The 72,089-nt window shown below is 35.1% G+C and overlaps 3 protein-coding genes and 1 long non-coding RNA gene across 4 annotated transcripts; 3 read left to right on the top strand and 1 right to left on the bottom strand.

The window, feature by feature from the left end:
• Nucleotides 1-18,066: 18,066 nt before the first annotated feature.
• Nucleotides 18,067-24,749, top strand: LOC100808710 (uncharacterized). Its single transcript, XR_005887704.1, has 3 exons — nucleotides 18,067-18,194; nucleotides 18,301-18,384; nucleotides 24,628-24,749. It is a non-coding gene; the product is annotated as an uncharacterized lncRNA (long non-coding RNA).
• Nucleotides 24,750-45,409: 20,660 nt separating this feature from the next.
• LOC121174251 (secreted RxLR effector protein 78-like) lies at nucleotides 45,410-45,892 on the top strand. The gene has a single exon (XM_041013091.1). It carries the CDS (start codon nucleotides 45,410-45,412, stop codon nucleotides 45,890-45,892), a length of 483 nt encoding a protein of 160 aa, XP_040869025.1.
• Nucleotides 45,893-47,966: 2,074 nt separating this feature from the next.
• On the top strand, nucleotides 47,967-49,043 carry LOC106797549 (uncharacterized). The gene is made up of 2 exons (XM_014772324.1): nucleotides 47,967-48,624; nucleotides 48,949-49,043. Exons 1-2 carry the CDS (start codon nucleotides 47,967-47,969, stop codon nucleotides 49,041-49,043), a joined length of 753 nt encoding a protein of 250 aa, XP_014627810.1.
• A 14,778-nt stretch (nucleotides 49,044-63,821) lies between these two features.
• Nucleotides 63,822-67,530, bottom strand: LOC102666059 (F-box/kelch-repeat protein At3g23880). Its single transcript, XM_006575201.4, has 2 exons — nucleotides 66,327-67,530; nucleotides 63,822-65,726 (listed from the first exon to the last, which is right to left on the bottom strand). The coding sequence occupies exons 1-2, from the start codon at nucleotides 67,381-67,383 to the stop codon at nucleotides 65,722-65,724; spliced, it is 1,062 nt and encodes a 353-aa protein (XP_006575264.1). The 5' UTR covers nucleotides 67,384-67,530; the 3' UTR covers nucleotides 63,822-65,721.
• Between the last annotated feature and the right edge of the window lie 4,559 nt (nucleotides 67,531-72,089).

Here is a 72,089-nt window from a genome sequence, read left to right as displayed (position 1 = left end):
CATTACACAATTTTCAAGATTCAAAACCTTTTACATTTTACTGCATTTCAAGATGAAGGTTTCATGCATTTGCATCCAAAAAATCATGTTAGGTTATAAGTGCATAGATTTCTCTTTATATACCCAATCCCCAAATCTAATGTCCTATCTTTTGAGTTTAGGATGAGAGGCCCTCTCAAAGAGTCAACCTCTTGCTTTCTCATAAGGTTAAGCCATTTGGTACTAGTACCTATTGGGTTGTTTCATAGGACTCAATGTCCTTTGCTTTATGATTTCATGGGACTCAACGTCCTCTACTTTTATCTTTCACAGGACCCAAATTCCTCACTTTTATCTTTCACAGGACTCAAAGTCCTCGCCTTTATCCTTCATAGGACTCAAAGTCCTTGTCTTTTTCTTTCATAGGACTCAAAGTCCTCGCTTTTATCTTTCACAAGACTCAAAGTCCTCGCCTTTATACTTCATAGGACTCAAAGTCCTCATCCTTTTCTTTCACAGGACTCAAAGTCCTCGCCTTTATCCTTCATAGGACTCAAAGTCCTCGTCTTTTTCTTTCACAGGACTCAAAGTCCTCGATTTTATCTTTCATAGGACTCAAAGTCCTTGCCTTTATCATTCATAGGACTCAAAGTTCTCGCCTTTATCTTTCCCAGGACTCAAATTCCTCGCTTTTATCTTTCATAGGACTCAAATTCCTCGCCTTTATCCTTCATAGGACTCAAAGTCCTCACCTTTATCTTTCATAGGAGTCAAAGTCCTTATGTTTATCTTTCACAGGATTCAAAGTCCTCACCTTTATCCTTCATAGGACTTAAAGTCCTCGCCTTTATCTTCCTTGGTTTTCGCTAGTTGCCTAGTCGAATAGCAAGATCGCTCAAACAAAATTAGTGTTCTTATCTTTACTTCCCTTTTATTTCCAATAAAAGGTAAGTAAAAAGAGGGGCGACTGTCATACCCTAATTTCGTCCGGGAACTATCGTTTGTTGATCTTTTGATCCTTGGTAGTCGACTTACGATGTTGAACATGAGTTACAGTGCAAAGCATGGAACCATTTAGTGTTTCGATCAGGAATGCAAAAGATACCAAAAAGGAAGGGCAAAAGGGTCTTTTTATTGAGTTTCCTGTACCTTAGCTTGTGGCGTCCCCAAAATAACGACTGGTTTATTAGTAATGATTTAAATAACAAAAACCATGGAAAAAATTTTTTTTCTTTTTCTTTTTCATTTCTTTCTCTTTTTCACAATAATTAAGTTCAGAAGGAAAATTATCACTATAGAGTCCTGAATGGCCAGTTCACAACTCTATTCGGAGTCATTTCTTTCTGCTCACTCATAACCTCTAAAATATGTTGCTCTTTCAAAAAGGAAAAGTATACCAGCCATCATTTTACGTCGTCACGTGTAAAATAATAAAATAAAATATGATCAATGAACTCTCTTTCAAATAGAATCTGTTAACACGTTCTTTCCAAATAACAAGATTAGACATAAGTACATTCATCATTTAAAGCTGTCCAAAATATGGGAGTTTTTGCAAAATACATAGTGTCATCCAGAGCAAAGGTATCCACTGTGGTGGCTTCATCCACATGTATACAATCATCAAATTCCTATACAATAGCAATTATGTCCTCAAATGGCAGTGGTACTAAAAAATAGCAATGGTACTAAAAATAGCAATTATGTCCTCAAATGGCATCATAGGTATAACATAGTGAAATGACTTGCATCTGCACTTCTCTATCTGCATGAGGAATGGGATGAACAAGTCATTCACAGGAACATAACCTCTTCAGCAGTGACTCTTGAACCTGACATGACCCCAAGAGTAGGTAGTTTTGCTCTGGCTGAGTTTTTGTCAAGGAATGAGCATGGCCATCATGTAATCAGCAATAGGAGCAACCTGAGGCTGTGGATTTTAAGTAAGCTTAGAAGTTGTGGATTTAAGGCTGTGGTGCCCAAGACTAGGTAGTTTTGGTGTAGTGGTGCTTGAGATTGTAAGTGGACTTAAGGCTGTGGATTTTAGGCAACCTGAGGTGCTATTGGTAAAGAAGGTTCATGAATTTGAGGTGAGAAAAAGGCCACATGAGGCATTAGCAGATATGGGACTAAATGGAGAGTACAATGTCAACGAGTTAATGAGATTGGTAAGCTTAGGAGCTGCATGATCCCGTTCTGACCCAAAATTAAGACCAAGCACTAGACAGATAGTAAGCATTCTTGATGGCAATGACAAATTAATCATGGGAGAGAACATGGAGAATAGGGAAGATTGGAGAGAAAGAAATGCTTGCTTCAGTTATTGACATGTAATGAAGCTGAAAAAGGTGTCAGGTCAAAGTCTGAATGAGATAAATCAGTTGCAGCATGTGAGATAAGAGTTGATGACTCATCAGCTTACTACAATGGTGTCACCGAGTCTACGATTGCAATCAACCGAGTGTATGGAAGCATCATCAAAAACACAAGCAGTTCAAGAATGAAATTGAGTTGTTATGCCAGCTTCATCATCCGAATTTGGTCACTCTATTAGGATTTTGTGACCACAAAGACTAGAACCTTATTGTATATGAGTGCATGTCCAATGGATCTCTCTTATGATGACCTATACTCTAGTGATAAGAAAAAGGAACCACTATCATGGAAATGCAGGCTAAAGATCTGCGCAGAAGCAGCACATGACCACACTACTTTCACACAGGTCCCAAGTGAACCATCTTATATCATGATGTAACACCTTATAAAATTGTTTTCGATAGCAACATGGTGGCCAAACTCTCAGACTTCCAGCTTTCCTTATAAGGACTGCATTATGCATCAAAGCAAAAACCATAGACAATATCAACAGAAGGGTTTGTAGGTATTTAATTTATTTTTGTTTTGTTCTTAGTTTATTGAAAAGAAGTATGCTAAAAGGTTAAACTAATACTTTCACTTATAGGTACATATGGCTATGCTGCTGCAAAGATTTATTTTTGGTTTGTAGGTATTTAGTAGAAGTCATACTTTAACTGAGTTGTTAACTGTAAGGAACATTCATGTGTACAAGCTGATTTTCAACCTATCTTTTATAAAAGTTTGTCTAACTTTCCTTACAATAATATGCAGCAACCATTGGATTACAATTCAGTTTTTGTATCTTTGGGTTATCCAATCTTGAATGAAAGAAAATGTGGGAGTGAAAGTCAATTTTCGATTGCAAGTACAAGTGGAAGCCAAGTTCTGAGTATAGGTGAAGCTCACAATGGAAGTCAAGTTGAAAACTATATACACTGTAGCTGCACAACTTCAATTAGTCTTGTTGATCCCAGCTATTCTCTACAATCTTCATTAGTTTAATGATATTTTTTCTTGAAAAAATAATTTAGTAGTACAATGTTTGTTACACTCATGAAAAATGCTAAATGAAGCACAAAGTCCCAAGGTAGGAGAATTTTATTTAACCTGAATATTAACTTTAAATTTAGTGTTGGCCAACGATTCTCAAAAACTTGTTTGGCCCATGAATCCACTAAGAATCATTGCTGTCAGAAAATTGAGCTGCCACACTTATTTGATGGACACTGCAACTTGTCTTGCACATGATCCCTTATTGGTTAGGTAACTAAGTTATCAATAATTCTAGATCGCCTACCATAACATTAACCTAATCTCAAAGGCAAGATTGCCCCAGAGTGTTAGGAAGCATTTATGGATATCACAGAAAGATGTTTCAAGTTTGATCCAAATGAGTGACCAGCAATGGGTGAACTGGAGTCGTGTTCAAATAGTTTAGCAAATGGAAAGTAAACATTACCTATAAAAGGGTTGATGACGACCTCGTACTACTTTGGAATTGGGAAAACCACAAATGGAATGTATCAAAGCTGAGAATACAAATGAAAATGGAGTAGGGTTAGCAAATGGAATTGGGCTATCAGTTTGAGAACATAATGAACAAAATTCTAATTGCATTTGTACCTTAATTTTTTTATTAGTAGTTAATATAATTAGAAAAGCTAAGAATTACAGCCAGTTATACAAACAAACCAACATCAATATAGCTAATAATCTCGACAATAAAAAATAATTAAGATACAATCTGAATTTTTCTTAAGTTAACTACTTCAGCTTGTGTGTGTGTATATTATCCTACATCCTAGTCTTTCCTTCAAAGCAGCAACAATTTCATCAACTAGAATCTAGGCAACAAAATTCTATGAATCCAACTTCCTCCATTTCAAAACAGACAATGGCCAGCCATTCTGCATCTCTTATTAATGGCATTCCCATCAATGAGGCATCTAACCTTGGGTGGCAGCAGCCTCAAGTTATGGCAAAGCCCATCAATTGATTCAAAAAATTAAAAATGAATAAAATAAAAAATTACAAATCAAGTTATGGAATCTAACCTTTTGATTACTTACACATATGTTATTTCTAGTATTCTTAATATATATTCTATTCTTCTTTTATCTTTGCTTTGTGACTCTCCTTTTAATACATCTTTATACCATACATGCTTAACCTAGAAAAAAAGGTTTTCTATTATAACTTTGGTGAACTTCCGTTCAGATAATAAGTTGTATGAAACAATTGGTTATGTAATGTGACTAATGAATCAGCTTAGAAACAATTAGTATCTAGACATTAGTTAAATGACTTTGACATTTAGGTTTTATGTGAATAAAGGTATGTAAAATGTTTTATGTAGTAATTTTCTATTCACGGCAGATCCATATAAACATGATGACTCCAAACTTGAATCTGGTACCAGAAGATGTTTTTAAAGTCCTCAGCCAAGTAGGTTCTGATAAGTCGATACGAGAGACATCACATGATTAAACCAGTTTTAGCTTAGCTGCCTTTAAATGTAATGTCATCCACTACACTAATAGTCTATGGTAGCTAGCTGAAAATAATTGAAAGCAGTGCTAGCTTGTGCATGTGGCTACTATAGGGTCAAACATTTTAAAGAATATTGTTCCCATCTTTCCCCATTTCAAATTCTGAAACTAAAATCCTAAATAATTACTATTTGGAACCCCAATTGCATACACAATCTTCTAACAGTGTTATGACTTATTATAGTAGAGTAGAGACTGATTTCTTAGACTTTTTTTCACCAAAATTGTATAAGTGGTTTTAATTTTAGGGGAATGGTGCAAGTTTTGAACTTTTTTTCAATCAAATTGGAGTAAGTCGTGATTCCAAGGAGTGCGTTGCTATGCTGCTCTTCATATGTAGTATGCACTAGCTACTGTGATTTTGCGTAGTTTTGAAACAACACCACCTGTCACATGTGTTTGTGTGTTCTCTCTATCTAGATTTTTCAATTTGTCATGTTCTCTTTGTAAACCTTCCATGTTTTGCCACTTATTCAGCTAGATTGAGGCAAGTTAACTGCAAACCTGTTGCCATGGGTGAGACTACTTTTGCTCATCACCACCACCACCAAGGGTGAGAACTCAACTAGTCCATTTGCCAATTCAATTGGAGCAAAAAATTGGGAGTTGGCCTATGGAAGTGCAGCAGAGGAAGCCAGCAGTTGCTGCTGCTACTATTCAATTGGAACATAAAGCTTTTAATTGTGTTTTTTAATTGTTGGAGTTATCTGTTATTTTGCAGTTGTTGCTGCTACTATTTGTGTTCTCCTCTTAGGAAGCCAGCAGAGGAAACAAACTAAAGCAGGATCACAATATTCGATTCCAGATCTATACTGATGACAGAGAGGGACTATACCTCATAATATAGTTTTGTAAGGTACTAGTTGGATAATGATGGTTATGAATAAGAAAATAGAAAGCTAAGTCATTATCTAATGTAAAAGGAGAGTATGAGGAATGAAATGCCATAAGTTGAGTGGATATATCTTAAAGCTTTAGTAGTCTTAGACTTGATCATGGTGGACAACTCTAAGTATAAGAGGGAAGAAAGGTAATAATGTCTCAGCAACAATGGTTTAGCCAACTATATATGGATTGTGGTAAGAATGTATCCTAATATAATAATGAGAATTAATCCTATAATAATGGTGAGAATGAGATAGGAGTCTACGTGAAGTATTAATGATTGAGAGGTGAAGATCCGACCAAATGCATAAAGGATTCGCTAGAAACATGGTGAGAGTATAGCCATGAGATAAATAAAATACTTGCTTGGGTAGAAGAATTCAATTCATCAGTAGTGTCCTTATAGCACTCACCAATATCTTATGTCTTACTCCTCTAATTTTTTTTCCATCTTTCAAGAGAGAGTTTTAAGTGCTTGTTGATTGAGCTTGAGGTCACAAGCTACAATCACATAGCTTACTTTTATATGTTCATCCCTTCATGGGACTCCGGTGACATTTGATGTATGTAGCGCTCTACAACACCATTATATGTTTTGTAATATCGTATTAAGAATTTAAAATATGTTAGATTAATTAAGAACCTTTAACCATGTTTATAATTTTCACTTCATGAATTCTAATTAGTTTTTGTTTTAAAATTACCACATTCCTAAACATGTACATGTAGTTATGATAATGCCCTATAGAGTGTATTTCATGGAGTCTCACAATGTAAACATGTGAGACATTTTCCTAGAAAATTAGATATTGACTGCAATATCAAGGTTAGCTAGTCTCTCTCAATATTTTTTTATTTGGTTTGTTGCTTATAAAATTGTTAAAACCAATGTTCTAGACACTGTCTACGACCAAAATATTGACTGCAATATCAAGGTTTTTGAAGCTTAATATGCAATTTCTCAATCAGAATTAAAGTTTCACTTTAGTGTCTAAACATTTAATAAAAATGTATATTTCACAGTAGTGTGCAATTTCAAGGCTCAGTATGAACAGTGTTGTTACCTGAATGCTATGACTTCAATCAAATCTATATCGATCTGCAACAAAAACCAGCTAGCATCAGAAGAAAAACCTTACCCAATTGAATCTTCTAATACAACCTCATGAATACATTGAACAACAGAGGAATATATCCAACTCCACCAAACTTACCCCAGTTTCCTCCTTCACTACTCTTACAGCTGCTATCTCCTTTGCCTGAGATAATTCACACAAGTCATAAAGAAGTCAAGTTGCAACATAATTGCATAAATTAGACTACAATTCAACACCATCTCTAATTTGGTCTTCTATTTTGTTTCTAAAGCATTTAATAAAATTAAGTGAAGCTGCAAAATTAAATACCTGAAGAATGAATCTGGTTGGTATCTTCCAAATACCAAGAGTTGCTGGAGAACAATGTCTCTCTTGTACTACAAGCACCTTTACAAATTTTTAACAGAAAATTATACAAATGTCCCTTGCAAAATTCAAATTACATAAAAAAAACTGGAAACTCAGAACTTGTGACATAAACAGCTACAACAACAAACATCAACCACATGGTCTAACATACCAAACCTCTAAAATGGACTGAACTTGGGAAGTCAGAACCACATGGTCTAAAAGACCAAAGGAGCTAAGGAAAAAAAAAACAAGGAAACCCAAATGGAATTTGACTAACTCTTCAAGTAAATTACCAGTTTGGTTGACAGACTTGAAATCCAATTTCATTTTCAACTCACTCATTTAACTAACTGTTCAAATGGACTGCAATTTACCTCACCTTACACCACTTAAAACACCTCATAAACACGACTCAACTCACTCTCATTTTAAAATCACATGTCTGAATTCATAGAAAATATGCAATTACAAAGGCTAAACCAATTCATCCAGTTTATTCATGATTAAGCTTTGATTTATTTGACACAACTAAGCTTTGATTTATTTGACATCTCAACTATTGGGTACTGGATGTCAACAGAATCGCTTGAAATAGCATTGAGGTCAAAAATCTTGATTTTCTTTGAAACTCCTCATGCTGCAATGTGATCCTCATCACAGTCAAAACTTAAAACACACATTACATTGGCAGAACTAAGCAAATCTCTATTTCTTAATCTGCTACACTCTTCAAACTTGCTGTAATGAGCAAACTTGCATAAACCTTCAAAGAAATGTGAGGAATTTAGTCTTGTATCAGAGTATGGAAACAAAGCCAGAGAGTCACTAGTCTTTTTGTGTAGAATTTTATACTTCCACATCCATTGATTTGAAGATAAGAATTCCTACTGGAACAGTTTGCCCCTAATAGGCCTATATGTGCAAATTGTACGGTTCTTATTATTATGCGCAACTAACTTTCATTAGGCTAAAATTAACTTTGCACGGGACATTTTGCTTTGTTAGCACTTAGTAGTTAAACCAAATGCTCCAAAATACAAAGGTAGAAGCATGATAATGGTGGTTTTCTTTACGAAACCTCACTTTTCATACAACGGACAGGTATATTATTGGTCCCACATAATCACAAAACTTATTTTATTTCTCATACAAAACTCCCTTTTCTTACATGAAAATTTAATTATTCTTTTTGAGTATCCCAAACCATTTCTGGTGATGACTTCCTCCCTAACACATGCACCATTATTGCTTGTATGAAGCAACACATGCACCTTTTAGCTACACGTTCTACATATGATCTAGGAGAAGGGGAAAAAAAAAGAATTAACATTATCTTTCAAGCATCTAGACCCTATATACAAAGAATTAACATGATGGAAGGAAATCCATAATCCTTTTCCCTCCCAGCTCAAGACAATAAAGAAAAGAGGCATTTCAGAAGCAAGCAAATATACAGGTGTTTATCCTAAATTCTCATAACCCTTACCCCGAAGCAAATGGCAAAAGAATTCGCTATCAGAAGAGAAAAAAATATTCATCGAATACACCAATCAATACTGGATAAGTGATTGCATTCAAATTTAAACTTCATATACTTCAAGTAGAACATTATTAATCATATTCATGTACACCCACCAATACGTGTCATTCATCTATTATTTAGCTTTTTTAATTTAATTTATCCATCATGTATTTAATATGATACAAAAATTATTAGGTAGCTCTGAATTCCTTAATTTTGATCAATCTCAAAGAGACTATTTAAGTTTGTTAATTTTAAAAAACAACTAATAAACATGTCAAGTAAAGATTAACTAGAACAATTGGTCCATTGCACAATATGAGAAGAATCTAATACCAAAGATGGAATTGATCAAGAAATTATTATCCTTAAAATAAACTGCATCTTCAGGTGTTGGCGTATTGCTCAAAAGCATAACTAGCATATATATATATATATTCATTTCAGTTTGCTAATATTAGGAAAGAATATTTCCAAAACAAAATATTAAAGGAAAGAAGGAAAATTCCAAAAGTTCCTTTCATGACTCAACTCATAAGTTTTGCTACAAATGAACTGCCAAAAGAATTTGCTATAGGGAGGGATATTTTGAAATAGAAATTAAAGAAGAAAAAATGAAAAATGATGAGAATAAGTAACAAAGACTCCTCCTGAGTACTGCTACAATTCCTAGACCTAAAATGGCTAACACCCTATACGTGTAAACACTAGCATTTTCCTTTCTCTAATAATCTATGTTTCTTTCAACAGTAACACACAAAAAATAGGCATAAATAATGAACAAAACATGCATCCAGATCCAAAATGAACACAAACCTTTCGAGAGTGGCCACCTAGAGCGAGGTTGGCCGTGAGTGGGAGCGAGACTGGCCACGAGCACTCAAGTGAAAAGGGCTTGTGAAACACAAACAATACTCACTACCACTGATAACTGCCTCCTTATCATGGTGCCACCCGCGAATGGCGGAGTTGAGACAGAGCAGTCAGGTGAAAAGGGTTTGCAAAACCTCACAAAAATCAGAAAAGAAGTAAAACACATACCTTGCATTGATGTCAGACTCCAACGGAGGATGCTCCACTTCGCGGCAGTCACAAACCCCAATGGCAATCACGAATGGCAAAGATGGTAACTAGGAGATGGCGGTCATAGGTCACAAACAACAGTCACAGGGTCTTACGAGTGAAAGGGAGAAGAGGAAGACTGTTTGCGATACTAGGAGCGCGAGTGGAAAAAAGCTCTTAAGTAAATAATTTGAGTTAACATCGGTTTTTTTAAAGAAAACCGATGTTAACCTCAATTCGTTAACATCGGTTTTCTTTAAAAAACTAATGATAACTCAAATTATTTACGAAAATTGACACCTTGCTTTGTCAACATCAGTTTTTTTAATAACCTATGTTAACTGTGCGATGTTAAATGTATAAATTCTAGTAGTGTATCGCGATAGTACTGCTATTTGAATCTTGTTGCATTCAAGGACCACTTCATTTTGCTACTTCATGCTGTTATACCATGATATTGATTACTCTGATATTAATTGAGTGTGACTTTATAGAAATTAATACCCATGAGTAATAAATGACATTTTATTGTGTGATACATGAATCTACTATTTCCTAGGTACATTAAATATTATTTCCAAAAAAATTTAATATTCTTTAGGATCCTACACAGTAGCTATACTCAAAATTTTCAGCCTAGTTCATTGTGCTGGATTTTGTAATTTCTTTAACTCACCTTTTTGTATTGTTACTGGCTGGGTAAGCTTTATGACTGCAACAAGTTCAAGCTTGCATTGTTACTGGCAGGGTAAGCTTTATGATTGCAACAAGTTCAAGCTTTTTTTCTCGAGATTCCACACTCCTCAATGTGGGTGCGCCCGAAACTTTTAATCGTCGCAAGGGATCAAGGTTGATTGTTAGAGCAAATGCTGTAAGTTTAAAATGCACTCTTTAGCAGTGATGAGTTCCTTTTGCGTGTGTGTGTTTTAAATATATGATTTTACTTTGTGAAAGGATGCCTCATGGTCTCTTATTTCAACTGTATAAAGCCCAAGTGAATTATTTAATATATTGCACTAAATATCCTTTATTTGTCAACATGCAGGATTATTATTCTGTCCTTGGGATTATTATTCTATTTGTTCCCTTATCTGTTACACGATAATACCTCCATTATTAATTTATTATAAGTTGAAATGTTTGAATACAATGTATTGATTTGCTAATAACTTGTTTTTACGTAGCCATCTCTATGTAAGCAAAATAACTATCAGAGTAACTTTAGTATGTTGATTATTAATGATTACCCACTCTTTTGTAACTCTTTCTCCTTCCTTTGACATTATAAAATATAAATATTTTAATATATTTATTAATATTTATATTTTATAATGTCAAAGGTAAATTTTTTTTTAGTACTTTTAGCATTATAAAAAATAAATATTTTAAATTAATTAAATACTAAATAATAAATATTTACCTTTTCAAAATAATATATTAATTAACATATGAGTTTTATTTATTACCTTTTCGTAGATAATTATTCATAAGTTGATCGAGTTTAAATTCAATGTTTGCATTTATTTACTTGGGGTATAATATTTATATTACAATAAAATTAATATATTTTTTTAAATTAGTTTGGGTTGGTTCATTGTAAAAACAAAAAAAATATATTTAAAATTTTTATAAAAAACAATATCGGTTGGTCTAAAACTAATATAGAAAGGAACTTTTTACATTGATTTTTTAAAAAACCGATGTCGTAAGCACATTCAACATCAATTTTTTTAAAAGCTGATATTGTATATGACTTTCAACATCAGTCTTTTCAGAACCGATGTAGAAAGTGTTTCAGAATACACACTTTTCAACATCGATTTTCCTAAAAGCTGATGTTATTTTTTGTAGGAGAACATCGATTTTTAAAAAAGAATGATGTTGTAAGTGCCCCACAACATCGTTTTAAAAAAAAATCGATGCTAATTTTTGCATATTTTACTTTATTTTTTTTTTTGCTTATTTCTTATAATACGACATCAGTTTTCTTGAAAACCGATGTTGTATAGTGTATTTTAACATCAGTTTTCACAACCGATGTTTACATTGATATTTTTAACGTTGGTAGTTTCAACATTGGTTCAAAATCAATGTTTAATGTTCAAAATAACCGATGTTAAAAACACTTTTCTAGTAATGCTCCATGAGAACCCTTTTATTGTTAGCAAACTAAAAGTAGAATTCTAGATCTGAATTGCATGCACTAATTCCTTTTTTCTATCATGTGAAAAATGAAAATGCCATAAAAGATTGAAACAAAACATAACTACAACATTGCATTATATATGTCATGTGATTTTTATTTCACCCATGCCCGACAATGCAAGAGAAGTCATTGATAAGATAGCTAGTGAAAATTGTGAATATTTTTGGCATTGGGATAGCCTTTGCATTCTTTAGTAGCCGTAGTATTTTCAATGTTAGACTCGGGAGGGTTAGCTATACACATACATGGTCTTCATCCCTGAGAAGAAACAAATGGGATCAATTTTAGATGGTAATCTTGCACTTAAATTCGCATTGTCTATGTCACGTGATTTATTTTAGTATAAAATTTTAGTTTTCTACAAATCCTTGTGGATTTCTTAAGGCGAGAATTTGATTTAATTATTCTTACTAATGTTTATAAAATATATGTAAAGATAGGAGTCCCACCAACATACGAGAGTAAACAAAAGAGCACTTAATAAATGAAATATATGTTAACAATAGAGTCAGCTAAGTCGACGCTAAACAATTGTTTTCTTGTAGTGTGATTCCCAAACATCATGAGGATGCCGGAAATACGGACCCACGCCAATCTGTTCTCCCATGTAGAGTGTGGTTGCCATGGTGAAAACGTTATCTGTTCTTGGAGATAACGTCCTTCATATTTTCGTCCTCACAAGCAGATAAAAGAGCCAAATTATCACCTAAAGGTCTCACTCTTATAGAAGAGAAGCCATTCAGGAAAAATGCCTCCTTTATGTTAAGAGTTGTTGCCTCTTGTATCATCGTTCCAACAAAGCATTTTTTTTAACCAGTCTTCGTTGGTTTTTTTTATCCTGACAGTAATCTCGCCTTGTTTGTCACTATCTTGCCTTATATGGCCTTTCTCTCATCACATGATCTATTACTTTTTTTTTCTCTTTTTTCTTTTTACCTATACATCTAAAATATAGAGTGAAAATTCATCTATGTGGAACATCATAAAATTTCCCGTGGATACTAAATGGGTGTACATATAAATCGTTAGTTACGTTTCATTTTTTCTTAATCTTTTTTTTTTCATCCCCCTTGCCCCCGCAAAAGTTTGAGTTTATTTTTTTTCATTGTGAAAATTTGGTAGCTTTTATATTTGAGAACCTTAAGAAAAATCTAAATGACGAAAAAATACTATATTAAAAATTGATCGCTAACATATTATCCACGAATATGCTATCAAAATTACATCGAATATGCTAATACCTAGCAAAGTTACCTACCGTTATCTTAATTTAACTGAAATATGAAAAGGAAAATGGAAGAAATCAGGGTTTAATTTTTGTTATTTTTATTATTTATAGGTACAGTTTTATTATCGTTCTTTAGTTTGCATTTTGTCGTGTCCATCTTTGGTTTGTTTGCTTGAGGTGACATGCTACATCCGTATAATTGATAGAATCCAATCCCATTTGGTAACCCAATTTGACCGGTGGCCCCATATTTCATTATCTCGTGCCTACTCCATGTGTGTGAAGGACATTCTTTTGGTAATACATTCATCTATAACCTTTTTTCCTTGTTTCTATAAGTTTTCAGCCTAACTAATTAAAAAAAAAAAAAGCAAAAGGCTATCCTATTAACTTAATTCTGTAGCTTTATTTATTTTAAAAATAACACTAATTCAATATTACCTAATAATATTTTATTTTTATTTTTATATTATAATTTCAATGTATTTCTAATTTAAAATTAAAATAAAAGATATCATGTTATTATATTTATGCCCTTATTTCATTTATTTGACATGCCCTTGTTTTAATTTTAAAATTTTATAATATTACATATGGAAAATAAAACTTTAGAGTATTAGAAAATAAAAATATTATAAAATTAATTGTAAAAAAATACCACTTACACCACTACAAAAAGCCTTTTTACGACGCAAATATGACGTTGGTCACGTAGACCCGTATTAAATAATGAGGCGGTGACATTTATCTAATTTTTTGCTTTTAAAACCAAGACGGTGGTGAAAACCCGTCTTCAAATGAGTTGTTCAAGTGGCTGGTGTAACCATGTTAGAATGCAAGTGTATGAAAAAACAATTGATTTTTTAAAATTAATTGGAAATTACTTAAGACGGGGATATGCTTTAACCATTTTTGAATGCAGGGAGACAAAGACGGTGTTTGACCACCGTCTTTAACTTTATAGATACAAATTAAATAATTATAATTTCTGTCTTGTGCGCGCTCGATCACTAACCATCCATCTTTATCTTGTTTAATCCCTCACCCTAGGTTGCACATTGCCATCACTGGGACCTTCTCGTCGTGGGCTCAATCTAGCTACTGTTGTGGGCTCGGTGTTGCTTGTTTATTCAATGTAGGTGTCGCCTTGGACTCAGTCGTGGGTAAGTTACTGCGGGCTCATTGTTGCTCGTGATATTCATTCATTGTAGGGTAAGTTACTAAAAATCCCGTCGTGGGCTAGCATAGGTGCCGCCTTGTATCGTGACCTACCTTCATATAGGTCAGTGTCATCATTCGGTGAGGCTGCCTGTGTATTTACAGATTCATAGGAGTAAATTCCCTATGTATTTAGGGATTCATAGTGATCTAGGACTTACTGAAACTCCCTAGGTAGGTAAATATGTCTTTGTTTTTGCAACTATGGTTATGGTGGGGTGTGATGCTCCCTGCTTGTGTTGTGAATGCTTATGAGTCTACCTTCGTGTTGATTGATTATTTTTTTTTAGAGTGTACCTACAGTGGAGACTATGTGAAATTTGTTTCTTCACTTTGCCATCTCCTTTCTTTTTTATTTGTCTACTTTTATTTTTTATTTTAAATACCGCAACTAATCACATAAAATTTGTGTTTGTTCTTTTTATATTTATATTATTAATATTTTTATTTTTTGTACAATTTATTACTAGTATAGGAGTTGTCGATTGAAGATTCCCGATGTCATGCCTAAACCCAAGGATTCAAAGAAAAGCTAAAAGATCATGGAACAAGTAAATACCATTTTCAAATTATCTCATCAATTCTATTATCAAAAATTATAAAATATAAATTATAAAGAAACGAAACAGGGCAAGAAAGGGGAGTAGAGACCACTCAATAAATGAAATACTTACTAAAGGCTTTGTTCTCTTATTAGTTATTTGATAATTATCCAATTTGAGTTATGGAGTTATAAATATGAGGAGTTTTTTTTTTTTTTCAAAAAGAAAATAAGAAAGAAAAATATTAAGTCATAGTTCCGGTAAGCCTCTACAAAATTACATCAATTGCCATCGTTAAGAATGAGACTCAAAAGTCGGTATAGGGATATTAAAATAGGTTGTCTAAGTGAAAAACAGAAATGGAAAAATATAAAAATTCAAATTATCACTACTAAAAAAATGAGTTTTAACATTGCTCTATTAACATCGGTTATTTGAAAACAGATGTCGTTAAACACTTACAACATTGGTTTTCAAATAACCGATGTTAAAACAAACTTTTTTTTAATTATTTATATGTTTTAAAAAAATCATATATTGTGTTATTAATTATATTTTAATTAAAAAATATAATAATTAATAAACAATAATAAATTTAAAAAGTAAGCATTTAAAAATTAGACTAAATTTTTAAAATGAATTTCGTAATTTTAATTTTATTATTTCATGATTATCATTTAAATATAGCACACATTTATATAAATTATTTGATATTAGTTAATTTGAAGAAAAAAATTGTTTTTAATAATAGAGTTTAACTTTTATAGAATTTTTATAGAATATTGGTAAAAATAATTATATCGTAAAAAAATTAAAATTTATTATTAATATATTTTTATTTAATTATTATAAAAATAAAAAATTATATTTCTTCTGATTGTTTTACATATATTATATTTTTCTTATTGTTTTAATCAAAGATGGTAATTAAGCATTCGCTTTCAAAATACTACTATATTAATTAACTGTTCTCACTAAACTTTCCCTCAAACCATAATAATAACTAGCGTTAAATTATATATTGTGGTTGGAAGGGAGATCAAATTCGAATAGGGATTACGATATTGGCGGAAGTGAAGTCATGAGCAAGGTGTTCAATGTTTTTGGTGCAATTTCGAGTGGCTTGCTCCCAGAGATACTGGTCATATTTTTATTCTTCTTTTTCTTACACAAATTAATTGCGTTGGCACTGGCCTCAATGCCTCTTACATAAATAGGGAAGAAAAATTATTATTTTTTTCTCTCAAGAAAACATAATAAATTAACTAGCCAAGTTTATCGAAAGTGGATAATTAATGCTACTTAACCCGTGAAACGTTACATAGATAGAAAATTGTTTTTAATTTTATTCATTCAAATATTTTATTTGTTTCCACTTTTAATCTTTATAAGTTTGTGTTTTAGAAATTAAAATTAAGAAAAATATAAACTTATAAAGATTAAAATGACAAAAATAACCTTACTATGATCAAACATAAAAAAAAACACAAATTTACTTGACTAAATTTAAGGCATAGAATAATTTTTTCTGTTGTCAGTGTTGACTTACATTTTTTTATTGGTAATATATATATATATATATATATATATATATATATATATATATATATAATTATTACACTATTTTTATAGTGCATAGAATAATTTTTTCTATTGTTAGTGTTGACTTCCATACATTTAACATTTCCAAATTTGGGCTGAGCTAATATTTTGGTTTGGAATATATATATTATCTTGAATATTTTAAAATAAATATTAAGTATTTTTTGTCTTTAACGTCATAAATACTTTTAATTTTGTTTTCTTAATCCCAATACATGTATAGAATTTTGTTATTATATATAATTTGATAATGAGTAAAGTAGTCGTTTGCAATGTGAATGTAGTCCACTTGCTCGCTCCTTCATCCAATAACAACAGAGTCACCCTAACCCCCTTTCGACGAACGAACCGCAATCACTTGCTCGCTCCTTTGATCCATTCTTGAAATTCTCGTTATCGCTCTTCGAACTCAAGCTCTCTCGCTAGCGATTCCTACTTCTGCACCAATTTCTACGTTTTCTCAAGGTAAGCCCTAAACCTAAACCTATCATAGTTCATTTTATTGTTTTTTAATTTTCTCGATTTTCAAAAGAAAATGTGTTATTGTATGGTTGAGAAGCTAAAGTAAAATATCATAGTTCATTTTATTGCTTTTTAATTTTCTCGCTTTTCAAAAGAAAATGTTATTATATGGTTGAGAAGCTAAAGTAAAATATCATAGTTCATTTTATTGTTTTTTAATTTTCTCGCTGTTGAATTGGGTTAGTATAAAAAAAAATATTACCTCGTGCTTGCTGGAGAGAAGAACAATGGAGCTTAGTAGAAAAAGTAAAAAATCTTCCTCCTTTGAAGCTTCGCAGCAAATCCTAGGTTGTAAGGGAACTATATGATTATATGAATTTGATGAACTACTTGAATGTTGTAGAGATTGTTGTTTAGTCCATAATGGTCACTACGGTGAGAGTGTTGTTGGAAGGTTTTTTAATATTCACCAAGTTAATAAAAGTGTTGTATGTAAATAAATTTATTTAATATGATTGGGAACCTTGTACTACATGGAGATTCTAGCTGTAAAACTGATTTTATATGTTAATATATGTTTAAATTTTAATACACACAAAACCTTTAACATGAATGTTTAGTTGTGAGGGTTTAGTAAAATCACCCAAGTTTTAAGCCACAAAACTCTCGATGTAAATTTGAGGAAAAACTCATGACTTGAGTGTAGGACCATCATGTAGAGTAGCCCCTGTCTGTTCTACGTGCTGTGTGCGCTGAAGTTTAACTAGCTAGGTGATTGTTTATGACCACGGATTTTATCGCTTCTCTAACTTGATAGTATTTGATTTGCAGTCACAGGTTTAAGAGCAAAGGTCGCATTTATCCCGTTATTCTCCCCGTCCAAAACAACAAAGTTAATGGCAGGGTCTGTCTCTCTTTCTACATATTCCTCCTAATTCTAATATATTGCATCCATCCTTGTATTTATCTTTTTTTCCCTTTCTAAAACAAATCTTGAACAGAAGAGTGTTATTAACCATTTTTTATTTATTTTTAATCAAGTGCTTCTTGGTATCTCCGGAGTAGAACTAGATATCTTAGATGAGTTCAAGGATGTTGAATATACTAGAACTGATGTTGAGGTTTCCTTGAAGGTCAGTCTCTCTTGTTTACTATTTCTCTTTCTATAACAAACGAGGCAAATGTTACGTTTCCCAAAAATACGTTACTAATCTCTGAATGCTAAATTTAATTGTACAGGACAAGTCTGAAAGGTTACAAGTTTGCGCTTATGTTTGGAGCAACCCAAATGATCCTAACTTATATGCAGAGTGGGATTTTGAGGTCAGCAACCATGTCATCTTTCTTATTTCCATTTGCTCCTCTCAAAATCAATACAATTCTCACTGTTTTAAAAAAAATAATGAACTGTTTTATATTTTTATGATGATTAATTTAATAATGAATTGTAGTGTGCTAAAGCAACAACTTGGTTAAAATCATAATCGTTTTGAGTCAACCCTCGTTGGGGATTATTAAACGGGATTTCATTTTATTTTGTAGATATATACATGACTGGGATGACTCTTTCACTGAGTTCCCTTCAAATTAGGATTAAAAATATTCGAGTGCTTGTGTTTATGGTGAATTATTTTAGCAAAAGTTTACTTTTTCTTTAACAATTATTCTTCTAAATCCAGTGTCTAGTCTATCTAGTGTTGTTTATGTAAAAAACTATTGATTCTTATCATTAACACATTCGTTAACATCGGTTTTTTGAAAAAACCGATGTTAACTTTTCACATTAATATACATTTTTTGGGTGTAATTCATATTAGCAACATCGGTTATTTATATAACCGATGTTGGTAATTTTATGTTAACATTGGTTTTTTAAAAACCGATGTTAACGATAATACTATCAACGTCGGTACTTTCAACATCGGTTCAAAAACCAATGTTGAAAGTCATAAATAACCGATGTAGAAAGCATATTTTCTAATAGTGTATTGCCACCACTTTAACAGAATGCAATTATTCTTTGGTTTAGAATTGTAAAGATATAATTACAAGCAACATACAACATAAAATATGAAAATCTCCATATAGTATCTTGACGTGAAAAGATAACTTTGATGAGATATGAGAAATTTTCCTAGTGCTAATTTAAAATATTTTTGAAGAACTAAGGAACTAGGAATCACTTCTATTGTAAAAGGGTAAGGGTGTATTAGACTGAGTGTAGAGTGGTGTATATGCAAGAGTAACATAAATTCATCATGGCAAGGTTTATCTAATATAAGCTTCTACATAATGATTAGAGTTAGAAGTAAGTCAGGTAATTATCTAGCACTAGTCGGTAAACTTCCAATGTTTGTCTTGCTGATTTCAACCATAACATTATGTATTCTCAAGCTTGAGATGTCATTTTTAGCTTAAAGATTAATAATTGTAGTGCAAGCCTTAGTTAAGCATACAGTTGAATAGCAGTAGTGTTAAAAATAGCAAAGCAAGTTGTTTTTAAAAGTACTTATTAGATATAAAACCAATAGCTTAAGCTTGTTAATTGGTATGTTCACAATTGTTTCAGCTTGCTTACAACTTTTTTCTTCCCTTTCCAAGATTTCCATTCTCTCTTGGATCTCCAAATGTAAATTTCTTATAGGTTCCCTGGTGATAAATTGTGTTACTCATTAGAAATATTGTAAGTAAAAGTGCTCATTGATAATGAACTGGAGTAGAAACATGGTTACTAGGAACAACATATTAAAATTTTTCATCAGCCAACCGTGGGTCCACCAGGCAAACACAGATTAGGATTGCCTCTCATGATGTTCAAGATACCATGTTGAAATGAGAAAGAAAAGAAAGAAGAGAAAAATCTATTAAATGACACACCAAAGGCGCTATAAACAATCATAGGATTGACTAATATATTTACTGTATCATCTTATAAAATAATTACGAGGATCCTTAATATCTTAATTCTTAATTACCATAATATCTTAATTCTTAATTACCATAATTACAGGATTGACTAATATATTTACATATATTCCAACAATCTACATTCATAGAAACACCAATATATTTCTCCATATTTGAGGCATAATTGTATATCACAAAGTAGGAATTTTGGACAAAGACAATTAAATCAAATAAATAATAAAAAAAGATAAAGGAAAGAAAACAATTCAATGTAATTATCATTAATAAGAACGAAAAAGTTTCATTTTAACATGGTATCTACAACTTTGGCACTATATAATGAAAGTAGCACTAAGAAAAAATTAGGGGAAAATGAAAGAACAACAAACTACATATAATAGATATTAATATAGGCTAAAGTTGTCAACATTCAATGTATCAAAGCAAGATTCAAACAAGATATAAGATGCCAAAATGTTGCCATACACAAGTTTTTGTTTGTGTGTTAGAACCAGTGTCTTGAAAGTAAAATGGGAGCACTGTCGTATAACCTGGTGTACGAATTTGCTCCCTACAGTTAACACGATTATGTATGTGCCTAGGATCGAGCATTAAGGATAGAAGCATAGTGAAGTCTTTAGCCTAGAAAACTAAGAGAGGAGGAAAACAATAAGGAAGGTAGAAAAAAGTAGAGAGAAGTGTTCCAAACATCTCAAGCAAACAAATTGCAGCATAGATCTCTGTGGCTGCTAGGTTTCCAATGTTGTTGTCCTTGTGCATGTGTTTCTTAACGGGAAAATGGAGCATAGATAAGGATGAAGGGGCTATATTTTTGTCTTCTAATGACAAAATCATTAGTAATAAGGTAATAAAATTATTTAGGACCCTTTAAATCCTTTGTTTCTTAAAGGTTCCAAGAGCCAAAAAAGAGTATGATAGTCTAGTAGACGAACATACTTGTATAGTTGTATTGACATTATTCCAAGTTTCTGACATAGTCATTTAAAGCACAAACCAATTAATGAAAATCTGAAACTAACTGTCAAATGGTTCTATTGATTGGCAACCTTCTCATATTTGTTACAGATAGTAAAATTTAAATTGTAATCTTACATGGATGAATTCCAAAGAATATATAGTGATATCTAAAAACAATCTCATAAATAATATTGGAATGAGTGATTAAAAATTTAATAGGCCAATACTATACAATGCTTTATATATGCCTCCTCTACTTGTTTTGGTCCTTACTGTAGTCCATGTTTTCCATGCGCTCTCTCTAGAGAGCAGTGAACTTGGCAGCTATGTCATCATAGTCTGGCAACTTAGGATGAACATGACTAGGATGTGGAGAGGGACAGGAATATGTCCTTAACATCTTATGTTTGTTGTTTTTGTGCCTCTCTTGGGGCATGGTCATGGCCCTTGAATGTAGCTTATGTGTTCTATTATTGGTGAGGAACAATCAGTCCTTGGATTGGAAACTTTGACAGAAGCATAAATTTCTTCTTCTATTTCATTGTTTCCATTACCAGTTTGATAATCTGAGTAATTGAATACGTGATACTCAGCTGCTGAAGCACTATAAACATTCCTATTTGATATGTGAGGGATGGTAACCAATTCAATTCCTTGGTTCAACTCATCATCCCAAAAGGGTTGACAATGACAACATTCATCACGCAAGCACCGTCCTAGAAAACAAGCTTTCGAAGATGGTCCTTACTTAAGCACTGTCAGAAAGCAACCTTTCAAAGACGGTGCTCACATGAATACTATCCTAGAAAGCAACCTTTAGAAGACGGTGCTAACGTGAGCACCGTCCTAGAAAACAATCTTTTGAAGACGGTGCTTATGTGAATACTGTCCTAGAAAGTAACCTTTAGAAGACGGTGCTTACGTTAACATTATCTTAGAAGGTAGGGTTTTTCTAAGATGGTATTTCCTGAACTATCGTCGAAAGTATTTAACTTTCAACGACGTTAGCTTCAAAGATGATCATGCACCATCTTTATATGTTATTTTTTACCATCAATGGTTTGTATTTTTTGTGGTAGAGTTATACTCGGTTAAAAAAAAGGCTTTTGTTGTACTTTTTATTGTTATAAAAATAATGCCAAATCTCTATCTTAAAATAAAATTATTGGTATCAAATTACCTATCTTTACATGAAATGATTAGTAAATTTTTTTTATGAACTCTCTTATTAGTGGTGTCAAATTAATTAATAGTTATATCAAAGCGAGTACATCTATCTTACTCCACAAAATCTAAGTTTTTTTATTCTAATTTAATTATTTGTATTTACTTTTAATATTAATATTCGTTTTCATTTTAATCTATTATTTTCAAAATTATTATCTGTCAATTTAAACAAGCTAAGAGATGTTCACTATTTTTTTATCTGTAAAAAATTAATGCACCGCATCGAACAATATAATATTCATTACTTTGTTTTTTTTTTTATAGTTTTTCTCCCTTTACAAAAAAGAATTAAGTTAGACTAAATACACATTCTAAAAAGTTAATAAAAATTAAGATAATTTGGTTTAAGAAAATAATTTTTATTTTTATTTTAAAATTATATAAAAATAATAAAATAGAATAGAAAATAATAAATAATAAAAATTATTTTAACTATTTTATATAATTATATAAAAATAGAGAATTAATTTATGATTTTGTAATAAAAAGTGAAAAAAAGAAAAATAGAAAATATTTTTCAACTCAGATAAATTATAATTAAAACATTTTAGCTAGTTTCTAACTTTTTTTACTAGTTCAAAAATTGTTTGATGGTTTGTTAAACTAGCTTCTAACTTTTTTTGAAAAACTAATTGAAGTAACATTTTTTAGCTTCTAGCTTTTTATATTTTTTTCCAGTTTTATCCTCAATACATTTATTCAATTTCTTTATGATCTTTTTTAAAATAAATCATGTGTTTGTTTTTTTCCTGTTATTTTATACTTGTTAGCTACTTTAGCAACTAGTTTTATCAAATACTTTTGCCACATTCAACAAAATGAGCTTAAAAGCTAGTTTATTAAATTATAAATGTTCGGTAAAAATGAAAAGTGTAAAATAAAAAAAAATCATGATTTATTTAAAAAAATATAACTAAAACACAACCTTATAATGCAATAAGTTAAATTAATGAAATAGTTTGTCAAACACAATCTTATAATTTAATAAATTAACTTTTCAGTTTTCGCTATCCACTAACTTTTCAACTTTCAATCAACTTTTTAACTAATTTTGTCAAACATAACCTAATTTTTATATACTAAAAAGAAAAATAAATATTTAAAAAAATCATGAACAAGCTTCTATTCTTTTTTTTTCCCTCTTCCTTATGTTTCTTTTCTCTCCTCACTTTCTAGTCACTCCATTTAGTCTCTTCTCTCTTTTCTATTCTTTTGAATTATTTCTAAAGGTTTGAAAAAACTGTTGCATTATATATATATATATATATATATATATATATATATATATATATATATATATATCACATACTCCCTCTGTTTCTTTTCCCTTTCAGGTGTCAGATTTTTTTAAAAATGATTTCTATTTACCTCTCATTTGCGCATTATTCAATATCACATTAATTAATTCTTTTTTTTTTTTGTCAATTATACCTTCACTTATTTTTTAGTATTTAATTATCTTACACATGCATTTATTGTGAAATGAAAAAAAGATAAAAAAAATTCTCATGACTATTTTATTAATATCAAGAAAAAAGTATATTTTTTTCTTGATTTCTATCTAACAACCTTAAACTACACATTAAAAAAGAATGAAGGAAGTATTGTTACATTATAGTAAAATTATTAACCTTTATAATAATTACATTAAAAAGATTTCTAATTAATTAACAGAGAAAAACCTATGAGTATTAAATCTTAATTAATTTATTGTGTTCAATTTCAGTTTAAAAATAACTTTTATAATATTTTTTTATTTCCAATTATTTTTCCTTACCAAAAAAATAATTTTTCAAAAAAATTAAATAAATAATCAAACTTATCTCTAAAAATATGATGTAATGAAATACAAGTATAATCTTTTTTTTTTTTTAAAGTCAGAACACAGTGTGATCTAGTTTGGTTGTAACGTGTGCGTGAGCCTCGATCTACCCCTCACAATCACATGTACATTATAAGGGCTAACTGATTTCTCTTTTATTCTCATATCACTCGCTGCAATCCCTTCTTCTCCTCCTTCAATCATAACATTATATTGATAATTATTTTATATACACTTCACAATCTCTACCCATTATTACAGGTACTAATTCTCAACACCTTCGTCTTCTTCGATCCTTTTCATCTCTTCTCCCAACTAACTAAGTGTTTTCCATTTCCATTTCAACTTTCAATATAAGTCCACTTTTTGGTAAGCAAAAATTTATATTTATTTTAGTTCTGAGTAATTAAATGAAACTGTGAGATAGATAGTTGCAAATTGCAACTGCCGCCACCACCTTCATCATCAGAATTTGAGTTAAAGAGAGGAGAGCTCATGGCTCATGCACACAAATACATACATAGTCACTTATTAGTTTATCATTTTGATTTACTTGTTAATTTGTGTTCAGGAATGTAATGCATAAAATCCTCATTCAATAATCTTTCCCTCTGTAAAATCCCTATCTGCAGGATTGAATTGGGGATTGGACATAATGGGCCTAAAATCTTCTCCGCGGCTCATGATTGTTTCCTATGGCTTATACAAGTTCCCGAGTGTCTTGTGATACCTTCTTTAATAAATGTAATGTAATCAATCAAATGACAAACTAATTTCTATCCCTGAAATTTTTTAAGACGTTCCATCATGTGAAGGTCTCAGGTCATGTGTATTTCCATTTTTAACATCTTGGCTTGATTATAGATTATTTCAATCTGTTGTTACGTCAGGTTTTTATTCTTTTTTCCCCTGCCTTCCTGCTGAACGGGATTCATCATTTGCATAATTAATATAATAATAAAAATTATAATATTCTCCTTCCAATTGAGTTAGAAAAATTGTGTGTTCGATAAATGTTTATATTAAACTTCTGTAATGCATGGGGCAATTTACAGTTTGTGTATTCTGGCTTATAATTTCTTGTTTGTCTTTGCTTCAAGCTCTCTAAAGTTCAGTGTTTACTCAAATTCTTGAATGACAACTTTATTTGTTTTGTTGCTGTAAAGGCTTTTGGTTTTGCTGATAAGGTCCCCTCTGTGGGTATTTTTTTACCACTTTATATTAAACTTCTGAATTTTGTCTAATAATATATTTATTTTAGTAAAAAAAATTAAAACTTTTAATATTATTATTTTACTAAATATAATTTGTTTGTTTATGTCATTAGATTTATTTAAAAATGATAATACTTTTTGTTTAACAATTTATTTATAGAAGAACATTATACTACATTATCAATAAAATACTTAAACAATCACATTTGGCTAAAGAAAAATTTAAGATGAAAATATGTTAGGACAATTGTTTTTGTTATGGCCATGTTGCCGGAAATTCAACATTTTTTTTCTACTTTTCCGTTTATTTTCGTTTCCGTCCATCTCACTAGAAACACCTGGTGAAACGAGACGACCCTTTGCAGTCCTCTTTCTCCTTGGATTAGGACCCCACTTATCTCCTTCATATTCTTGCCACATTGATTTATGTGGCACTAAACCAAAGGAGTTGTCGTAGACGTGCAAAATGTGTTGTAAAGTGAATAGCGGTGACATATAGTTCATGGGATTAACATTGACAGATTTACAGGTAGCCATGATGTGAGAACATGGTAAGTATTTAGCCTGATATTCACCACAACCACACTTTTGGGATTGCAACATTACTCTAAACCAACCTTTCAAGTGGTCTGGGTGTTTAAAGTGGGGATTGAGTCTCTGTTATAATAAATGTGTGATTGTGTCTGTCGAATTCGTTTACAATGTGTGTATTTGATTCTTGTTGACCGTTACTCATTGCCTCAGAGACGACTTCAGAATACTATGAGCCGAGTTGATCATTGCCTGATTTTTTTGACCGACCTCTAATAGCAAAGAGTTGTGCGGTCTTGAAGTACGTCTCCTCAACCAACAATGACACCGACAAATGTCTTATGTTTTTAAACATGGAATTAACAGACTCAGACAAATTGGTAGTCATATGTCCCCAACGTTTCCCCTTATCGAAGCATTATACCCAATTTTGTTTGGGCAATTGATCAAGCCATTCAGCTGCACTTGGCTTATTCGCATGGATATCCCCAAGATGTCGCTAGTGCATCTTCTCCATGTATGCATAACCTGTAAATATTCAATCAATCTATTACGTTATGAAATTTGATTGAAAGTAAAGTTTAACGAAGCAATAAAATAGATTCTCACTAGCCAGCATGAGTGGTTTCTTTAAATGTTTGCAGTTTGAGTTATCATGAACAAAATTTTGTGCAATGTGGCACATGCAAAAGAAATGGGATGTGTCCTAAACCTATAAGTTACTTGGGTTGTTGTAGGCGCACTTATAATCGAGGGGTGTTTGTCTAAAATGAGAGAAATATTAATTTGTGGAGTAACATGTCTTCTCAAATTCTTTAGGAATAACCCCCAAGCTGAAGTTGTCTCCTCTTCTATAATGGCGTATGCAATTAGGAAGATACGGTTAGCTTCATCTTGTGTTGTGGCTATCAATAGTGTGCCAACATACTTCCCGTAAAACCATGTATCATCTAATTGTACTATAGGTTTGCAATATGCAAACCCATTAATGCATGGACCAAATGACCAAAAGACATGTTTAAACATTCTTTTGCCCGGTACGATTTCTCCTCCCTCAAACACAGATTTTGTTTGAGCAGCGACCATAGTCCCGGGAAGAACCAACAACACACCAACTACAATGCAGGTGTAGAGCTTACATAATGTACATGATTGGCGATGCTTTAATTCTTGATAAATCTAGAAATAGAGTTCATTTAATGTATTTGAACCTATTACGTGATTTGAACAACATAAAAAAAATATAGTTGGGGTTTGGCTTGTTTAGCAAAACTGTATAGAGAAGTATATCGAGCATCATCAGAGGTTGATAAAGTTATGGGTGGTTGTGCCACACTATTACAGTCATGGCCTGGTACCGCATGCCTTTTATTGCACCAAGAGTCCCACAACCCGAAACAACTTATCCACGGGCTAAAAGGTTATTTACATATAGCAAAATCTAAATTTTTAATTTAATGACGCGTATTATAACATTACAATGAATATTGGTTTTGTATGTTTTACATTTCAGATGGAGTGGTGGTAGATAAGAATATAGGGCCAAACCATGAGTCACACCTCATGGTGACTTGGTCAGATATAGATCTCGTATAGATCATATAGAGAGCCATGAGGTATAATACTATCATGAACTGAACCATCAATATGTACATATTAACATTTACTAATGTTGCATTGTTTGCATATATTTTAGTTTTCTTGAGTCCCATACAGAGGATTTGAATAATACCTACTGAGACATGCATACAAAGACATGGAGATTTGGTCTGCATCTACTGCAATTATTTGTTTCTCGATTGTGGAATGACATCAAACAAACTGGGTCAAGCTACAATTTGGACTACAACAAGATATCCATGTTGATCCTATGAATCTTGATCGACTTCAACAATTGGTATGCGAGACAATCATTACAGTGATTGGATGGAATATCATGAGAAGTGGATTAATATCTAGAAAAACAAACGTAATGATGTTTTAATTGGGCAATGGGTTAAAGGAATAGTGGCACATACACTAGCGTACATGGAATGGTATAGAAAAAACACTACTCTGTTATTGTTTGTTGCATAACAACTAAATGATCCACGCACAGCAATTAACCATAATGTTGTAGGGACAAGTGTTGAACAAACACAGTTTGAAATTCCACATCCTCAGTCAATGTATTGTACTCCTTCACCTGTTCATCAAAATTTTGGCCAGACTGGCGAGTCAGTTAACACAACCAACTGTGAATGGATGACCAATTTATTTGGCGTCGATTTGAATACACCAAATTTTGCGGCATCATATTTAGCTTCTTTGCAACAGTTCAATGCACCACATTCGTTTGGAGAACAAGGACAAAGTTCTTTAGCTATAACAACTCACATTGAATATACTGACATAGAACAACACTAACATCATGACATGGGAGAACTAATCATATAGGAAAGAAGAAATCTGCGACATATCGGCATCCGCCGCCTTATGGAACTGGTCATCGTCTTGGTCATTGAAGTATAAAATGTTGTGATAATATGATCAAATATGTTTAAGTACCCCTATAACGGTTTCATCAACTATGATTTGGACCCTTGCAACTATGCTTAAGTACTCATGTTCTACATTTTTTTTAAAATTATGTCCAACACATTAATTAATGATATTCGTGATACACTTTTTCCATAGTTTGAACATCAAAGAATCCAAAAACAAATATATCGTGCACCAGTTCCATGGACAACCACCTCAAAATAGAAGTACAAAATCAAAAAAATTATGATTTGGACCCTTGCAACTATGCTTAAGTGTCCATGTTCTGCATTTTTTTAAAATTATGTCCAACACATTAGTTATATTTAGGATACACTTTTTTCATAGTTTGAACATCAAAGAATCCAAAAAAATATATATCGTGAATCATTTCCATGGAAAAACACCTCAAAATAGACATACAAAATCGAAAAAACTATGATTTGGACCTTGCAACTATGCTTAAGTGCCCATGTTCTACATTTTTTTAAAATTATGTCCAGCACATTAATGATATTCGTGACACACTTTTTCCATATTTTGAACATCAAAGAATCCAAAAAAAAATATCGTGCATCAGTTCCATGGGAAACCACCTCAAAATAGAATTACAAAATCGAAAAAACTATGATTTGGACCCTTGCAACTATGCTTAAGTGCCCATGTTCTATATTTTTTTAAAATTATGTCCAACACATTAATGATAATAGTGACACACTTTTTCCATATTTTGATTGTCAAAGAATCCAAAAAAAATATATCGTGCATCAGTTCCATGGAAAAGCACCTCAAAATAGACATACAAAATCGAAAAAACTATGATTTGGACCCTTGCAATTATGCTTAAGTGCCCATGTTCTGCATTTTTTTTAAATTATGTCTAACACATCAATGATATTCGTGACACACTTTTTCCATATTTTGAACATCAAAGAATCCAAAAAAATATATCATGCATCAGTTCCATGGGAAACCACCTCAAAATAGAATTACAAAATCGAAAAAACTATGATTTGGATCCTTGCAACTATGCTTAAGTGCCCATGTTCTACATTTTTTTTTAAAATTATGTCCAACACATTAATGATATTAGTGACACACTTTTTCGATAATTTGATTGTCAAAGAATCCAAAAAAAATATATTCGTGACACACTTTGCAATTTGCACACGTCTCTAAAAAATTAAATGTCGCACCAGTAAAACTGACATGAGATGGATACGTCAGAATTTCTTTTTTCACTCTGAAAATTATAATGGACGTTTGCTCCATCAGTTACCAGGGATAAATCACAGTTCAAATTGACAACACTCTGCAATTTGCAGATGTCTCTAAAAAATTAATTGACTCACCAGCAACACTCTGCAATTCACACATTATGGACCCTTGCAAATATGCTAAGTGTTCATTTACCCGTTCATCTAAATACACAATTAACTAGTGACTCACCCAAATATAAGCAAATTCTATAAATACCACTACAGCTAAAGACATTCATAACACTTTCAAATTTTTATCTCAATCCTTACCACAATGTGTCACTCAACTATTACTACAAGGGCCAAATCTGCAACACTAATGAGGGCACCACCTTCGTTAGTAACAACACAAAAACTTTCATGGTCAACAAGGTCATAACCTTTACACAATTGCTTGAACTTGTTCACCAAAAATTAAACATTGAACCACAACAACATATCCAACATCTCCATTTTTGGTACCCTATATTTGAGTCAGGACAACGTTATATGTATACATCTTTTATTCAGCAAGACGATGCTGATGTTCGACAAATGTTCAACATTTTTTACAACAACTCATCAGTACCATTTATGGAGTTATTTTCCATAATTTGTGACAATAATAACCCACCAAGCAACCAACATGGCTCAACCTCCTATCTTGAGGACTTATCAAATGAATACGAGACTTGTTGGGTCAAAAACCATAATAGTGATACTGACTTCTTTTCTGAGCCCGAAGGAAGTACCATCTCTCCATCCCACGAAACAATATTCAAATGGGATTGGTAATCTATGAATCATTTATGTCTTAGTTATTTTTTCTTTGAGATTTCATGTAGTGTCTTATGTCCGTGTTCAGTGATCACTTTACGTAATGAAATAAATTTTTTGTTTAAATTTAAGTTAGCAATTTTCAATTTACCCACTTCTATTGTAGTAGGTGGCAAGGTAACATAACTGTCAAAATTCACAACACTTTGGAATTTACACTACACTGTTTCAAAAAATTAAATGTTTCACCAGCAAAATTGACATAAAATGGACAACTCATATTCTCTTTTTTCACTCTGAAAATTATCATGGACGTCTGTTGCATTAATTACAAGGGAAAAATCACTGCTCCAAATTGACAACATTCTGCAATTTATACACGTCTCTAAATATTAAATGTCTCACCAGCAAAACTGACATGAAATGGACAACTCATAATCTCTTTATTCACTTTGAAAATTATCATGGACATTTGTTGTATTAATTACAAGGGAAAAATCACAGTCCAAATTGACAACACTCCGCAATTTGTATACGTCTCTAAAAAATTAAATGTCTCACCAGCAAAACTGACATGAAATGGACAACTCATAATCTCTTTTTTTACTCTGAAAATTATCATGGACATCTGATGTATTAATTACAAGGGAAAAATCACAGTCCAAATTGACAACACTATGCAATTTGCATATGTCTCTAAAAAATTAAATGTCTCACTAGCAAAACTGACATGAAATGGACAAATCAATCTTTTTTTTCACTCTAAAAATTATCACGGACGTCTACTGCATTAATTACATGGGAAAAATCACCGTCCAAATTGACAACACTTTGCAATTTGCACACGTCTTTGAAAAATTAAATGTCCCACCTGCAAAATTGAGATAAAATGGATAACTCAGAATCTTTTTTTTCACTCTGAAAATTATAATGGACGTATGCTACATCAGTTACCAAGAAAAAAGAAACATTGGATTCTAGAGAATCCTTTAGCAGGAACACAACTCTAACCTTATAAGATTCTAGTACACATCAACGTGGAAAAATGCTCATACAACTATAAATAACACAAAACACCCTTAATATAAATGCACAATTTCACACAACATACCTTCATAAACCAAATTCAATCTTATTACTATGTCATTTTTGGGAGAAACAAGCAGCCAGACCATTGCTAACTCAAGATTGACCTTCATTTTTCCAAATGGATCAATCACTCACAACAAGCTGGTGTTTATGTTCAAAGTTCCATTCCTACACCAATGCGAATTCCTAATGACTGTTCTTTTGATACACTCAAGTGTAAAATGCACAAGACCCTTCAGCTAACCAACGATCAATTAGGGGATGAAATCTACTACCGACAACCATTCATAGATGCAGGTCAATAATATTTTTTTCAATCTCTACAATTGAAAAATGATGATGATGTTTACATGATGTTAATGCGCAATGAGCAATACTCGTGTGTTGGCCCTATAGAATTATTATATACCATCAATAGAACACCAGATGCTATACTCAACCTGCTTCAATCCACTATCACTCCTACTCATGATGCAATTATGTATTACAACGGGAAGTGGAACATATCACGCCAAGGTGGGATTTTGGGTTACTCCTTCACTGGAACAAATTCAATAAGATTTGGCATTCCTTCGGGATGTAGCATGGACAAACTCATGGATTTAATCAAGCAAGTTGCACCTATAGGGGTTCCTCCTTGTGGAATTCACGGATCACAATTGGTCAGACGATTGTTCTTTTGACAACCAGGTCATGCTAAGTATTCAAAAAATTTAATTGAATATGAAATAACAGAATTGAAAAATGACGAAGATGTGCTAAAGGTGTTAGCACAATCCAACTATTGGAAACGATTCTACCTAATAGAAATTTTGGCTATTTTTAACAAACCAGTAACCAAAATAGAAGAAGACATCACTATTAGAAAATACACTTTCAACATCGGTTATTTAGAACATTCTACATCGATTTTAAAACCGATGTTGAAAGTGACGATGTTGAATGTATGAATGTTAACATCGGTTTTGGAGAACCGATGTTAACATACATATGACAACATCGGTTCTTTAAATAACCGATGTTAAACACAATGAACAACAGCAAAAAAAGTGTACGCATGATGAACGTTGACAACGATTTTCCAGTAAAACCAATGTTAATATGTTAGTTTAACATTGGTTTTCGAGAAAAACCGATGTTAATATATGCCCTTAACATCGGTTTTTCTAGAAAACTGATGTCAAGTTGATGATGCATACACTTATTTGGTGTAGTTCTTTGTGTATAAAATCAATTAACTATAAATAACCGATGTTAATATTCAAATATTCACATCGGTTATTTATAATTAACCGATGTTAATATACACTAGTTGACATCGGTTATCTACAGATAACCGATGTTAAAATACAAACGCTGACATTGGTTATTCCCCAAAAACCGATGTTAATATACAAACGTTAACATCGGTTATGTATTATAACCGATGTTGGTAATGATATTAACATCGGTTTTTGTTAATAACCGATGTTGTTTTCAAATATTTTTTTTTATATATACTTTCTATTTTTACAGTAAACCCAAAATTATACCTGTCAAATGCAATTTCAGGAGGCCCAATTCACAGCAAAGAAACATTTTATTCTGCTTTCAAGCAGTTTTAATGATAATAAACATCAAATAGAAGATTTATATATGATAAAGAACAATCAACAAATGAATTCAATGTTCATGTTACATAGAAAATGTAAAAAATGTAAAAAATGTTAAAAAATGTCCCTAAATCCTAGGCCTGATCTCTAACTCGGAGATAAAAATGTGCCCACTGGATCCGCAATGCTTTTAATCTCTCAGGCTCCAATGGTCTAGGGTCGTTAAAATACTGCATGATTGAATAAATCATATTAAGTTAATAATGTAAAACAAATTATAAATAAATCGATTTTGTTTGAAATAAACTTACCGCTTCCCAATTATTTCTAAAACTTCCTAAAATGATGGTGGACATCCAGTGCATGACATAGTAGCCGCACTCAGTAGTTCCTTTTTGTCTATTACACTAAATACATAATGAAATTTGGATATTAATTAAACAACTAGTGTACAGACACATAAAGAAATATATATAAGTGGAAGTTTTATGTAAATGACATACCTTGACGACAATCCACCTAGCAGGAGCCTTTGATTTAGGCTGTGGAGCATCATCAAGACCCTTGATAGCACTGTTCCATATGAGTAACAATTAAAAACTGGTGTTGTACGTTGAGGTATTACAATGCAAATGTATTGAAAAGAACACTAACCTATTAATAATCCCCTTAAGGTAGTTGTCTGGCCTGTTATGCAATGAACAAAACCAGACAACTAAGTGTTCCTTGGGCAGGATGACCACCATCTGTCAATGTCCGCTGCAGTGGAACCTAAAATGGGTTAGTACATTAGTAAACATTAATTAAATTTTTTTATTTTGTGACTTACCCATTTAGGTAGGCTCCAAGATACACATCGCGTTGTGAACTCTGCATCCAACTCTTTATGTAACTTTCAGATTCAAACTGCGATTGCCTAGACCTCTGAATGGAATGAGGTTCGAGGAATCCATAGATATCAGAATTCCCCGCTCGCATACATGTTTCAGTGAGATGCCTGTTTATGTTAAGTCAAAGTTAAATATTTATGAATTGAAAGCCATAACTTAGGTAAATAAAAGCCTTTTATATAAAGACTTACAGAATCCACAACTGTAACACTGATATGCTGAGACATTGACCACCGTGTGCGATTTCGGAGAGGTCTTCGTACTTTATGTACAGGGGGAAATCTGGATTAACTACCCCGAACACGGTGGCATCCCATCTAACCTGATAAGGCCTCAAGAAAAGCTCTGGGATGGTCAATGTCATCAGATAAAGCGGATCATCGACCTCCGGATCGGGCTTCGGAGGTGGTTTTGGCGGAGACACAACTACCTGTTCATGAAACAAAGTTAAATAGCCAAATTTGAGGCACACTTAATGAATTAATTTAAAAAAGAAGAAACATATAGTAAGGACAATAAGTACCTGGTTTGATAAAGACTTGATCAGATGTGTCGCCCAAGCAAGGAAGGTGTGAATTGCCTGCCCTACTAAGGAAACCTCAACAGTGGATATAGGAACTGCAACATCTGCATCTCTAACCTCGTCCACACTCACCTTTACTTGGCTAGGCAATAAAGGAGTGTTATGAACAAGAGTGGATCCCTCATAAACTCTCCCCACGGCAACCAGGCGGGCAGGATCTGCTTCTATGTACAAACCGCATCTGTCAAAGTCACCTGTCTCAGGATCATTTCTTGAGGGATCAACACAACTCCCCTTTGTGCTCATCCGAGGACCGGAGGGACCAGGACCAACTAGAGGCTCAGGAGGTCCCTGAGATTGCATCTATGACTGAAGCTGGCGGAAGGATGCCATGACCTTCCTCGTCACTTTCTCTGTGATGGACTCCTCTAGCTGGTCCCTAATCTGCTGAGTCAGCTGCTGTAATTCGTCAGGAGGCAGGGAGGAAGCGCTGTGGGACATCCGTGGAGCTGATCCAAAGTATTGCTTGATGGTGACACCGGCTCCAGCAGCACGGACACGTCCAGTGTGCGCTGGACGTCCAATAGCAGCGGCCAGAACATCCTGACGTCCATGGGGGACGAACGATCCATGTGTGGCCTGCTCCTCAAACGAATCCTGCACAGAAAACACACAGTGGTACATGGCATTCTCAAAATATTCAAACATAATTGTAATGGTTAGTTGAAAATGACTTAAAATCTTCTCAGCGATTTCCTTTGTGGCCTCAGTCGTCATCTCCCCTGTCTTCTTCGTGTGGGCCATCTTCCACTTCATGTGGCGTCTGACCAGGGATGGAGGGTCGATGACGCCATCAACGCTTCCTGACTGTGCAGCTTCCTGCATCTTGTTCTTGGTCTTCTCAACCAGGAGGAGCTTCTGCTCCAAATAATCATAACCCCCACGAGACAATAATGTTTGAAATGGGTAGAATGAAGTATAACAACATCATGCTTAATATGAAAAACAACTTAAATGGCAAAGGAACATACCTCACAAGAAGGGTCTCTGTGAGTCTGGCAAAACTGGGCCCACTTTTCCTTGCTGATGTCGTATTTGTCACAGACAGTGTCCTCGACACCGTTCTGATCGGCTGCAAGGGCCCATTTCCTCGTGAGGTCCGATTTAAACTGTCTCCATCTCTCCCCCACGGTCTGTAGTAACTTCCTTTTCGTCCTACTGTCAGAAGCCTCTAGGATATCAAATTCCGCCTAACAACATGAAACAAAGTTTATTTGTTACAATAATGAAATTTTTTGGCTATTAATTACACACAATCAAATAAGAAAAGAGAAATACCTGAATATCCTCCCAAATCAGGTCCTTCTGAGCAGTAGGGACCTCCTTCCAGTTCTCGTAGGTGATGTCCACCTTATCACGTGCCACAATCCCCAAATATGTTCTTAATTTCTTCTTGTGGGGACCGTCGGCCTTCCTTGTAGCAGGATCAACATGCACCACTGGTCTCTCAACACCAGGTGGTCTAGTGGACAACGATCGTAGGCGTGAGGCTTTGCGTGTCCGCTTCACGGCAGACGTCGAAGCCGATGCGTTCGAAGTAGGAGGAGGACGAGGAGGAGAAGGAGGAGAAGGAGGAGGAGGAGGAGGAGGAGTAGTGGATGCAGGTGGAGAACCCATGATCTTTTATACAATAATATACAAAATTGGATTAATGAAAAGAGGATTAGTCATAAGTTTTTTTTGGAAGGCAAAAGTATAACATTATTAAACAAAACCCCACCACATAAGGAGACAAGACAAATTAACCAAAGGACTCTGAAAGATAGGTAGTTGTGCTTTTTAATTGTGATTTCATCCATGTTTTCTTTGATATTGATTTTCTTAGGACTTCATCCATGTTTTCACAGCATTTGATTTTCTTTTTTGCAGAAAAGAAAGAGGGGAACGAGCAACAATTTGATTTTCTAATGAAGAACTTTCTTAACTATTTGTCCTTCAGATTTTACTGTTTTTTTTTTTCTTATATGTAAATATAAATAATATAAGGCTATGCCATAGGGACATGGTCATTTTTACCCCTAACAATCTTAGAAGTAAATATAGACCATGTTTTTACGGAATAACCTTATACCATTTATATTTACATATTAGCAAAAAGAAACAGTAAAATCTTAAGGACAAATAGTCAAGAAACTTGTTCATTAGCTGCAAATATCCTTCCCTCCTCAAGTGCAAGCTTCTTGCATAGCCGCTCTTGATGCTCAAAAAATCCCAAAAAAAAAATCCCTCTTATTACTAGCTATTTTGAATTCTTTAGTTCCTGAATGTACAACCTTCAAATTGTTGCTTGTTCCCCTCTTTGAGAATGAGGAGGATCTTCATAGGACTTCATCCAGCTGATGTTTGTCGGCAGTTTCATCATCCACCACCCTTTTCTTCTATGCCTTCTCACGTTCATTGTTGTTAAACCCATATTTATGCCTTCTTCCCTTCATGTCTTGTTGTATCACAACTTTAGCTGAATTTCCCATCTTCAGCATAGATCAATCTCCTGTCATATTTTCCAATGACACACTTTGATGGCCTATATCTCTTTTATTCGTATGGTCTACTGCTTCAGCTTCACAATGCATAGAGCAATCAGAATTTTCCAGTCATCACCAAAGGCTTCTGCATCAGCGTTGACACTCTCCACCCTCTTTGGTTTATGCTTCTGCGTTTTCTTCCGTGCTTCCTCCTTATAATTCTTAGATTTATTGGAGGTCCCACTAGAAGGATCAGCACCAATCCGTTCCTGTTCCTCCTTTACCAGCTCAATATCTTTCATTTCACCTTTGCTTTTGTAAACTACACTGTAATTTACAAAACAAAAGTTGAAAGGAAACATATTGACCTGATAGACGAGGAAGAAGCATAGATTGGTGGTGATCGTTCTAGTGCAACCTCGAATAAAGCTGAGATTTATAACGAGGAGGCACGAAAGAAAACACAGAAGCATAAACTAAAGAGGGTGGAGAGTGTCAATGATGATGCAGAAGCCTTTGGTGATCACTGGAAAATTCTGATTGCTTTATGCATTCTGAAGCTGAAGCACTAGACCATACGAAGAAAATAGATACAAGCCATCAAAGTGTGTCATTGGAGAATGAGACAAGAGATTCAACTATGCTGAAGATGGGAGATTCAGCTAAAGTTGTGATAAAACAAGACATGAAGGGAAGAGAGCATAAATATGGGTTTAACAACAATGAACGTGAGAAGCCAGAGAAGAAAAGGGTGGTGGATGATGAAACTGGTGACAAACATGAGCTGGATGAAGTCCTAAGGAGGCAAATTGAAACAAAAAACCGATGCCTCAATCAGAGAAAAATGTAGCTGTCACTTACTAGGTTTGGTGACCTCTGTCTCTGCAGAAAATTACATTAGAGGATGTTAATCAATTTTCCTTCATCATGATCATTTCGATTAGCATGAACGTCGTCAGCTTCTTCTTCTCCCACAATGTTACCAGTGATTTGAGCGGTTAAAGGACTAACATAGGTGTCCATGTATGAATCATCATCTTCTACATTAACACCAACTGTTTTGCCCTGCAGAACCACGCACCACCTTTCATCACAAGGGTCTTGCACGTAAAATACTTGTCTAGCTTGTTCTGCCATGATGAAAGGGTCATTGTGGTAACCAAGTTTCTTTAGATCTACCAGGGTAAATCCTATATCATTGGTGCGCACACCGGTGTTGCTGTCAACCCATTTACATTTGAAAACACATACTGTAAATTTCATATAATTAAGCTCCCAAATTTCTTCAATGAACCCAGAGTAAGGGATGGAAGCTACACAGGGATTGGCGTCATTGACACTTGCAAAGTGTTGAGATTCAGCCCTTAGGGTGACCCTGCTGTTCTGCATTGTACTTTTGTCATCTTGTGCTTTTGTGTAAAATGAATACCTGTTTATGTCGTATCCTTGCCAGCTTATAACATTTCTTTTAGGCCCATCTGCTAGCTTTCTTAATGTTTCTGAAGCATTCTCATCTGTAAAGATTGTATCTTTAAACCAATCACAGAAAGTCTTGTTATGCTTTTTCAACACCCAATTCTTTGACATTTTCGGATTATTGTGTTTGATTAAAGCTTCATGCTTAATTATGTATGGCAAAACTTCATTACTGTTGTTCAAGACATACAAGTGAGCTTGTAACAAATCTTCTACACTTGGAGTGATCACCTGCAATCCTCTTGAACACTTACCACCCACTCTGTCATCATGCCGAGACTCAGGAAGCCCAACAGCTTTAGCCTTCTCTAAGTATTCTGAACAAAATTCAATGGCTTCATCTGCAATGTACCTCTCAACAATAGATGCTTCTGGACGATATAGATTCTTTGTATACCCTTTTAAGATCTTCATGTATCACTCAACCGGGTACATCCACCGTAGATAAACAGGACCACGACATTTGATTTCTCTGACCAGATGCACAATCAAGTGAATCATGATGTCAAACAAAGCAGGGGGAAAATACATCTCCAACTGGCATAGTATAATTGCGGCCTCATTTTCCAACTCATCAAACATGACTGGATCAATGACTTTGCTACATATAGAATGGAAGAAAAAGCACAGGCGAGTTATTGTTAACCTGACTTTGTTTGGCAAGATGTCTCGTATAGCCACGGCTAACAATTGTTGCATGAGCACGTGACAATCGTGAGACTTTAACCCTACAAGCTTAAGCTCCTTCAACTGCACAAGGCTCTTAATATTTGAATAGTATCCTTGTGGAACCTTCACCCGACGAAGACAATGACAAAAACTTATCTTCTCCTTCTTGGACAAAGTATGGCAGGCTAGGGGCAAGTAAATTTTCTTCCCATCAGACCTTGGATGCAACTGTGATCGTATACCCATATCAGCTAGATCTTGACGGGTATTCAAGCCATCCTTCGTCTTGCCTTGAATGTTAAGGAGCGTCCCAATCACACTATCACAGACATTTTTCTCCACATGCATAACATCAATACAATGTCTAACGTCAAGATCACACCAGTACGGAAGATCAAAGAAAATGGACCTCTTCTTCCATATGCAACTTTGACTTTTTTCCTTCTTTTGGATCTTCCCAAATACAATATTCAGGTGTTCAACCCGCTGATATACCTGCTCACCAGTCAACGGTATCGGCGCAATATCATGCTCTTGACTTCCATTAAAAGCTTTTCTCAGTCGTCTGTAAGGATGATTGGGTGTTAGAAAGCGGCGATGCCTACTGTAGACTGTTTTTCTCCCATGTTTAAGTTGTATGTAACTTGTATTTTCTTCACAGATGGGGCATGCATGATGACCCTTAACACTGTAACCGCTGAGATTCCCATATGTTGGAAAGTCATTAATGGTACAAAAAAGCATTGCACGCATTTCAAACTTCTCCTTGCGAAAAACATCAAACACTACAACCCCCTCGTCCCACAACTTTCTCAGATCTTCAATCAACGGACTTAGATAAACATCAATGTTATTTCCTGGCTGTCTTGGGCCCGATATCATCATAGACAACATCATGTATTTTCGCTTCATGCACAACCAAGGAGGCAAATTGTAAATTACTAGTAGAACTGGCCATGAACTGTGTTGAGTGCTTAAGGTGCCATATGGATTCATTCCATCACTGGCTAGTCCAAGTCTAAGATTTCTTGGCTCATTCCCGAAATCCGGATACAAACCATCAATCTTCTTCCACTGGGAGCAATCAGCCGGATGACGGACCATTCCATCAGAAATCCTTCCATTTGCATGCCATGTAAGGTCTTTTGCGTCATCCTCGTTAGCAAACAGACGCTTAAACCTTGGAATGATTGGAAGATACCACAAAACCTTCGCTGGGGGACCCTTGTTGGAGTTTTCATCAGAATTGCTTTCCTCTTCATCCTTGACTTTGTACCGTGAAGTCCCACAGATAGGGCATTTGGACATTTCTTGGAATTCATGCCTGTACAGTATGCAATCATTGGGGCAAGCAATCTTCTGATACTCCATACCCATCAGACACAATATCTTTTTCGCCTTATAGTAACTTTTAGGCAATGTGTTGTCCTCTGGAAGCAGATTGTGCACTACCTCAAGCAGTGAGGTGAAACTTTTGTCACTCCACCCATACCTGGCCTTCACATTAACCAGACTTAACACAGCAGACAACAGGGTTAAGGAATTCTTGCAGCCTGCATACAAAGGCTTCTTAGAATCACTCTGCAATCCTTCATACACAGGGGCGTGTGCTTGCTGGAAAGACTTCTGTCCAAGGTCACGAATCATGTCCTCTAACCGATCTCCCATTTCTACATCAAACGGTTCAGATTGGGACCCACTCTGCATGTCTGTCACTTCACCATGCCATATCCACGTTGTGTAATTCTTCTTAATCCCATCACACAATAGATGGTCCCGTATGTCATTGAGTAATTGTCGTCTTCCATTCAAACAGTTGATGCAAGGACAATAATATTTTCCTTCTTCATTCGGTCGACCTCTTTCTGAAACAAATTGCAAGAACTGTTCGACGCCATCCTCATATTCTGGGCTCATGCGACTTTCATTCATCCAACTTCGATCCATCTACGCAATTCCATGCATGAAAATCTCACTTTTTTATTTATAGGTGTGGGCCTATCCCATTTAGGAAAACTATCTTTTATGTTAGCTTCAATCGTCAAGGTTACCATTATTTACAAAAATTTGACTAAATTTCGGCAGCATTTCGCATTGGTCTCCAAGTACATGACATGACATCGGTCAAATGAATTTCCCGATAATCAAGTATGCACTCGGAGAACAACTTGAAATGCAGTGAACCGAAATTTAATCAAATTAATGAAAATAATAATAACCTTCGCGAATGAATCTAACATAAAAATACCAGTCTCCCCAAACTGTCCAAACAGATAATTCAAGATTAAATACAATGGCTAATGCAAACTGTCCGCAAGAGTCATTGCATTTAGTCTCAAATGGGAATCTAAGGTTCACTCACCATGAACAACAGTTGTTTATATAGCAAATTACATTCAGCATGTATAACAACATTCATGACATACAAGAACATTCATGACGTACAAGAACATACAAGGACATCAACAGTTGTGTGTGTGTGTGTGTGTGTGTGTGTTTTGTGTTTGTCTCTTTATGTGTGTGAGTGTGTTTGTGTATGTGTGTGTCTGTGACTCAGTGTGTGTGTCTTTGTGTGTGTGTCTGTGGCTCAGTGTGTTTGTGTGTTTGTCTGTCTCTTTATGTGTGTGTGACTGTATGTGTGTGTGTGTGTGTGTGTGTGTGTGTGTGTGTGTGTGTTTGTCTCTTTATGTGTGTGTGTGTGCGTGTTTGTCTCTTTATGTGTGTGTGTGTGTCTGTCTATGTGTGTTAGTGTGTTTGTGTATGTGTGTGTCTGTGACTTAGTGTGTGTGTCTTTGTGTGTGTGTGTCTGTGGCTCAGTGTGTTTGTGTATTTTTCTGTCTCTTTATGTGTGTGTGACTCTGTGTGTGGGTGTGTGTGTTTGTGTTTGTCTCTTTATCTGTGTGTGTCTGTGTGTTTGTCTCTTTATGTATGTGTGTGTGTGTCTGTCCATGTGTGTGAGTGTGTTTGTGTATGTGTGTGTTTGTGACTCAGTGTATGTGTCTTTGTGCGTGGGTCTCTGTGTGTGTCTGTGGCTCAGTGTGTTTGTGTCTTTGTCAGTGTCTTTATGTGTGCGTGACTCTGTGTGTGTGTGTGTGTGTGTGTGTGTGTGTGTGTGTTTGTGTTTGTGTTTGTGTCTGCGTGTGTTTGTCTCTATGTGTGTGTGTTTGTGTATCTGTGTGTGTCTCATTGCAGGGTAGCAAAGGATCATTAAATTGTAAGCATCATGAGCCACATTATGAGGGAAGCAATATCAAATCAATGTTTTACAAGCTTTTGGTCAATCTGAGGAGTGGTGTCTTCATGCTGCAAATTGATGGTTTCTGGGTGGAAAATCCTAATTTGGTTAAGCCTGAAATTCTGCAGCATTTGCAAAGCAGATTCAAATTAATTGAAGTTATGTACAAGCACTGCAGCTTTTACAAAAATAAGCAATGCAGCTTATTTAAGGCAGAAATTCTGCAGCATCTGCAGTATGTGGGTGGAAAAAGGGTGGGAGTGGAAATTTAAATGGAGAAGACACTTGTTTGACAGAGACCTTGAGATGGCATATTGTTTCTGTAATGATGTTGCTGACAGCTGTATTCAGATTCACAAAAAAGATGAGTGGATCTGGAAAATAGACCCTACTAGACAATATTCGGTAATTAAAGGAGAGACTACAAACAAACACAAATTTGAGGAGGAGAAGAGTGGCAATTAATGACACATTATGCCCATTCTGTGGGAATTCTGAGGAGAATTAAGCACATGTATTTTTGACATGTGATAGAATACTTCCATTATGGTGGGAATCTATGACATGGGTCAACATTCATGGAGCTTTTCTGCAGAAACCGTGGCAGCACTTTTCCCAACACGCGTTCTGTTTGCCTAGTAGAATTCGTCTTAACCAATGGAGAAGTTGGTGGCTGGCCCTCACATGGACAGTGTGGCAGCACCGAAATAAAATCATCTTCTCTAATCAAACTTTTGATGGTAACAAGTTAATGGAGGATGCTATTTTTTACACTATGGACATGGCTGAAGAACTTTGAGAAGGACTTTGCCTTCACCTACAGCTATTGGTCGTCTAACATAGCATCGAGATTTGTCTTTTCAGGGGGGTAGAAACCATAGACAATGGGTGTTGTAGGTCTTTGTAATACATAGCTTTGGTTCCTTGCGAGACTGATCTCAGTCTGAGCTTGAAACCATGTTGCCGGCAAGTCAATCTAATTCATGTACTGTTTTGTACCTCTGGTACTCATAATATATATAAATATAATTTATCTTGGCTGATAAAAAACAATGTGGGTGGAAAAATAAGCACTGCAGAAGGTTTTCTGTTTTTTACATCAATTCATTTCCTAAGGGACTCAATTCCTCATTCATTGAAACCAGTATGCAACATTTTACATCAAACACCAGTATATAACATTTTAAAGCAAACACCACTATATAATATTTTAAATGAAACAGCAGTATATACATGCTAGTTCCTACGTACATACCTGGAGTTGCTATAACCCGAACGACCTTCAACAACAATGTCAACTAAAAGTAGTCTATGATAACCTGAAAAAAAAAAACCAATGGTCATGGACATGGCTGACACATTTGGAGAAGGATTTTGGTATTCATTTCAACCAATGGTCATCCAATATCACAACAGGATTTAATCATATAGTAAGAAATGGAAGCCATTAAACCAAAGTCAATACTCATGAATGCTACAACATCCATCAAGAATGATAACAAAGCAGTAATTTAAATTAAATTCATCTTAGTTTTTCTATTTTATGATCACTCCCGATTGCTAGAATGGTGAAGGAGTTGCATTAATGCAGAAATTTCCAAGGCTGTATCAGGTATTCCAAGGCTGTATCAGATATCTAAAAAATGGAGACAATGGATATATGGATGCTTGTCTAGTGCAACCATATCAATTTTGGTTAATGGCAGCCCCACTTCGGAGTTTGTGCCACAGAGAGGATTAAGGCAGGGTGATCCTCTTGCCCCCTTTCTTTTAAACATAGCAGCTGAAGGACTTACTAGGTTGATGAGGACAGCAATCTCAAAAAACTTGTTCCACAGCTACCAAGTGGGGAGACAAAAGGAGGAGATAAATATTCTGCAATATGCAGATGATACGCTGTTTTTTGGAACTACATCTATGGATAATATTAGAGTCCTAAAATCTGTCCTCAGAATTTTTGAGATGGTTTCCGGTCTCAAGATTAATTATACCAAAAGCCAATTTGGGTGCATGGGAAAATCAGAGGCTTGGTGTAGGGAGGCAGCTCTCTTTCTCAACTGTGGTTAGCTAGATATCCCCTTTTCCTATCTTGGAATACCAGTTGGAACAACATCTAAAAGCTCGAATGTGTGGCAGCCTATCATTACCAAGTTTGAGTTCAAACTTAGTAAATGGAAGCAGAAAAGTCTATCCATGGGAGGAAGGATAACACTTATTAATTCTATTTTAACAGCACTTCCCATCTACATGCTGTTCTTCTTTAGAGTTCCTAAAAAAGTGGTGCACAAGCTAGTCTCAATTCAGAGAAACTTCCTTTGGGGAGGAGATTCTGAAGTGGCCAAGATTGCTTGGGTAAATTGGGATACTATATGCCTTCCTAAGAACAAAGGGGGTCTTGGGATTAAAAACTTGTCCAAGTTTAATGAAGCCTTGCTTGGTAAATGGGTCTGTTACTACAAGAAAAATCAATGATCTAAAAAAGCAGATAAATGACATGGAGGCAGGTATTAATGCCTCAACAATATCCCAAACTCAGGCAGACCTCAAGAAATCACTGCAGGAGCAGCTATGAAGTGCAGCCCTTGCCTATGAATCTATGTTGAGGCAAAAATCCAGAGTGAAGTGGTTAAGAGAAGGGGACATAAATTCATCCTATTTCCACAGAATCATCAATCATAGAAGGAGGGTTAATGCTCTTCAAGGTCTGTGTATTGATGGAGGATGGATTCATGACCCTAATAGTGTCAAGATTGCAGTTCTTCAGCACTTTAAAGAAAGATTCTCAGAGCAGAATCCTTGCAGACCAACCTTGGAATGGATCCAGTTCTCTTCCCTTGATCAAAGGCAGAAGGAAAGCCTTGTTGATAGATTCACTGAGCTGGAAATCAAGTCTGCAGTTTGGGCTTGCAGGGGAGATAAAAGTCCTAGCCTGGATGGTTTGAATTTCAATTTCATCAAACAGTTTTGGGAAACTCTAAAACCTGATTTTATCATATTCTTTTATGAATTCTTCATTAATGGCAGATTCCCCAAAGGAAGTAAGGCATCTTTCATAGCCCTCATCCCCAAAACCAATAGCCCCCAATCTCTTAATGACTATAGACCCATCTCTCTCATAGGGGTGTCTACAAAATAATGTCCAAAGTCCTGGCTAATAGGCTGGCTCTTGTGCTGCCTCACTTAATTGATGAAAGGCAAATTGCTTTCCTCAAAGGCAGACATATCCTCCATGGTGTAATGATAGCTAATGAGGTCTTAGCTGAAGCTAAATTCAAAAATAACCCCTGCATGGTTTTCAAACTTGACTTTGAAAAAGCTTATGACTTAGTTTCTTGGGGATTCCTAAACTATATGATGATGAAGATGGGATTTTGTGAAAGATGGAGAAAATGGATCCATGGATGCCTTTCTAGTGCAACCATATCAATGTTGATCAATGGCAGCACTACTAGAGAATTTGTGCCTGAGAGGGGACTAAGGCAAGGAGATCCCCTTGCACCTTTCCTATTTAATATAGCAGCTGAGGGACTCACTGGTTTGATGAGGACAGCTGTCTCCAAAAACCTTTTCAGCAGCTATAAAGTGGGGAAGCAAAAGGAGGAGATTAACATCTTGTAGTATGCAAATGATACACTGTTTTTTGGAACTGCAACTATAGTTAATGTTAGAGTCATGAAATCTATCCTCAGAATTTTCGAGTTGGTTTCAGGACTCAAGATTAACTATGCTAAAAGCCAATTTGGGTGCTTGGGTAAATCTTTGGACTGGTGCAGGGAAACAACTAGCTACCTTAATTGTGGCCAGCTGGAATTTCCTTTTTCTTACCTTGGAATTCCAGTAGGGTCCACCTCTAAAAGCTGGGATGTTTGGCAGCCTCTCATCAGCAAGTTTGAATCTAAGGTAGCCAAATGGAAGCAGAGATGTCTCTCTATGGGAGGCAGAATATTCCTAACAGTCCTTCCTATCTACCTACTGTCATTCTTCAAAATTCCTAAAAAAGTGGTGCATAAGGTAGTATCTATTCCACACTTGGTGTTGGTTAAATGGAATGGAGACAGACTTCCATCTTCAGATTTTTGCAGTGCAAAAAAAAAAAACAATCATGCAAGCATATTGGAAAACTTAAAATACGAATAACTCAAGTTAAAATCAATTCATTTTTTACAACTGTGAACAAATTAACTAAGGTACAATAGGCAAATTTGTTTTCACTAATATTAGTAGGTCATCACCACTGCAGTAGAATTTAAGTTAAACTTAGATAAGTACCTTATGAAGAGGCCAGCTACCTTGTCACAGCTAACAAGTCAGAACTGAACAAATTTCTGCATGTATAATTCAACAAATTTGTTATCAAACTTGTGTGTGTGTCTTTGTATGATGAGTGCGTGTGTGTGTGTGTGTCATCAGTGTGTGTCTGTGTGTTTCTATCATACGTGTGTGTGTGTGTTTCATGACCAATTTTTCTTACTGGCAATTCAGTGGCAGTGTATTGCTTAGGTTTCCGTCGAAATGAAAGGAAAATCAACGAGTCTGACAGAACAACTTTAGTCTTCACTCTTCACTAGTTGAACACAAATAAAAAAAATTAAACTACTTCAAGGATAAATAAAAGGTTCAGAAGCAGCAGACCTAGATTGTCTAAGCTATTTTATAATGGGCAGCTATAGTTATAATGATGATGAAATGAACTATAGAAAAAACAAGTATAAAATACAGAAGAATAAAAAAACAATTAAGGGCAGAACTCAAAAGCTTTTAGCCATGCTGCTTGGAATTTAATCAATGAATCAATCATGTCACTGAAATTTGGAACATAAATGAACTTCTCCCTTACTATCATTCTCTTTCTCTATTTTTTTTCTCTCTCTCTAGCTGCCTTGTTATGTTATATATCTATCTGCATATACAAATGATACTCTCTTTTTACTTCATGGTGAATAATTAACCTACCTAGGTCTACAATGAAGGACTGAAAGTTCCAAGAGAAGAGTTTGAATCCAGAGAATATCAGTTGTGGCAGCAACTAAACTTCTATATTTTGCTTCAGGGGCCACTTCTATATCAGTTGTGGCTTTGTATCTATTGATATTCCCATCAGAATTAATAATGATCAAACAAAAAAGAGAAAAGATGTTATTTCATATACATTGACCTAAACATTGATCTACTAACCCGTGTGCTTAAGGACCATATACACTACAGGGGTTAAAAGCAAATGTTGCATAGTGGTTAAAACTTGCTTGTTGTAGCCTAAACCAGTTTAGCATCTTGTTCTCAAATTACTGGTTTCATAACTATGCTACTGGCTTGTGTAGCATAGTGGTTAAAACTTGCTTCTTATAGCCTAAACCAGTTTAAGCATCCTATTTTCAAATTACTGGTTTCAATTTTCTACACAAGCTACATACAAAAATTCTTAGGATCACTTCACAAACAAAACTATGCATAAAAAGCAATCATTGGAACTATCTTAACTTTTAGACCAAAATACTGACATTGTGTTGGATTAAAAGAACAAGCTGATAAAAGAATCCTAACTAAACTGGGAAAGAAGAGCATAAGCAAAACAAATGAAACGGCACTCAAACCAAATAATGATTGCATGGATAGTTTTCTTGAAATAGCACTCAAACTGGGAATGGCAGCTTAATTGGAGAAGACACCTAGCCTTTTCGATTCTGAAATAGCAATGGCGGATAGTTTTCTTGGGGACATATCACAGCAGCAACTTCATCCCCTAAGGGAGGACACTTGGATTTGGAAACCTGAACCTGCAGGAGACTACTCAACAAAAAGTGGATATGATTTGATATGGGGAGAGCTGATGGAGGCAAGACAGGAACAGGATTATGGGGCAATATGGAAACTCAAAATACCCACAAAAACAGCAGTGTTCACTTGGAGGCTACTTCGGGATAGATTACCAACAAAGCAAAACCTTAGAAGGAGAGAAATACCGATAGATGATATGCTATGTCCTTTATGCAGAAATAAGGAGGAGGGGGATGAACACTTGTTCTTCAATTGTAGCAAAACCCTCCCTTTATGGTGGGAATCAATGTCCTGGGTTAATCTTATCACTGTAATGCCACAAAATCATAGGGACCATTTTCTGCAACATGGAATGGAGGTAGCAGATGGAGTCAGGTCCAAAACTTGGAAATGCTGGTGGATTGCTTTAACTTGGACAATATGGCACCATAGAAATAAGGTGGTGTTCCAAGATACAACTTTTCATGGAACCAAACTGTTAGAAGATGCCCTATTCCTACTATGGTCGTGGATCAAAGCAATGGACAAGGATTTTACTCTTCATTTTAACCAATGGTCCTCTAATCTTAAGGAAGGTTTTAGGAACTAGGAGGCGTTAACTCTTAAACTCTTAAACTGTTACAAGAACACAATAAGGGTAAGGGAAACTGTTAAACTCCAATAATAGGCGTTAACTCTTAAACTGTTACAAGAACACAATAAGGGTAAGGGAAGCTGTTAAACTCCAATAATAGGCGTTAACTCTTAAACTGTTACAAGAACACAATAAGGGTAAGGGAAACTTCACTAAGGAGAAGAAGCACAAAGTTGTCACGATGCTCGAGTTAAATATGAGATACCCTAGCCATGTTTAGTTCACTAAGTGTGCGATACATGAATGCAATCAAATATTTATACAGAATTAGACCAAACATACCTACGTGAGGTGGCGAAGGAGAAGAAGCACAGACTTCTGATGATGCTGGAGTGCGACGAACATGATGCTCGACCTTAGACAAAATGATGGTCAGATAGAGAACATACAACTTCAAGGTAGATGGAGAACAAAGAGAGCAAGAAAGCATGGATGGAGAAGAAGACAGAGAGAAGGAGAAGACAACGCGAAGGAGACGAAACATCGGTGTGCAACGAACACGATGCTCAGATGGAGACAGGGACGGTTTCGCTAGACGGAGATTAGAAGAAGAAGAGAGCGTGAAAGCTTAGATGGAGAAGAAGACAGAGCGCTAGTTTCTTAGGGCTCACCATATTTTTTAAAATATAACTTCAACATCGGTTTTTAAAAAAAACGGATGTTAACAAAACGATGTTAAGGTTAACATCGGTTTTCTGGAGAAAACCGATGTTAACATATCAAACGTTAACATCGGTTTTCTAAAAACTCGATGTTAATAAACATATGTTAACATCGGTTATTTAAAAAGCGATGTTAAATAATAAATGTTAACATCGGTTCTCCAATAACCGATGTTAATGAACTTCGTTAACATCGGTTTTTCACAAAACCGATGTTAACATATACACGGTATTTACAATTATGCCACCACGCATATGTTAACATCGGTTTTTTTAACAACCGATGTTAACACACCGATGTTGAATCCGCTTTTTGTAGTAGTGCATGTATCATGCACAACATATGTTAGATTATCATTAGTTTTGCCATATTTGCGTTGAAATTGTATTTTTTTAATATGTTTCATTATTCTCGACTATCATCTCAGTTACTACACTTTTAAATTTTATGTCTATTGTATAAAACAGATGTATCAATTATTTTTTCACTGTATTTTTTAATTTGTTTTAATACTACTAACTAATTTTCTTATTTTTTTAATTAACAAACATAACAAAAAAAATCAACAACACATAAATTTAACTAAAAAATTACATACAACGTAACTAAAAAATTATACTATAATTTTATCCAATTTTTTCATTTTTCTTTATCTATATATATATCTCTTAAAAAATTGAAAATATTAATTTAATAAAAAAAGTATTTTTAAAACCAATTAAAAATATATTTATATTATTTTAATAATTTAAATTAAAAAAATCAAGCACGGAGGTCGGGGTGGCCAAACCCGACTTCCTTACTGTAGTGTGCAACTAGTGTACTTTGGGAAATAGTTTTCCAATAAGTGTATTTTGGAAAAAATGAAGAGAGAAAAGGTGCAGTGTGGTAAAAAAAAAAAACCCCTATGTGTGACTCTTGTGCGAGATTAGTATGTTAGGAAGTAATTTTTGATAGTTTTAAGCCACCAGACTATAATAAAATAAAATGATAATAAACAAATGTCACGTCGTCACTTATGCCACCTAAGACCAAACAATAGCCCATCAAACCACCCTCCAAGCTTTAGTTTTCCCCCTCCCCAACCTGTAGCAATTATGTTGAACCCATTGGATGTTTAACCACATATAGCAAGTGTACCATATTTTCCTCCTCCATATGACAAAAAGTGCAATTGTAATCCAAGGCTTGTACGGCTATGTTCCGACTTCTCAAATTAGCTTTTGTTGGAGTCTATCCTTAACCAGATGCAAAACACGAGCACAACCTTGGTGGGAACCTGTAATATCCACAATCATCTATAGAAAAATGCATCAACAAAGCACATGTCAACTGTCAATAAGCTATAAGCTTCCTTAACATAATATATCCCTGTTGATGATTTTTTTTCCATAGTAATTTATCCTCCTCTTCTTGTAGCATGACAAAACCTTCCAAGTCACTTAAAAAGTTATTGACCAAAGGCATTTCCCCTCAAATCATACTCTCCTCCACTTAAGATCTCATTCACATCTCCCATTTACCCACCTCTTCCAGTACTAGCTACAGGACAATTATAATTGTTCCATGTTTGTTTTGGAAAAAGATCATGAGACAAGTGGACATCAGTCAACACAACTCATGTAGAGATGAAGAAGACAAAAGCTTATTGTTATTCAATAATTCAGGGAACAACTTTTTGTCCAAATTATAGCATATTCATAAGACTTAAATACTCATTTTCTTTATTTTTTCTCTCTCCTTATCTTTCTCCCTAATATCACGTTCATCTACCCGTATGAATTGTTTTTTCACGGTTGTTAACTTCAAAATAGTTCTTCCACTCCATCATTTTTTCCTGTTGGTTGCTAGCATCAAATTAAATGAGTGAAATTTGATAATATGTGTTTGATCATAATATATGTATTATTATATAATAATATATTATTATTTTGTTAATAAATATATATAATATAATAATATTATATATCTATAATGATTATTATTATTATAATAATTATATATTTTTTATAATAATAATAGAAATTTTATTAGCATAATTAATATTCAAAAAGGTACTATAGTCATGGTCCCGATACCTAGAGCTTTGATGTTGAGAGAATGGTTTGTAGACAAAATCCTTTTAATTTTTTTATGAAATCCTTGATCTTGTTTTAAGTGTTGGGCATTTTTCCGTCGAATGACCTTTATTCCTTTGGTACTGACAATGTTTCAAGGGATCGACCCTTAGCGGAGTGTTAGCACATTTTGGCATTGCCAAAACTTTAGTAGCAAGGCCTTGCTCCAAAATCCTTGATCTACTAGCGTTAAGGGAAATGTAATAATTGTAGCGGGGCTCATGTGCACGCTCTTTCCCTTTTTGCATATCTCTTTCGGCATCCTTCTTTGATCCCGATGCTTCAATTCTTAAATGTCGGTTGTATTTGATGAGCTCCTCTAATTGCATGTACTTAGCTGCCCAACAATGAAGACCATCAAGATTTGTTGTCAGCTTCTTACAAAGATTGTTAACAAAAGGTCCTGGTCGTAATGCCATGACTAGGTGATGCATAGCTACTATTGGATCCAGATTTCTGATATCCAAAGCAACTTTAGCAAACCTCTACATAAAAGATCATAATGTTTCTTTCTTCTCCTATCGTAAACTAACCAACACTACTGATGTTAAGTGGTGTGGCCGACTAGTTGAAAACTGGATTCCAAACCGGGTTGTCAAAGTCTCAAAGCAATCTATGGAGTTGGGTGAGAGCTGAGTGCACTAGCTTAATGCATGTCTCTTAAGCAGGGCGGGGAATACTAGAGCGACATTATCCATCATATAGAGCCCTACTTGTGCAACATAGATGTCAATGTGTTCATCTGGATCAGTGGTACCTCATATTTATCTAGTGTCACCTCCTTCCTGATGGGAGGTAGGGGTGTATCTATGATTCCAACTACTAACAAATTTCTAGGATCGATGATGAGTGACATAGTATTGGTGTTAGTCGGGTGTTCCTAACATGTGACTGTTGGATGCTTCCACCTGAAACAGTGGAGGAACTTTAACTTAGGAGGAATGTAGGCACTGATTTTGCATTCTCAAATCAACATTTTCCCTTTGTAGTGCCACTATGTCTTTGGCAAGTCTTTGTTGTATATTTGTTATCTCTTCGCATTCATATGGCTTCACCGTGATCTTCACTAAGATAAGGAGATGGGGTTCTAACTCTTGAAACATATTCGATCATCGGTTGTTAAGCTGCTTGTTGTGCCTTCACCATCGATCTGGTAGCAACCATGCTCTTCTTGAGGCACATGATAGTTTCACCTGGTGTTGATGGATTGGCAAGTGCACCAATGCGTCCCAAGTAGTAAAGTTAAAATGGAAGTTCAAGTATCATATTTACAGAGACTTTGTTTATACTTAGGCAGATGAATATTTTATTAATAAAAGAAGTTAAAGAAAATTGTTTTGAAAAGGTTATGAGAAAAAAAATAATTTAAATTGGTAGAAAATTTAATCAAACAAGAGAAGAAATTAAACAATAATTTAAATAAATTAATTAATTAAAGACAGAAAAGATGAGAAAATCCAATATTATTGTAGAAGAAAATTCAGAAGATGAGAAAGTTAGAAACTTAGTCTACCAGAGCTACTCTTTGACATAATGTTAATGATTTTTCTCTATCTATAATTATTCCAATTTACACTTGCATCTACTAGTATACTCTAACTTTGGTCCCCCACATAAAAGAGCCTAATTTATCTATTTTCTCTCCTAAATCCCTTTGCAAAGCTAAAATAGTAAATTGCATTAAGAATAGAAATGTATAACAGGCTAAACAAATATCAACCTATCCCTAGTTATGACTTTATTTAGATATCCTTTCCTAGTTCTATTAGAAAATAACATTTCCCAACGCTACCCCTAAAACTTACCATGCAAATGGGTGATCAAGCCACAAGCAATAATATTAAGCACGGGAAAAGATAATGCAAATGTAATATTCATAAATAGATAGGAAGAGAAATTACATCGAGAGTAGTTGACTGCCAAGTTCCCAACAAAGGGGGTTTAGTCTCTCATTGTCATGGAGACTTTACAATTGCAAGAGGAGAATATTTAGTAAAGGGGGAAAAGATAAGAAAGGGAATGAAGAGAAGGAATGACTCCCATTGCTTGCTTCTTCTTCTTCTAGTCTTTGTCTTCTATAAGGAATTGTATTCTCTTGAAATTTCTGTGTGTCTTCTCCTTCTTCTTTTTTTTTTTATAGGTGCAGATTAGCGAGCTTTTGAATTAGTCTGATTTCCTTAATTAGTCATTCTTTCCTTAATTAGCCTCATCTTCTTAGTTATTTTGCTTTTCTTAATTATTCTGTTTTCCTTAATTAGTCTTCTTTCCTCTATAATTTAACCTCCAAAATATACTCATAATTAGCAGTTATCACCTAGGTCCCACAGTGGGTGCCAAATGCACATGCACAAGGGTATACATGTAATTTTCCTTCTTGTATAAGTCCTTTGAATTATCTCTTTTCTTCTCTGAGTAGTATTTGATAGACCAGAGGATGGGTTACCTACAAAAGGCACTTCAATGCCCAAGTAAGGTCCTGGTCAAGAGCAATAAATAAGGGTAATAAATTAAAATCAACAGTGTCTTACCTCGATATGTGCATAACTATCTATACATACCTTAGTGAGCCTTGGACCTATGGGCCATTTCACAAGATTACCTGTTTTAGGTCATGTATCTTTAATTATCATGAGTGAGCTGAATCCACCCCTAATGGTTGTTTATCAATTAATCTAGGCAGTTTGTATACTGGATAGGTATTCGGCCCACCCGACTACCCAAGAATACATTGGTAAAACATTTAGGATACTGAAGCATACCCCTTTGAGGTGTCAGGTATTCAACCCTATCGAATACCTAAGTACCACGGTTACCCTGTCTTCCTAAGGTTAACTTCCGTTTAACAATATCAGGTATTCGACCTTGCCAAATACTTGAGTACCATGGTTATCCTATCCTCATCTTCTAAGGAGAAATTCATGCATTCATCCGAGTTGATACTCAGTTCTAGTAATGTTTCATGTGTCAGGGTTTGTAATTATCACTTGTTATCCTAGTCAACTCATTTGTTCATTCATTATGATCTTGATCAATGTGCTCAACTTGCACATCTTCAAATTCATCCTATAGCTTCATAAAAACATGATAATACTTCAATATTTGGGGGTCTTTAACTTGGTATTCCCCAATAATCTGTACAGCTGCCACCTTTTAATTGCTCCAACATTTTATCTTTTTTTTATCCAACTTCCTTGGCTAACCTGAGGCCGGCTAGAAGTGTTTCATATTTTTCTTGATTATTGGAGGCTTTGAAGTTGAATATGAGAGAGCACTCCAATGTCATTTGGTTTGGTCCTTCTAATAAGACTCCAGCTCTGCAACCCTTTGGGTTGAACAATTCGTCCACATGTTTCACCCACAATTGGTCTTCAAAATACCCATTTGGTGCAACTTATTAATAAAATATGCTAAGTGTTGTGCTTTTATAGGCCCCTTGGCTCATACAGAATGTCAAATTACAAAAACTCAATAGACCATGCCATCATTCTTCCCGCCAACTTATGCTTTCTTAATACTTTTGCTATTGAACAGTTAGTCCTAACCACTAGTCGATGACTCTGGAAATATTTTTGGAGCCATCTTTTTGTGTGAAGTAATATGCTAACTTGATCTTTTCAATCAAGTAGTACCAAGTTTCGATGTCATGTAGAACTCGGATAAAAAATTAGATTGGGTGTCGAGTTCTTTCGTGCTCTTTAACTGCTGCTACACTCACAACTTCATAAGAAATCAGTAGGTATATGATCAATTTATTTTGGGTGCCCGACTTTGCTAAGAGTGATGGTGTGGCTAATGTTATCTTCAGCACTTGGAAGGCATCCTCGCATTCCTGATCCCATTGGAACCTCTTTTCTTTTTTCAACAGGTTCATTTTGGGCTTGGCTTTTTTTGCTATCCTAGGTAGGAATCTTGTCAAGGAAGCTATCTTGTTAGTGAGTCTTTGGATTTTTTTTTAGATTCCTTGGGCCTCTTATATAATAACCTGGCACTTATCTAAATTTACTTGTATCCCTTGTGTGAGAGCATGAAACCCAATAATTTACCTCCTTCTACTCTGAATACACATTTTTTAGGGTTAAGTCGCCTGTTATGCTTCAGGATTTGGGAAAATATTTCTTCTAAATCACGAACATGAGATTTGGCTTATACTTGACCATCATGTCGTTAACATATACTTCCATGTTTCTTCCAATTTGATCCTTGAATATTTTATCCATTAAATGATGGTATGTGGCATTGGATACTTCCACTTGAAATAGTGGGGGAACTTTAAATCGGGAAAAATGTAGGCATTGATTTTTCATTTTCAAATAAATGTTTTCCCTTTGTAGTGCTACTATGTCTTTGACTTGTCTTCATTGCATATTAGTTATTTCCTCTTGAAGCACTTGCATGGTTTCATCGTGATCTTCACTAAGGTGAGGGCTAAGTATTGGAACATGTTTGGTTGTCGGTTGTTGAGCTGCTTGTTATGCCATAGCCATAGGCCTGGGCCTCACAGTGGGTGCCAAATGTACCTGCACAAGGGTAGACATGTAACTTTCTTTCTTGTATGAGTCCTCTGAATGATCTCGCTTCTTCTCCAAGTAGTATTTGGTAGGTCGATGGGTAGGGTACCTGCAAAAGACACTCCAACGCTCAAGTAAGGTATCGGCTGAGAGTAATAAATGAGGGTAATAAATGAGAATCAACAGTGTCTTACCTTAATATTTACATAACTATTTATCCATACCTTAGTAGGCCTTGGACCTATGGGCCCTTTCACAAGATTACCTATTTTAGGTAATGTATCTCTAATTATCATTAAGGAGTAGAATCCACCCTTAATGGTTGTTTATCAATTAATCTAGATAGTATTTTCTTTAAGTAAAAAATTATATTCAAGGTGGGAGTGTTCGATATTCGGCCTTGTTGAATACCCAAACACTATCCTATAAAGTATGTGTGATAAGGTGTTAGCTATTTGGCTAGGCCAAATACCTGACATTGATATGAACCGAACACAATCATATGAGATCAAGCTAATTATAGTGTTAGGTATTTCGCTAGGCCGAATACCTGACATTGCCTAATAGAGGATAACCTTTGGAGGATAGGATATTCATAGTACTCGAGTATTCGACATGGTCGAATTCTTGATACTGTTAAACAAAAGATAACATTTGAAGGATAGGATAACCATGGTGCTTGGGTATTCGCTAGGGACAAATACCTAATATTGTTAAACAGAAGGTAACCTTTGAAGGATAAGGTAATTGTGGTACTTGGGAATTCGGCAGAGCTGAATACTTGACACCTCTATAGGGTATGCTTTAGTATCCTAAAGGTTTTACCATGGTATTCTTGGGTAGTCAGCTAGGCTGAATACCTGTTCAATATATTTCTTAATATATACATTCTTTGCTTGCAGCTATTCAAATTCCTGATCATTGGGGTAGTGATTTAAGGCAAAGAGCATCTTCTGACATTGATCATAAGCTTTAGTTGATTTTGAGAATCGGTAATTAACTGGGGAAATAATTTCATTAGGACGGATTGAGAAAAACCTAGTAAGTCATAACCCCTGTTATGATAACTCAAAACCTCTCTTTATATTCATTTAATTGTTTTCTTATGAAAACCAAAACCAAAAATATATTCCAATCCTGTTTTTAATTATCTATACTGTTAGTATAATAAACTTAACTAATTGAGAATACAACTAATCCTTTGGGTTTAATATTCGGACTTTCAAGTCCTTTGTTACTATTGTGTAGGGTACACTTGTTTTTGTGTGAGCCTAACATATTTGATGCATCATCCACAGTAGTCTTCATCTTGTTGGTGGCTTGCACAAAATTACATGTAGGGGAGGAGGAAGAATTAATTGTCGGATCAAACACTTTAAACACTTCTTCTTCATCACCCAACCTCCAAATTATTTTCCCTTGTCAAAGATCAATCAAAACCCCTTCTATGTAGAGGAAAGGTTGTCTCAAAATAATTTGGATTTCTTCATCTTCCTCCATGTCCAGAATCACAAAATCAATTGGAAAAATGAATTTTCCAACTTTAACTAGCAAATTTTCCACTATTCCTCTTGGATAAGTAAGAGTCTTGTATGCTAGCAAAAGAAAAATGTTAGTGGGTTGGGGTTCTTGTAACCCTAACTTCTTATAGACAGAATAAGGCATCAAATTAATGCTAGCACCCAAATCACATAAAGCTCTATTAATTTGTAAGTTGCCAATAGTACAAGGGACTGAAAAACTCCCTGGATCACTAAGCTTAGGTGGCAACTTCCTTAAAACTATAGCAAAACATTTTTTGTTGAGACCGATTGTAGTAAAGTATGCCAACTTTTCTTTATTTGAAAGAATTTCTTTTAAATATTTGGCATACTTTGGAATTTGAACAATTATCTCAATGAATGAAATATTAATATGCACCATTTTAAGCATTTCAACAAATCTAGCAAATTGTCGATCCTCACTCTTGTCTTTCAATCTTTGAGGAAGAGAACACTTACCAGAGGATGTGCCAGTACCTCATTCTTACCCTCCTTGTTTAAAATTGGATTCCCATAAGTAGGAACCTCAACTTTCCTAGGTGCTTGGTCCTTCTTAGTAAGGACGTCATCTGTAGCTTTTGGGAAAGAACCTTCATTTTCCTTGAAGTCCTCTTGAATCCTCTTGCTTCTAGTCATCACAACATTGACATCCTCCCTCTTAGGATTTGGTTCAGGTTATGAAGAGAGGTTGGCTGGCTACCTTTGTGACAAAAAGGATTGTATGTTGGTCAGTTGAGACTCCACCAGCTTTATTCTTTGATTATTCTGGGTCATATATTGAAAGATAGTCCCTTGAAGAATGGGTTGTCTCTCTTCTTGTTTAGGCCTCTAATTTTGCATAGGTTAAGGCCAATACATCCCTTGATTTTACTTGCAACCCTATCCTTGATTGAAATTGTTGGGGTATTGATTGTAAGAATTTTTTCCTCCCCTAACAAGGTTGATCTCATCCATGGCTGCAACTAGCTTTTCATCAACAGTGCATTCTCCTTGCCCATGCATAATCCTACATCTATCATAGGTTGGGAATGAAGGTATAGTGATGAGGATTGTTGATTCTTTAGTGTCAGAGATGTGAATGTCTGAATATAGGGTTTTGATGATGCCAAAGTATAATTAAACAAGATTGCTTCAACAAACATTCAAGGTTAAGCAAATAAAGATTGCTTCAAAGATTAAATCAAGATCAAGAAAAAGATAAAGCCTTAGAATATTTGTTAAAAGAATCTCACTAGTTGATCATCTTTTGCCTCAAACACATTGTTTCCAACAAATCAAGGCACTGGTAATCGATTACTAGGCAATGTAATTGATTACCAAAAGACAATTTTGCAAATTAGCTTTTCAAAAGGGTTTTGAAATTTGAATTTAAATGTTGTAATCGATTACCATTGGTGTGTAATCGTTTACCAATAACAGAACTCCTAAAATTCAAATTGAAAAGTCATGACCCTTCAAAATATAACTGTGTAATTGATTACCAGTATCCTATAATCGATTACAAGTGAGAAAATTTCAGAAAAGCCTTTTGAAAAGACACATCTCTTCAAATCATTTTGAAAAGGCATGATATGCCTATATGTATGTGTGTCTGACTTCGAAAAGGAATAGAGAGATGTTCTAAGAGAACTTAATTGTCAAATGCTCTCTCAACAACTATTGGGCAAACACTTGCAAACCTATTGAGAAATCATCTAGAAACTTCAATTTCTATCATCTACTCTAAATGAGAGAAGTCTTTCTTTTCATCTCAAAAACTCAGTTGTAATCAAGAGATTCATTGTCTCTTGGATTGAGTAATCAAGAGACTGGTTGTCTCTTAGAGAGTCTTGAACACAAGGGCGATGAATTCCAAGGAATGTTCAAAGTCTGTAAAGGATTTTACAGATATAGTGGTAAATCTCAAGTGGGTTGCTTGAGGACTGGACGTATGCACGAGAAGTGGCCGAACAAGTATAAATCGAGTTTGCAATTCTCTCTTCCCTTATCTTATTTATTTTATTGCAATCAATTTTGTCTTGCACATTTAAAGAACATTATTTAATTGTTGTTCTTCTTTTGCATTTTGAGCCTATCATTTAAAAGGGGGCTAAAAGTTTGTTAGTGGGAAATTTTGTAAGACTTAATTCATTCCCCCTCTTAAGTTATTGAGGCCACTTGTCCAGCAAGAGATTGCATATATTTTCCCAATTCAGTTTGGGAATCATTTTTCTCCACCTGATTGAAGCCTCTCTCCATAATCCTCCAATCCCCTGAGTTGTTATAGGGGTTGAGGAACATATATTTAATGATCTTGATGGCATCAACTGGGGGTTCTAACTTGAGGTTACCCCATAAGCAACATCCAAACTTTTCCTGTTGTGTGAGGACACTCCACCATAGAAAAAGTGAACTAGCCTCTGTAGGTAGAAACCATGATGTGGACAACTTCTGATAATCTCTTGTTATCTCTCCCATGCTTCAAGTAAACTTTCTTGCTCTCTGCAAAAATTCTCAATGTCCCTGATGTACTAGCCCGTCTTCATGGGAGAGACATACCTCTTTAAGAATGCACTTGTGCACTAGTCCAATGTAGTGATATTGTTCTCAGGTAGTGAGCATAGCCAGTCCCATGCCTTCCCATTGAGTGAGAAAGGGAAAGCATAGTGTCTAATGTACTCTATTGTTACATGGTTTGGTCTCATTGTGTTGGTAAACTTGATGAACTTCCTCAAGTGCTGCATTGGATCTTCATCGGTAGCGCCACTGAATAGGTTGTTCTCCAACATTTGTAGGAATTCATGCTTGAAGCCAAATGTGACTCCCTCAAGTAACTTGAGCAGTAAGATGGTATTGGTGTCTCCCAAGGTAGGTAGGGGTAAGGTTGTCCATGTTTTAAATATTAAACTAATAGTAGATATGATTAAAATGAAGGTTTAAATATTTTTATGATTTTTGGTTTTTATAAGAAAGCATATAAACAAATATATGAAAAGGTTTTGAGTTATCATAAAAGTGACTAGGGATTATTCCTCACTAGTACCAATCTTTCCCCAATCCTAATCTTAATGAAATTCCTTCCCTAGTTAATTACCGATTTCCAAAATTAACTAAAGTCTATGATCAAGGTTAAAAGATGTTCTTTGCCTTAAATCAATATGCCAATGATCATGGATCTATCAATTTAAATCAAATGATAAAATTAATTCTAGGGATGATTAATTAATGATTAACTAATCTATCAGAGATTACCAAAAAATTTGATCATGCAATTTGATGCAAAACATTATCTACCTAGATATACCCATTACATATAGATGATCACTACTATGCAATATTAGAATGGTCGATTCTGAATAAACATATAAAATAAGGAAGATAATTAATTAACATAAAACAATGAAAAATTCCATTAAGAACAAGAAGAGGAATACATTTGGACAATTATATCATAACCCTCGAACTAGGGGTATTAGTGACTCATGATAAGAATAACACTAGCAATCCTAGATAAAACAAACATAGACATATCGATAGGCAGAAACAATGATCACGAATTGTTCTAACAGTGCGGTCCACATTCTTTAACTCTCAAAAGCCCTTAAGGTCTCTCAAATTCGTAAGAAGATAAGAATAAAATTCAGAATAAACTCAATGAATTTTACAAAGCTTAGAGACCTATATATGGCTTCCTAAAGATATCTACATGAAAAGGCGCACCATGGTCGTGGTCGAAAGTGACGTTGAAGCCTTAGGTTATTATGGATTGACCATGACCTTCTTGGTTGACCACAACCCTTATGAGTTGACCTCGACCCTCATGAATTGACCAGACCTTCATCAATTGATCTCTCTTGGTTGACCATGATCCTCATGAGTTGATCACGACCCGCATGAATTGACCTTGGCCCTTATGAGTTGACCATGACCCTCATGAATTGACTAAAACCCTCATGATTTGACCATGGCCATTGTTGAATCTTGACGTTGTTCTATAGGGTTGTTATCACTTTATTGTAGTCGTGTTGATTACCATAGTTGTGGTCAATGTACCATGGTCGTGATCTAGTCCAGAGTCTTCGAATCTTCATAAATTTGTGCAATTTCCTACTCTTTCACTCAATTGAGCGGTTGTACTTTTACAACACAAAACTAGTGTCCAAACGTGAATCCTGCCAATAAAATACATGCAGAATGGTACAAAAGCCCACACAGAATATCACTCAAAAAGTAGTTTATCACCACGCTTAAGCAGGAATGATCCTCGCTTAAGCGAGACTCGCTAGACTTCCTCGTGCTCTCTTCGGATTTCACGTTAAGCATGACTAGTCTCTCATGGATCTCATGCTTAAGCGTGGCTGCGATTTTGCAGACTTGTGAACCTTTGCGAATATGCTCCCATGGCCTCCCAACCTCTTCCAAACATGTGGGATCAAGCCTACAACACATCTACACATAACCCAACTCTCAATCATGTTGAAACACTCCCAAATCAAGCTTAATCTCATTCTAAACATCAAATCCCTAACTTTGGGCTCAAAAGGGAAAAAATGGAAGAAAGGGGATTTCAAGCACAAACAAGAAAACAAAGGAGCTAAAGAAGAGACAATCCTACTCTAATCGGTAGCATTACTTCGAGTGTCAATGTTTTGCTTCTAAATATTTAATACAAATGCATTCTTAGAACTCAAACTCGAGACCTCAATTATATCAAAACAACCTCCTGGCACCTTGAAAACCAACACCATAGCAACAAATGAAGCCAGGCAGAGGCTGCTTCATCTCAACATGCATGATTCCATATGAAGACTTAGCCACAAAATAAATATTTCCAGCTTTGATTTTCAGTTTTAATTTTTGAAATTGTTGTAAACCAAACCCAATAAAAATAAAGATTATAAAAATAATAAACCTAAGTAGTTAGAGCGGGACGACGACATCAACAATAATAAATATCATGCTAACAATTTATATTTAGTTCTTATTAAACAATAATATAATGCTAACTTTTAAAATTAATGAAGATCATTGATATGGTTTGTTAGCTTGAATTATTGGTCCCTGATGATCATGATATAAAGTCTCTGTATAATAAGGCATCTTATAAAGCTGTGATAAACTAATCTACTGTAACACCTTGCAAGCAGCTAATCGATTGCAATAGGGACTGGATATTCAATTGGATAGTAACCGTATTTTAATTAGGCCTATTGAACAAGACTGGTGGCAGAGCCAACAAATAAATGAGTTTTATTTTATTTTTAAAATAAAGAAGCAAAGAATGTATATTAAAGATGGGAGGACGAGGACCAAACCAAATACAGTGATCTAGATATTGGTACCCCAAAATCCATGAACTTAGCTGTCACATTGACATTTACTACATTTCACAGTTACATTGACATCTGCTACATTTCAAACTAGAAAACCAAAAGGACTAGACAACTCAAATAATCTAACTACCAGAAGAGAATCCATAAGACCACAGCACAAGGCCACACCTTAAGGATGTATAACAAACTTATTAGACCATGTGTACAGTAATTAACCAATCCTGCCACAGCATCACTCTGGCATACGTATCAGAAGTCTATATGATTGTGCAACAGTGAAAACTTCGATACTTTCAGTGCCACCAATGTAGAAACAGAATTGGTCTATAAAAAAATTAATGAGTTTTACTTCATAGACATCAGAAGTCTTCTAGCAAATCACTACGTGATCTAAATTTAGAATTAGGGAAGCGCATGATTCATTCTAAACTACTGAGACTCAATTGCATTATGCATTGCAGTTTTTCTATATACACATTCAAAGAACCAAAAAAACATCTTTTAGATACAAATCAACAATCCTCACGAGTTTTGCACAGGTAAAAAAGAATAATCCCCTTTCATTATTTTTTCCACTTCAACTCAACAAAGCAAACACTAAAAAATCAAATGTGAGGGGGAGAAGAAGGTATTCAGGTACAGTGCAGAAGTAGATGAAGAATGACAGGTTCAAGCAAGGAATCGCCACATAGTAAATTAAACAAGCAAGAAAAGGAGCTCTGCCCTTGAGCAGGAGAGGGATGGTGAAGGAGCACAAGGCAATGGGCGATTAGTGTATGAAAACTAAAATAGGAATCAAAAAACCTATTTTTATTTTTCAGATGAAAACTATTTTAAAATTAAGTAAAAAGCCAATTCAACCCCATTTTGTCTGAGCACATTTTGTTTTCAAAACTAAAAACCTTGAAACCACCAGGAATCGGGCCTTGGTTAAGAATATACTTTTTCTCCTCTTTTCCTTTAATTTGAGTGTAAGTAGTCCTTTGCTGGTGGGTTCTTGTAAGGTGCATCCCTCTAGGTTTTTGTTTTTCTATAAGCCAAAAAGTCAAAGTATCTTAACTGGGGTACATGGGGTACCCATCCCTATTACAAAAAAGTTCATTCCTGCAATCATAACACTATTCTACAGGATTATAACATCAAGTCCTATACTAATTACATAACATTAGCATCCCGGTTCCTCTAACTACAATTCATTCCTCTAATAGTCTTCTCATCTGCTGCTCCCTTCAATTGACACTGCCTGAGTTAATCCACTCACCAAATAGATAATACCTCCTAGAGAATAAGCTGCTGAATCACTTGAGCTTTTATTCTGATATTACCAACCAGTTACAGCATATATGGTTCAATTCTATGGAGCTATTCCTGTTCATCAATACTGGCCCTGCTGTCAAATATCAGAATTACCAATATCTGCTTTGTGTCGTGATATGAAACCAAAATTGTATCTGCATCCATATAGAGCCTTCATATGACATGAGTCTGTGCCCGGGAGGAAACACACATCCCTGCATATCTCATTATTGCACATTTTTTAAGCAGAACATTGGTTCAAAAGACCATTCATAGTAAGAACAATAAAATGCATCCATCTTTGTCTTATTCCATGACCATGATCGGAGTTTGATTAAATCCATCACCTGTTGAAGATTTCCCTCCTCTTATTTGAAAATAATATTAGAAGTAGCCATGTAGACCAAATTACTGCTAACCACACTACCCACCAAGCTTTCTTCCTTGCAATAAAACCACTATGATGCCAGAAATGACTTTTAGGATCTTTAGGTAGCACCACTTTTACTCCTATCCATGAGTAACATTCCTTCCAAACCTGGTATGAAAACTTGCAAGAGAACATCAGATGTTCAGCAAATTCCTCAGCTTGTTGGCAAAACAGACAGTTTAATCCATCAACCTTCCCCATTTTCCTCTTCCTAAGATTCTTTTTTGTCTGAATCCTGTCCAAGAGAAATCTCCAGGAAAAAGCTACTTTAGATGATGCATAGCCTATCCTGTGAGCCGCCACCACCGTAACACTGTTACTCCTCCTCCTCACTTCATTCCAAAATCCAATTCCCAACAAGAGTACAAACAACAAACATCTAGACTGTGACAATGAATACAACGCCAAAAAGGGCAACCTATGCAACAGTGTTTCATCTTGCACATCCTACCTCACCTTCCTTTTACCCTTTTCCAGGTTTTCTTTTTGCTCAGCAAAAAAGGGATAATACATCATAACAGTACCTCCAGAGGTACCGAACAAACAAATAGGATCCATCTTACAAAGTGTTGATACATACACAGGTCCAGAGAAGCCAACTAAAAGGTTCGTAACAAATTAAAGCCCAAAGTAGCCATAATGTGTAAATAACCTATAGAAGGGACCCTGCATGTACCAACTCACATGATACAGCTTTTTAAATGACATTCTACTCACACACAACAGGGAATATCAAAACTGAACGCATGATATAAGGCACCTCAAAATGCAAACCTCTCTAGATTCCATGTGCATGAATGTAAGCTTCACATACCAACACCTAGCACCTATGAATCCATTCACTTTATTCCCAAGGATCCCCAATACCAAAACCTGAAAGTGCAAAGAACCTACTGATATAGATCGAGCCTTACAGTTAGTGTCTCTCACAAAAAAAACCTGCAAGCAAAATGCAGTTTTAAAAGACCACTGCACAAAGGAGGCATTGAAGTCAGAGTGCAGAGAGTTTAGCCATGACCAACTGACAAATTTAATGTCCTCCACTAATTTCTTTTTGTCCACTGATTCTTGTCGGAAAATAGCATCATTTCGCAATTTCCACACACAGAAAATTACTGCACTCCAGATGACCAGCCAAATAGCACATTCACCTCTAGAATTGCTGAGGCCTTTATTCTGCCAGAAATGAGCATCTAAGGAATTAGGCATAACAAGGTGTAAATCTTCACTTTTCCACATATAACATTCCAACCAGATTTGATACACCAAATTGCATGAGATGAAGAGATGTTGAGCTGATTCAATAAAACTGAACAAAGGGGCATGACAAATCACTATTTTGTGATGTAATTTGCTCTACGAATTGAATCTCTAGATGTATTTAGACACACTTAGGGGTTTCAATAAATTATATCTGTTGCCAATGTAGCGCACAGAACTGCAACTGGTTAGTTTTTGGGTTTAGATTTTGTGATGAATAAATCAATTTAACAACTAAATAAAACTGTTGAGAGGAAGATGAAAAATGAAATGATAGACAATTCTATAAAACCATATTCTTACTAAATTAAAGAACATTTCCAAGGTCATGAAGAATAAGAAACACAACAAGCTGCCAACAATAAGCAATAGGAATGAGATTTTAATGTCATGATGGCGAAACCAAACTTTCCAGATAACTCCAAAGGTCACCCCAAATCCTAAGAAAATCCAACCTACCATCATTTGAATTATACACAACTATGTTGGAAGCTGTAGTTTTGAACAGAGCAATACCATTTCCTGAAATGCACAAGGGTTCAAGTGCTGGAAACCCTCTACAAGTGCAGAGCTCATCATGAGGGATCAATTTCCAGGGCCAACTATCTTCTTGAACAAAACGAGGAATGACCATCAATTTAGTCCACGAATCTTGAACCCCATACTCTTTCATCAGCCACACAGCCCAATGAGCTTTCCTAGAGTCAAAGAAACAAACACAAAGACAGTTACGAACCGCATTTATCACAGGCTTGCAAACATTGTCCCTGTCTCCATAAGGCAGCACCACTTGACCACTAGTCTCCGTCGCAAAATCAAATGAACAAATCACCCATTTCTCATCACTTACACCCATCTTAGGCGCTATCCAATTAAGAGTGCCACTAACAAACTTCCCTAGCCGCTCGGTCGGGTGCGGATCCAATGGCAAATTCTGAATCACCTTACAGGAAGAATCCGCACCAAATGTATATATTTTGGTCACTGTCTCACCGAGAACTCTCATGGCTAATAGCAACTTGTACTTATCATTTACTGCATCATAGCCAAAACCATGGAAAGTACTAAAACCCTCGCCAGGTGATAAGCCGGTGGGCAATCTTTTTGATGTGAATCTGATTGAAGGGTTCCACAACGCTACGTAACACCGAGGAATATGATACAGACACAGTAAGCCATTGCAGGAACCCAGAATGAGGTACGAGTCATTCAAGCTGCTGGAACACAGGGGCTTAGCAGGAGTGGGTGGGTTTTGGAGGAGCAAGTGCATAGGAAATGATACGATTTTGGGGTCACAAACGGTGAAAGAGAGTAACCGTTGGTGGGTCATGTTGGGATCGGCGGTGGAAGCGCAAAGGTGGTCCTTCGCGAATAGGGGATCGGAGATGAGGGAATTCCATGACTTGCAGACACACTTGAATTGCAGAAGGGATCTCACCGGAACCCTGTGGAGGATATTCGAGATCAGTTCCTCAAGTAAAACCGGCGATGCATGACACCGAGGGGATTCCGATTCACCGCCTGCTGTTGGAGAAAGAAGAATCTTGGGCATCTTCGTGGTGATTTCCAGCATCTTCGGTTTATTACAAAACGAATGATCCACTTTTATGGTTAGAAAAGGTTAAACTGGTAAAGAGCGGAAAATATCTTGTCCATTTAGGAGAAGTTTGAGTATAAGAAAGAAAGAGTAGTTTAGTTATTTTGGATAAGTCTTGAGTAAGTTGTCATGGTTTTTAACTTCTTTTACTAAGAAAGTTTGTCAATAAAATGCATGCACACACATGAAGATCACAAGGACTTGTATGTAAGGTGGCTTGACTCAAAGGAATTTGGTTTTCTAAGGATTGAAAGATCATGAGATAGAGAGAGAAATCAATGTATTACAAGATCACACAATCTCTTTTATTCTCACATCATGAGATATCCATAGACTTATCAATTTTCAATCAATTTGGATTCATGCCACTATTTTTACAATATGAATCACAACTTTATTTCCTCCTACTTCCTTAATCTTCTTTTTCCTTTTTTTATTGGAAGGACGGAAAATTATAGAGATTTAACAATTACAATTGTAACCTCAATTAAATTTACATGAAAGTGACCTGTAATTATACCCAAATTGATCCTCACAAGTATTCCCCTAGACTTACTTTCAACCTAACATACAATTGCTCCCCAATCCTATGATAAGAAAAGAATATTGTTCTTCTTTTAAGCTTATTGGGTTATCAAGAAAGAATAAATTAAATTACAGGCTCGATGGGGTGTGTACAAGGGATACAATTCATGGGTTAGCTTTTTGGCTCTAAGGTTCACAATTATCAATCAACAAAAATTGCCTTATCATGCCTCAAAATGACACAACAATAATAGAGAATCAATCAAAGCCAATTGTGCCTCAAAGGGTGATACTTCTCATTCATATTTGCAACAAACAATTCAAATTGTTTTTCAAGCATTCTCAAATTTTCATCAAAGTCATGCAAGATTGCAGCAATGTAGCACAAGTTGATGGGCTCCCTAAGGTTGAGGAGGGAAGGGCGGTTGGCAGTTACACCTTGATGGGCACAAAGGGTTGTGATTAGAGCTAGAAAACTAAGGTTTTGGTGGGTTTGATGGAGACTTTTCCAGGACAAACTTGTACATTTCCCTTGAGATCACCCGTCCAATGTTCACTCATATATTGCTCACTATGCAATAATCAATATAGGAAGCTCAGAGGTGTGTGTGGTGAGAGTAATGTTGGAAAAGAGGAAGTTGACCCAAATTTGAGCAAGAGTCTTCAAAGATGAATGCTTAAACCAAAGCGCTTTGTCGATGTTGTTAAAACCACTCCTCCTAGCACACACATAAGGAAGTAGCCACAGTCTTGGCTGGCTGACTTTTTAAAGGTGTTTTCCAAATATTTGTTGATGCTGAAAACATCATATCTCACTGGGACACCATGAACCCATGATCTTCTTGTAGGATCACTGGCTCTCCTTGGGTAAGATTTTGCGTATAACTTATGTACCACCTCCTCATTGATTTTGAGAGGAAAATCAATAAGCTTGGACAACTTCCTCTTGAAAGTTTCATCCTGGAAATCTTAGTATTCCCTAATCAATAGTCTTACTTCCCTCTCCTTGATGATGCCTCAACTAACATTGTTCTTGGACCTCTCTTGGTTGGGAGAGCCAAGAATCTACCCTTCTCGAAACCATTGGAAGGATACTTGGTGGCATTTTTGGTGGTTTTATGTGTTTGTGTTTATGACTGAGGGGATGGTTGATGTGTTGGTTATGGTGGTGGTGGAGGATTCTCCTGAATTTCATCATCTTCACGAGTGGTAGAAGGGGCTTTAGAAGTAGCACCTCTTTTTGTTACTCTAAGTTTTTTTTGTTTTTGCTTGCGGGTGCCATGTTGAAAATCAAAAAACACCATTGCATTTAAAAAATTTGACAAAAACCAAATATACGAAAATAAATAAGATTGAAACTAAAAAGAGAAAAATCAAACAACCACGAGAAGTAAAATAAGCATAACAATAGAAAACGACACTAGGGACCAAGACTACTAACACTTGCTATGATAGAGCTTATGCACTTGCAGCTGTAGCAGTTTTCGCATAGCCAGGAACTTTGGCTTGGTTAAAAACTATGACAAGTGCAATTTTAGTATTTATTAAAGATTGCTTCTAGCACATGTTGATTGTTACATAGACATTAACACACAACGATCCCAGTTCCAAAACTCATAAAACAGTTAAAAGAAAAGGAAAAGATAAAGGTTTTCCTTTTTAGAGAAACAAAACAACTTGCATTAACCCTATGTGCTTCTCGCACCCAAAACAGAAAAACATTAAACAATAGTGTCAGACCCTAATTTCATTTGGGTATGATGTTTTTATCATCCACTTGTGATGTTTTGATCATTACTAACTAAATTATGATGTTTGACATCGGTTGCAATGCAAGATCAAGGGATCACTCAAATTTGATGTTTGATTGTCAGATCTGGGAACAAAAACCACAAGGAAAGGGGGCAAAATGGTCATTTTCTTGAAATACCTGGGCCATGAAATACCTTCTAGACCCTAGCTCGCCTAGGCTAGCATCTGGCATGCCTGGGCCATGAAATACCTTCAGCCTTAAGCAGCTAGCTCGCCTGGGAGAGCTGATTCCTTCCGTTGTAAGAAACCAGCTCGCCTGGGCTAGCTTCCCCTGCACCAAATGGCCTTTTCCTATAAATAGCCATGCAGGGGAAGGGTTTCAAGGGCTGGATTCTCTGAGGAATAGAAGGAAAAACGTAGGAAGAGGAAGAAAAGAAGAAAAAAACAAAGTCGAGGCATTGCCCTGTGCAATAGTCGGTTAGTTTTTTTCTTAAGATTTCGATGTAATCTATGTACCCTTATTTGGTCCTTTGTGAGATTATGTGTGCATTTATCTTCTTCACTTATCGTTGGTAATTTCATATTATCCGTAAGGCTTGGTTCTAATTGGTCACTAGTGCCATGAAATTGGTTTTTTTAGTATGACTGGAAAGAAATAAACAAAACCAAAAATGAAAAAAAAAACAATTCACAAATCAAGCTTCTTTTCGTCTAATATCTCTTAAGATTGTTTCAAGGTCCAATGCCTTAACGATGTTTTGGTTTGCATTTAAAATAAATCTTTTAAAAAAGAAACATGGGTATTCTTATTTAAATAACTACGTAGGTCTAATTTTCTCATTGCACTCGGGGATATGTAGGAGCAAGGGCATCACCCTTGTCGATTAAAAAATAATAATAATAAATATATATATATATATATATATATATATATATATATATATATATATATATATATATATATATATATATATATATAAGAGGGAAAATAAATAATTTTGAAGTCACATTTTGCATACTCGATTAAAGGCTGTCGTCCCTTGTGATGGGCGAGTGGGGTGCTAATACCTTCCCTACATGTAAACAACTCCTGAACCCTTCTTTTCAAAGTTCACAAATCTCCTTTGGGTTTTTCTAATGTTTTCCTTAAATAAACGTTGGTGGCGACTCCCACTTGTTTTCTCCCAAGGAGGCGAACATGCTTTTATTTATCTATTTTCTTTCGCCATTTCGTCGTAAGGTAGGTTGCGACAGATGGCGACTCCATTGGGGAGTTGTTAGAGAGTTAAGCCATTTGGTCAGTGTGCAATTTTTTTGTGACTTTTTCTTTATTTATGTTCCCTTTTCTCTTTTATCCTTATGTTATGCTCACGTTCATGATTGTTTCCTTCTGCTACAGTACTTTTTGTGGTTTTTGCTTCATCCTCATTTCTTTTATCCTTTGTTTTGTTCATACTTGTATATAACCTTTGCCATGTTGTTATCTCTTGGTGTGCATCTTTGTATCTATTACACTCGTAGTTAGAAATAATTTATGCCATTGAATCCTGGGGTAAACGACATGATGTACTTGTTGTATCTACCTGGGAATTTTCTGTTTTCTTGGTCGGTAGGGTTGGTTAATTCGTAGGTTGTTCCGTGCACACATGTCACCTACACTTTTTGCACACACATTGAGATATTAGGCCCTATACCCAGGTCTATGTGAGCCATAGGAAGTGGGGGTCGATCTGTGGTAATGTTGGGTGATGTAGCTCCATGTGGAGCTTGTAGGCCTTGGATCTTCTTCATCAATGGAGTCCTTTGCTTCTTGAAGATCAATGGTAGCAAAATGGAGAAGGAAGAAAGATTATTGGAGACGCCACTTCAAGGAGAAGATGAGTCAAGAAGAATCTCACCACCATAGGAAGCCATGAATAAGAGCTTGAAGGAAGGAGAGGATGAGTGGAGGGAGAGGGAAAGAAGGAGCACAAAATTTTGTGCCTCAAATGAGGTATGAACTTTGAATTGTAATTCTCAAATGATCAAAGTTGAAAAAATGCATGCACATGGCCTCTATTTATAGCCTAAGTGTCACACAAAATTGAAGGGAAATTTGAATTTCTATTCAAATTTCACTTGAATTTGAAATTGAATTTGGGGAGCCAAAATTTCACTAATTATGATTAGTGAATTTTATCTATGGTTCAGCCCACTAATCCAAGATCAAGTCCAAGATTCTCCACTAAGTGTGCTTAGGTGTCATGAGGCATGTAAAGCATGAAAGACATGCACGAAGTGTGACTATATGATGTGACAATGGGGTGTAGCACACAAATGTTCACCTCCCCCTCTAAAATTTAATTGGAATGGACTTCTCCCAATTAAATTTATTTCCCAACAGACACGTCAAATATTCACTTAAT

The sequence above is a fragment of the Glycine max genome, chromosome 2 (genome assembly GCF_000004515.6).
Source record: "Glycine max cultivar Williams 82 chromosome 2, Glycine_max_v4.0, whole genome shotgun sequence".
Lineage (NCBI taxonomy): Eukaryota > Viridiplantae > Streptophyta > Magnoliopsida > Fabales > Fabaceae > Glycine > Glycine max.
The sequence above is the reverse complement of the archived record's forward strand: the minus strand, read 5'-3'. Positions and strand labels throughout refer to the sequence as shown.

Coding starts and splice junctions, on each gene's coding strand:
- LOC102666059 (XM_006575201.4), bottom strand. CDS start 67,383: ATGCTGGAAATCACCACGAAGATGCCCAAGATTCTTCTTTCTCCAACA.
- LOC106797549 (XM_014772324.1), top strand. CDS start 47,967: ATGGCGGATAGTTTTCTTGGGGACATATCACAGCAGCAACTTCATCCC. Junction 48,625..48,948: donor GTCCTCTAATCTTAAGGAAG/GTTTTAGGAACT, acceptor ATATTTATACAG/AATTAGACCAAACATACCTA.
- LOC121174251 (XM_041013091.1), top strand. CDS start 45,410: ATGTCCAAAGTCCTGGCTAATAGGCTGGCTCTTGTGCTGCCTCACTTA.